The 71170-nt window shown below is 37.3% G+C and overlaps 1 pseudogene; it reads left to right on the top strand.

The window, feature by feature from the left end:
- The first annotated feature begins 21076 nt into the window (after positions 1 to 21076).
- Positions 21077 to 21176, top strand: LOC141636174 (small nucleolar RNA R71; annotated as a pseudogene).
- The last annotated feature ends 49994 nt before the right edge of the window (positions 21177 to 71170 follow it).

The raw sequence follows: 71170 nt of genomic DNA, 5'->3' as shown, positions 1-71170 counted from the left end.
AAAGTGTGCTAAGTATGGGGATTTGTGCGCGGTAGCGAGTTATGGTTTCCTACCTTTCTCTTTCTCTTCACTTGGGGAGTTGAGTTCGGATGTTGTTGCCTTGCTCAAGCGGATCCAGAAATTCTCGGTATCTCGGATCTTTGGGGCTCGGGTAGCCGCTTACATTTTTACTCGTATTAGCTTTACTATTGCTAAGGGTGTGGGAGCCCAGATTGTCTCTCGGCTCCCCACCAATTTCATGTAAACCTTTTATTTTTATTATAATGAAAGCTGCGATAATAATAATAATAATAATAATAATAATAATAATAATAATAATAATAATAATAATAATAATAATAATAATAATAATAATAATAATAATAATAATAATAATAATAATAATAATAATAATAATAATAATAATAATAATAATAATAATAATAATAATAATAATAATAATAATAATAATAATAATAATAATAATGGTCCCTCTACTTCGGTTTCTTTTGATGATGGTGTTGAGCTTGTTCAGTGGTCTATATCTTCCCTTGTTCGTTTATTGTCTTTGGGCCTCCGCACCGTCAAATCTATTTCTCATAAGTGTCGTCTTGGGTTTGCTCGGGCTTTGAAATGAGCTCTGGATGATGTGGCCGATTCCCCTAGTGATCTCTCCCGCTGGATTCGGTTGCTTGTTTTACCGATGTGTCTGCTTAAGACATTCTCTCCTCGGAGTAATGTTGAGTGTAGGACGGCAATACGACGTCAGCGTCAGGAGGAGAGTATTGTTAGGGCTATCCTTGCTTGGGGGGTTCCTGGGGGAGGTTTGCAGCTGTTGCAGGAGTGTTTTGATGATGGTCCTTGTTTGTTTAGTGTGGAGGAGGATCTGGATTTGGGTGACCATAACCTCCGTCAGTGTCGGCGAAAGATTTCTGATGGTCACTATACAACTGCTGTCTGGGTGCTTTCGTCCTCTGGGGTCGCCCCCTACTCCGATGCCACTCTTGTGGCCCTGCGTGAGAAGCATCCTGTTGCCCCACCTCCTTCTTTGCCTCCTTTGTCTGGGGATCATCACCATCTGGTTGCCTCTGAGTCAGTGGTTTTGGATATGATCCGGAGTTTCCCTCGTGGTACTTCTTGTGGGAGGGATGGTTTCCGTGCCCAACACCTTATGGATTGTTTGAGTGGTATTCTTTGTGGCTATTTCGATGAGTTGGTCACTTCTTTTACTAGGGTGGTTAATCTCTTTCTTGAGGGTCAGTGCCCTCTTGCTTTGGGAGAGTACATTGTCGGGCGCCCTCTCACGCCGCTTGTGAAGCCGGTGGTGGGGTACGTCCTATTCTTTGTTGTACTGGCCTGGAGACGGCTTGTCTCTAAGGTTGGTGGTTTTATGGTGGGTCCTTCTTTGTCCTCTTATTTTGCTGGTTTACAGTTTGGGTTGGGTGTGTCCGGTGGAGGAGAGGCTATCTTGCATGCCTTGAACCGGCTCATTGAGGCTCGGGGTGCTGAGGTGGGGCTTTCCATGTTACTGGTTGATTTCCAGAATGTTTTTAACCTTGTTGATCGTACGACCATGCTTGAGGAAGTCCGCCGACGTTGCCCTGTTCTCTCCCGTTGGGTGGAGTTTTGTTATTCCAGCCCTGCCCGTCTTTTTATGGGGAGCATTGCTTGTGGTCTTGTCGGGGAGTCGAGCGGGGTGATCCTTTGGGACCGTTGCTTTTCGCGTTGGTTTTGCATCCCTTAGTATGCAAAATCCGGGACACTTTTGACCTCTCTATGCAGGCATGGTACTTGGATGATGGCACCATTGTGGGGGATACTTTGGAGGTGGGGAAGGTCTTGGATTTGATTATGGCGGATGGCCCCCGTTTTGGACTACACCTTAATGTCTCCAAGACGGAGGTCTTTTGGCCTGTTGAGGATCCTCAGAGTCGGATCCCTGGGGTTTTCCCCCCCTCCATTGCTCGGCCCGCGAGGGGTGTTACAGTTTTGGGTAGACTTATCAGTACTTGCCCTGGTTTTAGCAGTGAGGTTGTGGCGAGGAGAGTAACCAAGACCATTGAGCTAATGGACTTGGTTGCGAGGATTGTGGACCCGCAATGTGAGTTGCTTCTACTTCGAGCTTGTACTGGTATTTCTAAGCTCTATTTCTCCCTTCGTACTTGCTCCCCTAGTGTTTTTGGTCCGTCCATCTTCCTTTTGATGCTGCTCTTCATTCCAGCTTGGAACGCATCGTCACCGCGTCTGTCCCGGGTTTTGGGGATTGGCAGTGGCGCCTTGCTACTTTCCCTTTTCATCTTCGTGGTCTTGGTGTCTATGCAGCGGGGGATGTTTTACATTATGCTTTTATTGCGTCCCGTTTGCAATCTGCTGATTTGCAGGCTAAGCTCCTCGGACCCTCTGGTATTGTAGCTGCTGGCCCTGCTTTTGATGATGCCGCGAGAGGTTTTTCTGCGACTACGAGGCTCAGTATCTTAGGTAACCCTAGTGAAATTGATGCCCCCAAACTCATGAAGAAATTGCGGACATTTATTTCGCGACGGTTTTCACGCCTCAGTCTGTTTTCTCTTTGACACCTCGCCGGACTTGCTTTGTGGCGATCTCAGCAGGTTCCCACTCCTCTAATTGGTTGCGTGCGGTTCCTATCTCGGGGTTGGGTCAGACTATGAACGGGAGGACGTACCGTAGTGTGCTTGGGTATCGTCTGGGTGTTCCGTTATTCACGGTCTCTAGGCCCCTGTCCGGCTTTCTCTCGGGATTTTCTTGATGATGTTTTTGGGGCCACGATGTTTCTTGTCTTTGCATCTTGTGGGCGTTAAACATCGGATAACCTCGTCCGTGACACTCTTTTCGACCTCTGCTATAGATCCGGTATTTTGCGGGAAAGGAGGTTGATGTTGGTTTGGGTGACGGGCATGGGGGTTCTCTTCATCCTGCGTTTTGCGCTTTATTCTTGGGACGGGGGGCATGATGTGTGCGTTGACTTGACCGGTCCTTTCCTTTGACTCGAGAATGGGATGACGAATTTTGTGCCTGGCGGGTTGTTCTTTGATCTTTGCTCAGCGGAAGTGTGCTAAGTATGGGGATTTGTGCGGCACGTGAACGGTTATGGTTTCCTTCCTTTCTCTTTCTCATCACTTGGGAGTTGGGTTGAGATCTTTGTTGCCTTGCTCAAACGGATCGAAATTCCGTATCTCGGGATCTTTGTCGGGCTCGGGTGGCCGCTTACATTTTTACTAGACTTAGCTTTGTTGTTGCTAAGGGTGTGGGAGCCTTGACTTGTTTCTCGGCTCCCCACCAATTTCATGTAAACTTTTGTTTTTCATTTAATGAAAGCTGCGCGCATCCTTATAATAATAATAATAATAATAATAATAATAATAATAATAATAATAATAATAATAATAATAATAATAATAATAATAATAATAATAATAATAATAATAATAATAATAATAATAATAATAATAATAATAATAATAATAATAATAATAATAATAATAATAACAATAATAACAATAACAAGAATAACAATAACAAGAATAACAATAATGACAATAATAACAATAATGACAATAATAACAATAATGACAATAATAACAATAATAACAATAAAAATAATAACAATAACAACAACAACAATAACAATAATAATAATAATAATAATAATAATAATAATAATAATAATAATAATAATAATAATAATAATAATAATAATAATAATAATAATAATAATAATAATAATAATAATAATATTAATAATAATAATAATAATAATAATAATAATAATAATAATAATAATAATAATCATAATCATAATAATAATCATAATCATAATAATAATAATAATAATAATAATAATAATAATAATAATAATAATAATAATAATAATAATAATAATAATAATAATAATAATAATAATAATAACAATAATAATAATAATAATATGATGAGATATTATATTAATTGGTAAGCTCCTAGTAATTTCGTTATTCCACCTACCTTACTACTATAAAGAGATGGAATAGCCCTAATATTTTAAGACCGTCTCATGTATACATATTTGTCTTGCTATAACTCGTTATTTAAACCACCATAGGACTAGCTAGGTGGTGTTGTTGTAAAACTCGTCGTCAAAAGTTACTCAACCAAAACAATATTTATAACTTCACAATCTACTCTTAGTAAAGAGGTAAGTAAAGGTCTGATCCCAAGGGACGGGTATTGATGTAGGATTTTCAATTGCAAATGGTTGCGTCTAAGGCTGTCAAAATTTGGGTTGAGATAGGAGATCAACTAAACTAATCAACAATATAAAAGTAAAGCAATAAAGACAAGCAAGATGAATAAATGAGATGTAAACAATTGATTAAAAGCACTAGGGTGTCATGGGTTCATAGGGGATTCATGGGATTAGATCATATAAACATATTCTCTACTAGATGCAAGCACTTATTGTTGTGATGGGATCCAGTTAGTGTATATCTTACAATCCCTCAAAAGGTTTGGGTCCCAGAGCCGAATCGATTAGATTGTACAACACTTACAGTTCGACTTAATCCTCCCTATTCAACTATATGCATGGTCTAATGAGACTCGAGTTGGTTTATGTCTTACAAGTCTCATTGAAAAGATAAGTGATGGGTAAAAAAATGCAAGGATTCATAGGCTCGCATTTCATCAAACATAACATGTGCATAAGTTGGAATCACTACAAGCAAGCAAATTAATTATGAAAACATATTAGATTAAGCATGAATCAATCCCCATGTTGGTTTCCCTTGATTCCCCATTAACCCTAGCTAAGGAAACTACTCACTCATTATCAAGTTTAACATGTTAACAAGGTTGTCAATCATACTAGCCAGGCAAAATATGATTAACAAATGAAGTTGATTAACAATAATTAAAAGGATTAAGGGAGAATTATACCTACAAAGATGATTCCAAATAATAAAGCAAAGAATAATAGAAGTACTCGATTATTGATGAAAGGTTGTCAATCCTCCAAATAAACCTAAATAATCTTCTAATTACCCAAAATAAATGATGAACAATAGAGAAATTAAGGAAAGATTAAGGGATGAGATTTGTATTAAGACTAGATTAAGAGTTGATTGCAACATTAAGTTGAGATTACTAATTGATTACAACTTGATTAAGAGAGTATTAAGATTGCTTAAGACTTGATGATAATCTAGGTAGTACAAAGGGCTTAAATGACTATTAAGACCCTTAAGAAAAGTTGAGGAAGTGCTCCTCTCCAAGGAGATGTGCATCTCCTTTTTGCTAGTCCCGCATGGATATGCTTGTCCCGAGCGTCTAGGAAGCTGGCACGGTGGTTCCTGTAAGAAGATCTGAGCGGATCACTGGGGGAGACGCTCGGATTGTGAGGCTTCAAGACAAGCGTCTTGCTATCGGGACGCTTGAATTGCTAGGCAGGGAGACGCTCGGATTGGCAGCAATCCGCTCGGATCCTGGGTCAGACACTTTTCTTCTCTTCTTTCCTCAACAATCCGCGGGGATCTTGTTGAGGATGCAAGGATCCTTTCATCATTGCCCAATCTACTTTATTATCTACATAGGCCTTCTAGTATCGTCTTCCCTTTGATGCTTGGTCATTGAATGCGATCAATTTAGCTCCGTTTTGCCATGAAAATGCAAGGTTTGCACTCCTCTCCTACCAAGGAAACAAAACCTCAAAAAATATGCAAAATGGGAAACTAAAGATAGTAAATGACCCAATAATTCACTATAAAGCATAGGAACGAGGCTAATTCGGGGACCAAATGTGATCAAATATGAGTCACGTCAAACATCCCCAAACCGAACCTTTGCTCGTCCCGAGTAAAGAGGTGACAAAAACTAGGACCCTTATTCAAACTAACCAACTAATATAGTCGATGTGAGGCAATTAGCTGGTCTCACTCTGCCCCTTCAAATCACAACAAGACAACCATGAGGTAGGATGCCTTCTTGTAAGGCAAGGTGGGCTTGCCAAAATGGCGACACATCCAAGCATTAAGCACACAAAACAAGAAATGGATGCATCTACAAAAGTGAATAGCCACTTTCCTCATCTAAGTGGCGGAAATTATCTAAAAGGGAAGTAATCTAAGGGTACAAATTTCATTATAGATATAGTTTCTTCAAACTACTAAGCTTAGAAGGATACCAATAAATCACCTCCAAGTTGTGTCAAGCTAGGGTACTTTTGTCCTCAATTGTTAAATGCTTTCGTCAAGAGTAGACTCCCTATGGTGTTTGAAACACTGGAGGATCGCGGAATTCCCCTTCTTGCCTAGACAAGAAGAAGGGTCGTCCCCTCTCTACCATGCACAAAAGTGGATACGATGGAAAATGGATCAATTGTATTTGAGTTTCATATGGGAGTTTGCTTTTTGTTGTTGTTTTTCCCCCCAATTTGTGGCATTTGACATTTTGAGAACATTTCTTTTTGCCATTTCTTTTGATGTTTGGCATTTTCAACACTTGACAATTTCAACTTTTTCTTGCATTTTCTTTCGAACATTTTGAAAGTCACCCCATTTGTAGGGAGGGTTCTTATATTTGAAGCATAGGAGTTTTCATTTTTGTTACTCCTCTTTCCTTTTGTTGCATTTGCAAAATTTTTGGCTTTCATTTCAATTCTTGAACTCAAATTTGAACAATTTTTGTGCCCATTCCCTTTTTGATGACAAAATGTGGTAGAACATGGATGATGGTTGCATGGTTTCAAGGGTTACCTTGGAACAAACGATAGCCAAGGAGTTATCACACGACAAGGTACTCTTGACTAGGCCTTAATCCATGGGTCAAAGGATACTAGTATGACACATCCTAGGGTGTTTTACATGTATTCTAAAAAGTAAAGTCTCAAGAAGAAAAAGTATCTACAAGGGCCTTATATACACTTGTCAAAATTCCCAAATAGATGCTTTCACAAAAATTTTCCTAAATGGAACTATATGCGATGATGCAACTAACATTTATACATCCTAATGCATATGCTTCTACCAACTAGTATGCCATTTAATCTAAATGCAATCCTATAATCACATTGTTTGTACCGCATCAATCAAAATAAAGCCACATAGTCATTAACATAAAGAGGAGAAATGAGATTGGAAAGATCATACCATACGGTCTTTAATATCCTCATGTCTCGGATATGGCGTAGTCGATCAATGTAAAAAAGGATGAACAAACACAATGTATACAAGACTACACTATGAAGGAAATGAACATGTTTTTGGGTTTTTCAAATTTTCAAATTTTTATGGTTTGTATGATTATGAAATAAAAAGACATGTTTTTGTATTTTTCAAAATTTTTCAATTTTTATCGTTTTTGTTTAGAAAGTCATGTTAGATTTTCCCATCCCCACACTAGTATGGGCATTATCCTCAATATAATGGCCAATACGATAGGAAATTATGCAAGCTATATGAAATGCATGATTTCTAAACTAAATGCAAAATATATGATATATATACAAAAGTGAATGCAAACTAAGTTATGTTATATGATGCATGAATTTTTGTTTGCTTGGAGAGCATAATTTAAATTAACTCCCAATGCATATGCATAAACTTCCCCAAACCAAAATAGACATTATTTATAATGTAAAAAATTGGGGGAGTTCATGCATAAGGATGCTATACATGAAACTACAATTGTCATTTTGGATTTTACATGGTGGGAACAATGAAAATACTCATGATCAAGAATAGAAATATATGAAAACAAGAGAAATGAGCAAAGCTAAAGGAGTTGTAGGAAACTCACAAAGTATTGTGGCATCCTCCCAAGAGCTTGCTAATCCTCAATCATCGCCCATGGCGGTATCACTCCCATCTCCATCATCATCTCCGACTTCCTCACTAGCATCGTCATCCTCATCTACCTCCATAGACCCGGAGGTTTCACCACTTTCACTTGAGCTCTCTTCTTCTTCCTCACTACCCTCTTCTTCTTCACCTTCTTCATTCTCTTCATTTCCTTCATCTTATTTTCCACCACTCTCAACAACAACCTCATCTTCACCCAAGCTAACACCCCTAGAAGCACTAGGAAAGAAAACTTCCCTATCCGTCCAACTAGGCAAAGGACAAGATGGGTCAAGAAGTCCTTGCCTAGCTAGATGTAAGAGAGGTGGATATTGTGCTCTATATGCATCGACTCGATCCTCATGGGCTTGCTTGTGCATTTGTTGCATCAAAAGAGTCAAGTAATCATTCCCCGCCGTAACATTTTCGGGTCGAAACTCATGGTAGGTGAATGGGTAGGGTGGAGTGATAATAGAGGAGGAGGGCTCGGCAATGTCCTCCCTTTGGTGTTGTATTATGTAATCGGCTTCCTCGGAGAGTAGGAGAAGGTAGTGTGCCCTATGGACATTGAGTCGGCAAATTTTTTTTGGTAAAGTGAAGGACTTGGCATCTTTTGTTAACCACCCGAATTTGCTGTCGTTAACCACCCGAATTTGCTGTCAAGTGTGTCATGCTTGACCCAATGGAATTTGTGAATCATAGTGGCTAAATCAATGAGGTGGCCTCCCTTAACCGGTTTATAAGTACCATATTTGTTGAAGTCCCGGTTGAAGTGTTTTGCCAACCAAGTCACCAATCCTCCATTTACTATAAAGGCCTCACCTTCCTTGCCATGATCGATATTAAGCCACCTCTCAATTAAAAGATGAAGAATATTGTACTTTGTGGTGAACTTTCTATCACCATTCAAGGTCGACTCGAGATAGATGAAATCAAGTTCGGTGAAGTGGTTTGTTCCCTTCCTAACAATCAAAGTGTGCCCAACAACCTTGTGCCACACCCTTATGCCAGGATGATGGACATAAAGGGCACGACAATCATGGTAAGACGTAAACTTTCTTCCGGTAATAGCCTTCCATAAAGGAGCGGGATCATATTTTGTTACGGGTTTCTTCACATAGGTCGAGTTATTGCTAAGGCCAAAAACTTTACCAAACTCACCAAAGGACATTTTCCTATCAACATTCTAAAGGCGGAATTTAATATTCGTTCGAGTATTCACCCTTGTAACTTTCAATGAGCTTAAAATCTCCAAGGTCAGGGATGAGTAGGTCAATTCTTGCATATTAAACAAAGTAAGCAATCCCATGGACTCGAAGAAATTCTTGGTTTGTTCAAAGACACCCAATTTGGTCAAGGTCTCTTGGCATATAAACTTGGTGGGTAAGATAGATTTCTTAGCAAGAGATACAAATTTCTTCCTATGAGCATCGGATGTGAAAATTACCTCCGGATAATCATGTAGTTGCTCAACAACCGGAGTAGAAGTAGTAGTTTCTACCATAGGAATATGAGTTTCTTGAATTTCCATTCTTGCTTGTTGAACCACCAAAACCTTTGAAGCTTGAAGTGCTTGTTGCCTTTTGGAAAGGTTTGGTTTTGTAGGTTCCTTGCTTCCACCTTTGGTCCTAGCCATTGTTCTTCTCCTTGTATGTAGTAACACCCAAAGATTTGCTTGAATTCCTTAAGTTTCAATAAGACCCAAATCGATTTAGGAAATTTGAACTTTGCCTTTGTACCTTAGAAAATCGATTCAAACTTTGAGGATTTTGGTGTTTTAGTTGCTTGTTGTTGACAAAGGAGTGATTTGTTAGAGTTTTGAGGGAGTTTGGAATTGATTTGGGTGAATTTGGTTGAGAAAATTGATTTTGATGGATGGAGAGATTGAGGGTTTTGAGGGTTTTGGAGATTTGTTTGTATTTTGAATGAGTAAAATGAAATGGGAAAGGGGGGGTTTTAATCCCGTTATATTTGAATTTCAGCAGGGGAGACGAGCGTCTTGTGGTCGGGACGCTCGGATTCTCTGTCAGCTGTTTCAGAAAAGAAAGCCTGTGCTGAGACGAGCGTCTTTTGCAGGAGACGAGCGTCTTTCTGAAGGGAGACGAGCGGATTCTTTTGAGGACGCTCGGATTCTTGGTCAGGGAGAAATCCCAGATTTTAATAGAAGCAGGATGAGCGGATCCTCACTGAGACGAGCGTCTTGGTGGAGACGAGCAGATTCTTTTAGGAGACGCTCGGATCTTCAGTCAGAAAAAAAATTTCCTTTCCAGCTCTCTCAGGACGAGCGTTTTCTTACAGGACGCTTGGATTTTTCATCCAGGACGAGAGGATTGCTGTCGGGCCGCTCAAATTGTCCCTGTACCTCACGGATTCAGTTCCACCCGTGGGTATTCGTATAACCCAAGTTATTTACTCTTCATTCCTTTGGTCTTCATTATGGGGGCACTACGAAGGCTTGGATAGCCAAGGCAATTGCTATCCCCACACTATGTCACTACACATCAATAAACATATAAGTCCCTCCCTCACTTTCTCTCAAAATGAAAATCTTGATCAAAGCATAAAAATACAAATCCAAAATTGACAGAAAATTCAATACAATAAGTAAAATGCAAGTTAAGGAGTTAGAATATTTACAAATGGTGGTTTAGGGAGGACTCCACCAAACTCTCATCCATGTATGATATGTCAAGCGGGCATAGCCAAGGTGTTGTTGATGTTGCTCAACACCTTGAAGAAGTAATCGAAGGCTTGTTCATTGTCATTATAAAAATCTTCAATAGACTTTTGCACATTGTGTTCTTCATTGTGGTGACTTGAGTGGAAATGTTCACCAAAGCCTTGGACTTTGGTCATAGCATTACTAATATAAGGATTGACTAACCCTTCAAACTCATCATCCCCTAGACCGCATACTTCATCTACTTGTTCCCCAATAGTATCATGATTTAATGAGAACAACTCCTCTTTCTTCTTGTCATTATAGCCAATGAGGCCTTCTTCTTCTCTTTTCATGAGTGGTGGTGAGCTATTCAAGCTCTCATTCTTGTTAAAACATTCTTGCTCTTTGGATGGAGCATCTTGGAGATTACCCATTTTCTTTTCCCATATGGGTGGTGATTCTTTACCCATAGCTTGTTCCTTGCATTGAGATGCCAACTTCTTCCTATCACTTTCTCGGCTATAATGATCAACCATAAAACATCGCTCATGTAGTCGGGGAGCTCTCCATGTTTCACGTAAATCACCGCTCCCGCGGTGTGTAAGAAAGGTCTTCCTAAAAAGATAGGAATGTTGGAGTCTTCCTCCATGTCAACAATAACAAAGTCCATCGGGATGAAGAACTTGTCAATTCTTATCGGCACATCCTCCCATACCACTAAAGGTGTCTTTGTTGATCGATCCGCCATTTGAAGTGTGATATTAGTTCACTTGAGCTCTCCCATTCCTAGCCTCTTGCACACCGAGTATGGCATGACACTCACACTTGCCCCAAGTTTACATAAAGCTTTGTTGATTGTGGTGTCGCCAATGGTGCATGGAATAGAGAAACTTCCCGGATCCTTTAGTTTTGGAGGTGAACTTCCTTGTAGGATTACACTACTCACCTTACTGAAAGCAATACTCACAAGCTTCCAGATGGATTTCTTCTTTTTAAGAATATCTTTCATGTATTTCGCACAGGCCGGAACGTGATTAATTAATTCTGTAAATGGAATTGAGACTTCCAAGTTCTTCAGTAATCTTCATAAACTTTCCAAGTTATTCATCAAACTTAGGCTTAGCTTGACGACTTAGAAATGGAAGTCGAATCACAATAGGCTCTTTCTCCTTAGCCTTCTTTTTGTCCTTTTTTGGAACTTCTTGAATGGTGGGTTATTCTTCTCTAGAGTCTTCCACAACAATTTTCTTGTCACTAGCATTCACAACATCTTCATCAACGGGCCTCTTTGGCCCTTCATACCTTGTACCATTCCTCAAATGGATGGCACTCACCGACTCATGTCTTGGGGGATTACCTTGAGGTGGTAATTGCCCCTTTTGTCTTTGTGAACTAGAAGATTCTAATTGAGACATTTGGGTCTCCAACATATTTGTGTGAGGTAGTATGTTGTTGATGGTGACGTCTTTTGCTTGACTATCCTTTTGCATTTGAGTGAAAAATTCTTGTTGATTCTTTTTCATTTGGAGGACCGCTTTTTGAACATCAAAACAAACCTTGGTCATTTGTTTGATTGTATAGAGGTTGATTTTGATAACTTTGATTTTGATTGTAAAAGGGTCTTTGAGCTTGGTTTCTCATTGCAGGTGGGGTGTATGTTTGTTGAGGGTTTTGAACATTTTGACTTTTGTATGAAAGATTGGGATGGAATTTGGTGATTTCATTTTAATAGTTGGAATAAGGGGTTGTTGGAGTGTCCCCGACAATAATGCGATCACAATTGTCGATCATGATGATCACATGTTTAAATCTCATTTTTAAGAATACGTAAGGGATGATTCATTTTATAGTAAACTGATCAACATTAATCGGTAACGATTGGCTTGCTAGAGTTTGACATTACTGTCGTGGGACGTTGGTGGTCAGTTGATCCCTTAAGGTCACACCTAAAGGATGATGCCCTAATCTGTAAAGTTGATTAATTGAATGACGATACAAGTTGATCAATTCCTTAAAATTGAACAATTCAATTAGTGAGAGAGAATATTGATATCTTATTGTAATGGGATTAAATAAGATTTATTTTAGTAATAAAAATGCTTTATTACTAAAATTGCTTATTGTTTGAGAAACAACAGAGATAAGAATGAATGGTTAATTATAATTACAAGATGTTATGAATTATAATTAAATGACCCATTTTATTTATGTGATCAAGTTTCACTAGTCAATTTGTTGAATGTAATTTAATTAATTTATAAAATGATATTTATGTGATAAATGTGCATTAAAATTAATTAATAACATGTAACATACTACATGTGACATATTGTGTGACAAATGAAAAATTGACAAAATAAAATGGTAGTCCATTTTATGAATATGGACCGAAATAAAGAGGGTTTAGTGGATGATGGTAGTTTATTTTAATAAGCTAAAATAACACCATCATGACACTACTTACCTAGCCTTACATGCCTAAGGTTTAGATAAGAACAAAAGTAAAAAGGGAAGGACCATATATTGGTCCTCTACCTCCCATAATCGTGACCCTCCTCCACTCTTTAGAGGATTATTTTTCCTCTACTTATTCTCTTAATGCTTGTCCATTCAAAAGACATGAAAAGTTTTCTTCTCTCACATATTCATCTTTTCTTCATCAAAACATGAGAATTTTGATTCAAATTATTCATAAAAGATTACTAATATTATTAGTGTAATATATGAGTATTAGTAATCAATTTTAAGGTAAACTACAAAACAAATATCTAGCACATATTATTTAGTAGAGATAAGGGATAATCTTGGGTGCAATCAAGAGGAGTGGCTTCTATACTTGAAGTCTTTGTAGGATCATCCTATTACTCATCATAGCTTAAGAACAAGTGAAGATAGGAGACCTTACTTGTGCCCATAAACCGAAATATTCAATTTAAAGGAACCGGTTTTCCTCTACACTTATTTATATGTTTTGCATGCATAAGATCCTTAAGTTTTTATGACTAAAACTTTAAACTAAAATATGTGATATTTAAAATATGATTTCCTTCAAGTGGTATCAGAGCATTATGGTTGTTTCATGCAAGATCGGGATTGTTTTTCCGAGATAATACGATTAACGAATAAAACTTGAAATTTAGGATTTATGAAGATAAATCACGAAATAATTTTGCATGTTAAAAGTTTCTGGTCCTAAATGGATTTTAGGTCATATGGGACGATTTATGGATTTTATTGTTCATTTTATATATTATTGGCATTAAAATAAGATTTTTATGAGAAAAATGTCATTTTTGGACGAAAAATAGCTAAACTTCGAATTTTCCAGTGGTTTTTGGATATGTCTTTACATATAATACATACTGATGGCCTGTAAATTTTCATGTTAAAATAAGTTGTTTTGCTCGAAATATGAATTTTATAAGTTAAAATTGTATTTAAATGAGTAAATAGGTTAATATGTGTTATATTTCGAATCTGGTCATGGAAATTTATCACATGCAATTTTACAAGATGTTTGTAAAATATTTGGCTATAGTGAAGTATTTTTGCATGATTTATGAATTTTTGATGAAAAATCACATAAATAGTGACTATAATTAGTTATAATGCTAAAACATACTTCATGACTAAAGGAAAAATGTCACATATTGAATTTTATCATATATTACAGATCTAAAAGTGAAAAGTTGATGAAAATAAATTTTCTCATTTTTCTATGGTCATATTTGTTAAAACCGATAAACCGCAACATTGTTTTTCTCGATAAATTTTCGAAATTTTTAACCTAAGTTTTGAACATTATGAGTGTCATGGTATTTTTACAGGATGTTCATGAGTTTAAATTTCAAATTTTGAAATTATTTGAAATTTTTATAATTTAATTTGAAGTTTATAGCATAATTTTGTTTTTTTTGGTCCATAATGAACTATATTAAGAAATCAAGTTGAATTATTGTCAAGATGTTAGTGAAGACTAAGTTTTGAGTCCTAAGATGGTTAGGGTAATTAACTTGAACATAAATATGAATTTATGAGACATATTGTGATTTTAACAAGTTTATAATCACGCAAATCCATAAAAACCGATAAATATACGATATTGGCTCTTAAAAGGCGATTTAGCATAAAATTGAGCATGTTCATACATATTGTAATGCTGCATTTTATTTATGATTGTCATATTTTAATTTTATGTAATTTTTGAATTATGTAATTTTACTTAGTATGGCCTTAGTTTTAATTGGTATTACCCGAAATGTATGGGAATATCAATTCGGTTGTAATTATTGTGATCTCGTATTACTGTTTTGTAATTTAATAGATTTAAATTTTTAATTACAAATGTATAATAGGAAATTATGTAATTCATTTTGTAATTTAATTATTCCGGAGTTCCTTCAATACGGTGCCATTCGAGAAGCCGGTCCATCAAAGAAACTGTTGCCTTGAAGTGCGTGCCAAGACCGAAGTTCAAGAGACCAAAGGAGTTGGTTTCCGAATTTGTAATAGTTTATTAGATTTACTATTTTAGGAAGGCCATACTAGGATTTTATTTTTTTATGCTTTGCATTTTATTTATATGTTGCATGCATTGCCGGATGTGTTTTGGGCTAAAGATAAATATTAATGTAATTTTATCGACCAAGAGTTCTAAAAGTAGAATCGATTAAAGAGTTAATCCACCGAGTTATATTTATAAGGGATGAATCGGCTACACCGTGCCCAAGTTAATATGAATTTGGATCTTGGAATCATTTATCAAAGTTGGGTAGAGGTCACTATGTAAATGCTTTACTTGTTAAATTATTTACAAGTATTATTATAACGATAAATGTTTTGTTTTTATTATTCCATTATCATATTGTTCTATTTCTTCACCACAATTTATATATGATATCATTTCGATTCATATCTCCATTAAAACATCATAACTAAAGACAAATATGAATTTTCTTCTAAAACCTCGTGTTATCCATTGGAAGGATCTCTTGTGAAGAGTATAGATAAAAGTTATTCGTGATCAAAAGAGTTTTTGATTCTTGACGAACATATCTAATTACAATGAATTGTTTCTCATATGCTTAATTGAGTTAAGTACTTTGAAACGTTAAATCATTTTGGCAACTAGATTTGTAGGAAATCAAAATTGACCAAAATACCGCAACCACTTCAATGAAAGTTTTAAGACTAAATGAATGAATTGAAGAGTAGTCTTCATGAAATTCAATTTTGCTTCTCTAAGCAAAGACTCATTGAAATAAGTGGGAGCATTCTCTTAAGCCGTTAAGAAAAGGACGAGGTTCAAAGAAGTAAAATTAGAATGGAATTGATACAAGGTAATGTTAAAAGTAAAGTTATTGAGAATAACGATACTAAACCTATCAATCCGGACCGATAAAGTTTCCATTGTCTTAAGTGTTGAACGCTAGAAAGGAAACGACCCCAAATTATTGAAGAATCGGCAAGTTACTTATGGGACATCTAATGAGACCTTCTTCTTTAAATGTTTATTTGATTGACATAAATTTTGCTAGTACTACTTCGTCAATATTAGAAACCGGTGGTGGTTTTCATCATTGTATTTGATACATAGGATGATTAGAATATGACGACTAGCAACAAATGATGTTGAGAGATAGAGTCATTGTATACTCAATCTAGTTTTGGGTTTAAAGTTGTACTTAATTATGACTATTAAGTGCATAAACTATGAATAAGAATATAATCTTGTTAATATACAAAAGAGGTTTCACTTTCGTGACCCTATACACCACGATTTGATGTATGGCTAGCCCATTATCAAGGTGAATATATTCTAAACCAAACTAGAATGATACATCATATAGATGATGCAAGACTCAAATTGGTAACCCAAGATTTAACCTTAAATTCTGGAATGATGAACTTAAAGAGTTATAGAGTACTCTTGAAACCATTAGATTGTTAATCTTATGGTATATACGTATCTTATATTCAAAGCAAGATGCCTCATGCCTTTTGGTTGAAAAGGAGATCGAGGTTGTAAATCATTGATCCAAAATAGGTTGATCATTTTCTTTTACCAATGATTTAAGTTGACGCTAATGTGTTCACTTAATAAGGTAAATAGAGAAATATTTGAAGAATTTCAAAGAGTTCAAAGAATCACGATTTAGTCGTGATGGGATTATCAAAGTGAAGACTTTGATATAAGCCAAAGAAAATGTGATATAGTATCACAAATTAATCTCTCTTAGCACGCATTATGGGATAATGTGTGGTTGGATAAAGAAATCAATCGCTATTCGATATGGTTTGGACTTCAATCAAGTTACCTTGAGTTACTTGATCCTTTTGGGGATTTTATCATTTTGTCTAAATTATTTTTCCACTAAATTTAAATCTAATCATATGAGATATGAAATGGTAGGGTACTATGTTTGTAAGTTTTCAAAAGAAACAAATGCTCATTTTTCCTTACTATAATCACGAGTACAACGGGTTTGTGGCTCGTGAAGCTGTCTTTCTAAGAATACAAGTTTATTTCTAGAAGACAGAGTGGGAGAAATTATTCAAGAGCCACAAATAATGTTATGTCACAAGAAACGGGTCTTTTTTGGCTATATGAGACGTTTTGTGTAAGACGTTGTTTCTTCAAAACCTAGGAGGTTAAAGTCATCACTTGTTGAAGATGATGAATTAGTGTTACTTTTAGAAAGTAAAGACCTTGCAACTTATAAAGAAATTGTTTGATTCAAGTTATTACTTCTGGAAAGGAATGAACATATGACTTACATGAGAGTGTTTAAGTCACAACTCAATACAAGGCTTAGAGCCATGAAAATCCGAAATAAATTCCAAGTGAATTGTTAGATATCAAAGCTTGATTGGTAGCAAAGGGTTTTGCACTAGTTGAAATGCTTAAGTTTATTTGGATCTTCTAAGGGATTCTGTTTCATTATGAGATATATAGCGAGTGAATCTAAAACCCACTTCTTCAATTAGAAGGAATGTATTCAATACATGTCTTGAGTTTTGTAGATTCTTGTCATCCTAAGATAATGTGAAACTTAAGAGAGGGTCTTATGTAGGACATCAATGAGTTGGAATCAATGTTTTGATCATGCTATAAAACTTTTCTCGATAGGTCGAGAAGTTGTGTTTATACATAAAGTTTAGTGGGAGTTACGGTAATTTTAATTAGTCTAATATTTGGATGACATATTGATCATTGGGAATGATTTAAGACTTGGAGATATATAATACATCTTTAATATCCAGATTTATGGAGATAAATCCACATGATATTAGTGTCAAATAAGAAGTCTTATGTTGATAAGACTCATGACTAGTTCAATCAAGTTGAACATATTTGATTGTTTCCATTTGCTTCCGCTGCTTGATCAATTAAATGAGTAATGATGTATAACACTTCATATACTTTGAGTATGATAAATTGTTTCAAATCGAATTTAAGTAATAGTTACCAAATAGCCATATTGATTATTCTTAAGTGCTTGAAGAAGCATTAAAGATGCAAAGTTAAGTGTTTTTGCAATTCACAAATTTGTGTAAGGGCTTACACTAATGACTGTTGAGATTGTATAAGGTTTGGGACAAAAATCATATTCGAAATACCTAAAGATGGTTAAGGAACCATTGTGGCTATGTTATTTAAGAACTGGATTTGCTAGAATTGTTCTAGGCAATAAAGAACAATGAGAGATGCTTACAACGAAAATTGAGTACACTTGCAATCATGAGATGTGCAAGAGGATGGATCCCGCACACTATGAAAACAGTGGGAGCTATTCTAAGGCTAGATAGCTTATGTTTAGATTGGATCTAGACACGTACTCATAAAGTTTTGTAATGCAAATGTATACATTACAAAGGAAAACGAGTATGTAGTAAGTGGTACAAGAAGTTGATAAAACCTACTAACCAAAGCCTTCTCATAGGCCTAACATGATGAGTCATGTCATATGTCATTTCAATTGCATTGAGATGAACAACTACATATAAGATGAAAATTTATTATAAAAATATGAAGTAGTAATCAGGTATTGACTATTCATATAAGATAATCACATTTGTCGTTCGAGTTTTTAAATCTAAAAACTCCTTTTATACTTTGTTACATCCAAACAGGTTGTAGAGACAATATTGAACCCCGTTAAAGTGAACGCGGATTAACATGGTATTAGCCCATAGTCACTTGTATGAGGTGACGTCTCGAAGTGACTAGAGTGTGATGCGATTGATGGCAAGTTCAAGTGCCATAGAGTCATATGAGATGACTATTCGATCACATAGGCAGACTGTTAGGAACACTTTGTCGGGCTTAGTGACCGGTTATAGAGTTCTGGCAAATTTATATAGCCTGGTCGTGGTAGTATCCTTATACCTGAGTGGTCCTGGTAAGGCACTTGGAGTATGGGGGTGTTACAGAGAGCTACTATAGTATTCTAATGAGTCAATTCTTTAACTAAAGACTGTTCGCCTAAGGTGGCACAGTTTCAGATTAACTTTGATTTATGTTACTACGATCTTTGCAAATGGGGTCAAATGGGCATATTTTGGGTTATGATGGTTGTGGCTAGTCGAAGGGAATAGTGCGATAGGAATTGTCCACCTCCTTTTCAGGGTTAAAACAATATCTCAGGGCCACTCGAGGAGTAATGAACTGGAAATGTGTGGCCACGCTTGGAAAGTATCTATGGTAGATAATTCCGGTCAAATCAGTTATTCCCCAGATCGAGGAAACCACTCTCGATATGATCACTTGAAAGTACGACCTGAAAGACACCTTGCTTGAGTGGGAGATAGTAATAGGACAAGAGAATTGGTGATGCACACTTGTCGAGGACAAGTGGGAGATTGTTGGAGTGTCCCCGACAATAATGCGATCACAATTGTCGATCATGATGATCACATGTTTAAATCTCATTTTTAAGAATACGTAAGCGATGATTCATTTTATAGTCAACTGATCAACATTAATCAGTAACGATTGGCTTGCTAGAGTTTGACGTTACTGTCATGGGACGGTGGTGGTCAGTTGATCCCTTAAGGTCACACCTAAAGGATGATGCCCTAATCTGTAAAGTTGATTAATCGTATGACGATATCAGTTGATCAATTCCTTAAAATTGAACAATTCAATTAGTGAGAGAGAATATTGATATCTTATTGTAATGGGATTAAATAAGATTTATTTTTGTAATAAAAATGCTTTATTACTAAAATTGCTTATTGTTTGAGAAACAATAGAGATAAGAATGAATGGTTAATTATAATTACAAGATGTTGTGAATTATAATTAAATGACCCATTTTATTTATGTGATCAAGTATCACTAGTCAATTTGTTGAATGTAATTTAATTAATTTATAAAATGATATTTATGTGATAAACGTGCATTAAAATTAATTAATAACATGTAACATACTACATGTGACATATTGTGTGACAAATGACAAATTGACAAAATAAAATGGTAGTCCATTTTATGAATATGGACCGAAATAAAGAGGGTTTAGTGGATGATGGTAGTTTATTTTAATAAGCTAAAATAACACCATCATGACACTACTTACCTAGCCTTACATGCCTAAGGTTTAGATAAGAACAAAAGTAAAAAGGGAAGGACCATATATTGGTCCTCTACCTCCCATAACCGTGACCCTCCTCCACTCTTTAGAGGATTATTTTTCCTCTACTTATTCTCTTAATGCTTGTCCATTCAAAAGACATGAAAAGTTTTCTTCTCTCACATATTCATCTTTTCTTCATCAAAACATGAGATTTTTGATTCAAACTGTTCATAAAAGATTACTAATATTATTAGTGTAATATATGAGTGTTAGTAATCAATTTTAAGGTAAACTACTAAACAAATATCTAGCACATATTATTTAGTAGAGATAAGGGATAATCTTGGGTGCAATCAAGAGGAGTGGCTTTTATACTTGAAGTCTATGAAGGATCATCCTATTACTCATCATAGCTCAAGAACAAGTGAAGGTAGGAGACCTTACTTGTGCCCATAAACCGAAATATTCAATGTAAGGAACCGGTTTTCCTCTACACTTATTTATATGTTTTGCATGCATAAGATCCTTAAGTTTTTATGACTAAAACTTTAAACTAAAATATGTGATATTTAAAATATGATGTCCTTCAGGGGTGCCACTTTTGTATGATTGGATAACATTCACTTGTTCCCCTACATTCACTTTGGTCATGTCCCAAAGTTCCACAACTCTCACATACTCTACTTGGAATTGATGATGATGCTACCATAGCATTAACATGTTGCCTGGGTGATTTGGAGGCCTCTTCAAATTTTGCCATGGCCTTCTCAAACTTCAAATTAATGATGTTAATATGAGCACTAAGTTGAGCACCCAATTGAGTAATGGAGTCCACCTCATGCTTTCATCCTCTAGTAGCCTTCCGAGGTCTACTATATTGTGAGTTATGGTTCGCCATTTCTTCAATCTTGTTCCTTGTTTGATTGTCATCAACTTCGGTAAACATACTATTTGATCCCATATTGAGAACGTTTTGGGAGTCTTCATATAGACCATTCCAAAATTGTTGTACAAGGAAGCACTCGCTAAGTCCATGGTGTGGACAAGATCGACAAGTGTCCTTGAATCTCTCTCATGCTTCATACAAAGATTCCTCGTCCCTTTGTTTGAACCCGGTGATTTGGGCTTTCAACATGTTAGTCTTTTCTGGAGGATAGAATTTCTTGTGGAAAGCAAGTGCCAATTTCTTCCAAGAGTCAATACCAAGAGTAGCCTTATCTAGGCTCTTCAACCATTGTTTCGCGGAACCAATCAAAGAAAAAGGAAATAAGACCCATCGAATTTGGTCTTGAGTAACTCCGGTTTCAGAAATCGCATCACAATAGTCACAAAAAGTATCCATATGAGAATGAGGGTCTTCACTAGGCATCCCCCCAAATTGACTTCTCTCAACTAGTTGTATGAATACGGATTTGGCAATGAAATTACCGGTTAAATGTTGTGGTGTAGGAGTACCATTTGGTAGGTTCTCCTCGGTTGGTACGGAATGTGATGAAAATTTAGGCATTGTGGGTTGATTTTGTGGTTGGTTTTGTGTTGGGATATCCTCTCTTTCTCTTGCAAAAGGGTTAGTAAACTCAATATTATTTGGTTGAATGTCCACAATCTCACCAATACCTCTTAAAGTATTTCTAGCAAGTCTTCTATTGTTGGTTAAGGTTCTTTCAATTTCAATATCAAGGGCTAACAAGTTGCCTTGTGATCTCCTAGACATGCAAAATATCAAACAACTCGAAAATAATTAGAACAAACCTTGAGGAGTTTAACTTCCGCAAGGTAAACAAAGACACAACTAAAAATAATTAAAATCAAATCAAGTTAATACTGTCCCCGGCAACGGCGCCATTTTTGGTGTTGTTGTAAAACTCGTCGTCAAAAGTTACTCAACCAAAACAATATTTATAACTTCACAAACTACTCTTAGTAAAGAGGCAAGTAAAGGTCAGATCCCAAGGGACGGGTATTGATGTAGGATTTTCAATTGCAAATGGTTGTGTCTAAGGGTGTAACAATTTGGGTTGAGATAGGAGATCAACTAAACTAATCAACAATATAAAAGTAAAGCAATAAAGACAAGCAAGATGATTAAAATGAGATGTAAACAATTGATTAAAAGCACTAAGGTGTCATGGGTTCATAGGGGATTCATGGGATTTGATCATATAAACATATTCTCTACTAGATGCAAGAACTTATTGTTGTGATGGGATCGAGTTAGTGTATATCTTATAATTCCGAAGAAGGTTTGGGTCACGGAGCCGAATCGATTAGATAGTACAACACCTACAAGTCGACTTAATCCTCCCTATCCAGCTATATGCATGGTCTAATGAGACCCGAGTTGGTTTATGTCTTACAAGTCTCATTGAAAAGATAAGTGATGGGTAAAAAATGCAAGGATTCATAGGCTCGCATTTCATCAAACATAACATGTGCATAAGTTGGAATCACAACAAGCAAAAAAATTAATTATGAAAACATATTAGATTAAGCATGAATCAATCCCCATGTTGGTTTCCCCTAATTCCCCATTAACCCTAGCTAAGGAAACTACTCACTCATTATCAAGTTTAACATGCTAACAAGGTTGTCAATCATACTAGCAAGGCAAAACATGATTAATAAATGAAAATTATTAAAAATAATTAAAAGGACTAAGGGAGAATTATACCTATGAAGATGATTCCAAATAATAAAGCAAGGAATAATAGAAGTACTTGATGATTGATGGAAGGTTGCCAATCCTCCAAATAAACCCAAATAATCTTCTAATTACCCAAAATAAATGATGAACAATAAAGAAATTAAGGAAAGATTAAGGGATGAGATTTGTATTACGACTGGATTAAGAGTTGATTACAAGATTAAGATGAGATTAATAATTGATTACAACTTGATTAAGAGAGTATTAAGATTGCTTAAGACTTGATGATAATCTAGGTAGTACAAAGGGGTATTTATACTAAAGATTAGGTAAAAAGATTAGGGTTACCAAGGGTTTAAATGACTATTAAGACCCTTAAGAAAATTTGAGGAACTGCTCCTCTCCAAGGAGATGCGCATCTCCGCTTTGCTAGTCCCGCATGGATATGATCGTCTCGAGCGTCTCGGAAGCTGGCACTGTGGTTCCTGTAAGAAGATCCGAGCGGATCACTGAGGGAGACGCTCGTATTGTGAGGCTTCAAGACGAGAGTCTTGCTGTCGGGACGCTCGGATTGCTGGGCAAGGAGACGCTCGGATTGGCAGCAATCCGCTCGGATCCTGGGTCAGACACTTTTCTTCTCTTCTTTCCTCAACAATCCGCGGGGATCTTGTTGAGGATGAAAGGATCCTTTTATCATTGCCCAATCTACTTTATTATCTATATAGGCCTTCTAGTATCGTCTTCCCTTTGATGCTTGGTCATTGAATGCGATCAATTTAGCTCCATTTTGCCATGAAAATGCAAGGTTTGCGCTGCTCTCCTACCAAGGAAACAAAACCTCAAAGAATATGCAAAATGAGAAACTAAAGATAGTAAATGACCCAATTATGCACTATAAAGCATAGGACCGAGGCTAATTAGGGGACAAAATGTGCTCAAATATGAGTCACATCACTAGGATAGTGAATTTTCTTGTGGACCACCAGGGTCTGACCGGACCTACGTTGGGCCACCTATGATCGGCGGAAAGGGGGCTGTTATGGGTGTTTGTCATGGTTGTTTGTTGGGTTTCAACCATGGGTTTACACGGTTTATTAACCCTTGTCGTGACTAGGTTTTGACCTTGACCTGGGTTGGGTTAGTTACTGGTGGTTGGTCAACTATGGTGGGTCGTATTGGGTGGACAAAGGTTGTGTCTTGTGCGGTGGTTGGTCGCAATTCGAGAGATAGGTGTTTATATTGGTGTTTGTTCCAGTCGTGTATATGTTATTAAATCTGACCTTCGTACTCGACTAGACCGTGACTATGGAGGGTGTCGTTGATTATGGGACCACCGTGGGTTAGAGGAGACCACGGTGGTGGCCGCTGGTGTTGTGTGGTGTTCGTGAATAGTAGTTTAAACCGTGAGTTTGTATACGTTGCGTTGGGTTCGTATGTTGTTGGTGTTAGGGCAGCGTGGGAAACCGTAGTTGGGGTTGTCGTGGGTACAGGTCTGGACTGGTGGTGCCATAGCTGGTGAGTAAGTATGGTGGTTGGTAGTGGCTTATGGTGGTGGTAGTATCTGTTCTGTCGTGTATTATTGTTGTTTTTGGTGTCGTGGGTGTAGCGATTAGGGCGTGGTTTGCTGGCCGTGTATGGTGGCCATGTATGGTGGTTGTTGCTGGTGTTTGAGTCGTCGCTGGGTTGGTGGATGTGGTGTCTAATAATGGGGTAGGTGGTTGTGTTGTGGTTGGGCAAGATTCATGGATTTTTTTAGGGAGTTGTTTAACACGCGTGAGGGAGTGACTTTGTGGTTTTGTGGGTTGTGTAGAGTCATTGAGACGGGTTTCGTTTTCATAAATTTTATAATTTTAATAATGAATCGTAATTAATTAATAAATGAGTTACGGAAAGATTAATATAAATAAATTATAATACTGTCATAGGTGACAGATTTGAAGTGGAGTATTTCTGGTTTATTCTTGGACTGCGTAATTGGATTTTATCTATGAAGGTAGGTTATCTACTCAACTCGAATATGATTTTTTGTTAATTGATATATGGATGTTACTTGGAGAATGGGCATTGATTGTTGGATGATTATTGATGTGTGTTTTTATTGTTAATCCATTATTGAGTAATTCTTGTTTCATATACCTATATGGTTGAATGGGTGTCTCGAAGATATGATTGGGTGTCTCAGAGATATGACTGTGTGTCTCGGGGATATGAATGGGTGTCTCGGAGATGTGATTGGGTGTCTCGGAGATGTGAATTGGCAGGGTAAATGGGTGACTCGGAGATGTGGATTGATTTTTAGAGCATTTGCATATCTTGGTTGCTATTATTATTTGTGTTGTACTCTTGTTGTTTAGATATTCCTACTCAACTGTTTGGTTCATAGTGTATTCGTTAAACACCTGTGATTAACCAATTATTGGGGAGAAGATTGACTGACAGGTACTAAAAAATAGCTGACTGGGAGCTTAGGATGTGAGGTGGACGCTGATTGACCATATAGAAGTCTAGCTCACTTAGATAGTTTATTAGATACTTCACTTATTTTATTTACGCTACGAGAATTGTAATTAATTATTACTATTAAGTCTTTTGGTTAAGTAAACTGTAATAAGGCCATTAAACATTTATTTATTTAAAGTAATGTGGTTTGTTTTACTTTGTTATTCACTACCTCGGGCAATCCGAGATGGTAACAGCTTCTTTTATCTAGGGATGCCTAGTTAAAGCTCTTGGATATATGGAGGTGTTACAAGCTTCTTTCACGAGTCAATGTCAAGAGTAGTTTTGTTCAAACTCTTAAACCATTGCTTTGCGGCTCTTATCAATGAGAATGGAAATAGTACCCATCGGATTTCATCTTGAGTTACACCCGTTTGAGAGAAAGCTTCACTATAATCACAAAAGGTCTCCATATGAAGGTGTGGATCCTCACTTGGCATCCCCTCGAATTGACTTATTTCTACCAATTGTATGAAGGCGGATTTTGCTTTGAAGTTTCCCGTTAAGTGTGTGGGTGTAGGAGTGCAATTGGGTAGACTATCTTTGGTTGGCACAGAGTGTGATGAGAATTTTGTCATGGTTGGTTGATTTTGTGGGTTTTCTTGAGGGTTAGTTTGTGGGTTGTTTTGCGGATCAACAAATTCAATCCCAATGTCAACTAAACCTCTATCACTTAAAAAGATTGATTCCTTCGTGGTTGAAGTAGATCCCCTTTCAATAATTCTATAACCTCTTCATACGTTTCTCAGCGTTCTTTCAATTTCCGGATCAATCGGTAATGCATTACTACGATTTGATCTTCTATGCATGCAATAGACAACACTAGAAGAAATATTAGCACTACCTTAAGGAACTAGGTTCCGTAAGGTCAAAGCAAAGTTACTACCAAAAGCACAAATAAAACAATTCAATTCACACAGTCCCAGGCAACGACGCCATTTTGATAGCTTTGTCGCTTAAACTACCAAACAAATTTATAACTCAACAAACAACTTAGCAAGTAGTAAGTAGAGGTCGAACCCAAAGGACGGGTTAACTTCGAATTGCAATTGTTATCAAAGTGTTGGTAATAGTGTTAAGGGTGTCACAATTTATTGATTGATATAGTGAATGAAACAACTACAACTAATAACAATAAAATGTAAACTAATGAAAACTAGAGCAAGTATTAAAAATAGGAGTGAAATCAATATGAGTTAAACACTAGGGTGACATGGGATCATAGGGGTGATCAAATGGTAAATCCAAAGGATATGAGTTTGATATTTGGTCAAGGTCATGGTAGAGAAGGACCGAAACTTTTGGTCTTACAGTCCATAAGTCGAGTCGAATTAGCATCTATCGTACACCCGGTATCCCCATTAACTTAGTGCATGTTCTAACAATCTCCGGGGCTTTCGATCTCAAGGAAATTTTTGAATAGGTAGAGAATCATGCGAGGTTGTCAATCAAGCATTTCATCAAACATGCATGTGGACTAGACTAGAACTTATAATAACAATTTAATCAACAAAATTAACTCATTAAGCATGGATATACCCTCTAATCATTCCTCTAATCCCACATTAACCCTAGCTAAGAGACTATTCACTCATCATCAGGGTAATCATGTAAGTAATGTTGTCAAGCATCATAGCAATTGAAAAAATGATGATCAAAGTAAAATAATTAACAAAGATTAACAAGAAATTAAGTAGAGATTAACGAATTACACCAAACTTAAGGAGATGAACAATAATGACGAAGAATAAAATAGAAGAACCCCTCTAATTAATAAAGAATTGTCACCTTCTTCAAATACAACCCAAGAATTCTTTTGTAGCAAGACTAGATCTAAGATTAATTGGGGAAAGATTGAAGAACAATTAAGCTAACTAAATGTGATTAAAGTGCTAATTAAAGTAAATGCTTCCTAATTATCCCTCTAATGTTGTGTGTTTTCCTAATGGAGAGTGAGGGGTATTTATTGTAACACCCCCATTTATTCAGGAGCTTTTAGCTAGGCCTCCCAAGTAAATAGGAGAGTTACCATCTAAGTTTTCTAAGGCAGTGTATAACAAAGTATAGCAATCCAAAGTACTTTAAATAAAATTTACCAACAAAGGTTTTATTACATTTGTCAACTGACTAATTAAACTATAACAATAAAACTTTCTACGAAGCGAAAATAAATAAAATTACATAAATAATGTTTAAGTCAAACTAAAGTGATCTATACAAGAGCTATGATCCAAGTCTTCACGTCCCTGGCTCACGCCCAATGTACCACTTAGCTAAATCAAGTACCTGCTATTTAATCTGCTCCCCAATTAACCGGAAATAATAATTGGTTCACCACAGGATGCCATCAATTAAAGCAGGCATTATTTTATTTTGACACAACAAACACACGTCAACCAAAAGGTCAATTAGGATAAATAAACAACAGTTATATGATGAAACAATAAATATGCATGATATGCGAATGCAATGCAATGCAGATGCGCTTATCACCCGAGACACCCGTTTATCCCGCCAATCCCTGGCTTGGGGAAAACCGTCAACCGTCGTTGAGTCAACCAGGATACACCTGTGGACACCAGAGACAAGTCTACAGAACCAGCGTGGGTCTTAAACCAGAATAAATGTGAGGACACCAGCGACAAGTCTGCAAAAGCAGCACTAGCCTGGGCCTAAGTCACACTAAATGATAACCAAAATGCATATGCCATTCCAATGAATGCAACAATGATAATATACTTCCAAGAAACAATCCACATTAATATCTTAGCCAAAGGCTATAACCAAACAGTCAAACATGCCAGATAAATGATATAAGCATAGAAAAGCAGAATTGAGTAGATATCCAACCTGGTAAGCAAATACTCCAATTAAGCAATGCAATAAATCAACTAAAATTACTCTTCCACAAAACCGTCGCCTAGCATATTAATAAATTGCAATACTAGTAGCGAAAAGCGAGAGTTAGAGAGAAAAAATTGATTTAAGGTTCTTCTTTTCTACGATTAAGCAATAGCTCTCAACGGAAAGCAGCACCTAAATCTAGTAGATTACTTCGATTAATAGCTTCAAATAATACAAAAAATCACAATAATAATACTAATACACCACATAATAATCCTTCTGGTTCTAGGTTTTCAACTTTAAATAATAATGATGATGAATTACTGGATTTTGGGAATTCGGTTGGGGAACTGAATTCAGTAATTCGTCCTTTTAATTTGAGCAATGGTATGCATTCTATTTCTAAGGAAGCTATGGATGAGGAGTCTGACTCGGTGGAAGTATCATGGTGCGATAATTCTTCAGGATTGGATGCATCACCGCGGGTAAGGCTCTTACAACTTACTAGTAGTGATGTTAACACTGAGTTAAATTATTGGTCTACGGCAGTTTATTACTATGTGTTGGGGGCTAACCCTCCATTCAAGGTTATTGAGGGGTTTGTTAAGCGTGTCTGGGGATATACTGATTATGACAAACTCTAGTTTAATTCCAATGGTATATTTCTGGTGCATTTTAAGTATGAAGAGATGAAATTGTGTGTGCTACAAGCGGGTCCTGTGTTTTTTGATAATAAGCCAGTGCTAGTTAAGGAGTGGACTCCTGATGTCAAGCTTGTGAAGGAGGCTGTGGATATGGTACCAATATGGATCTGATTCTATGGTCTCCCTCTCAAGTTCTGGGGGAATGCTCTTATGAAAATTGTTGGATTAGTTGGTAAGCATGTCAGGTGTGATAGCAATACTCACCTAAAAACCTTTCTGGGACATGCTAGGGTTATGGTTGAGGCGCAAAATGATGTTGATCTGCCTAATGTCGTTCAGTTTACTGATGAGTTAGATGTGGTACACAGGCAGATAGTGCATTATGAATGGAAGCCAGAGAAGTGTATTGAATGTAAAGGGTTGGGGCATTTGGCTAGGGATTATAGGAAACCACAGAGGCAAGCTCCAGTGAGGAACGTTTGGGTGCCAAAGAGAGCCAAGGGTCCTGTTAATACTCTTGTATGTCCTGTAGTTCCTGAACAAGAGCCTACTAGGGTTATCTCTCCTAATCCAGTTCCTGGTCAAGCCATTATTCCATATGGGGCAACTAGTTGTATTGATCCCAGTGGTCTGATAACGCCTATGCCAGAAGTTGTCAATTCCTTTTCTCCTGTCAGAATAATCACTAAGCTGACAAGACACAGAGGTATTTCTTTTGGCAGTGAGAGGAGAACTTTTATGGAACTCCTTGAGCATTCTGTCCATTATAGGAGGGTGTTAGAGGCTGATATGGAGGGTGATTCTGTTGTCATTGAAAATGGGTAGTGAGGGTTTGGGAATGTTAGGGGGTTAAATAGTGAGAATAAGCAGAAGGATGTTAGATGGTTTCTGCACACTAATAATGTAGGTCTTTTTGGTTTATCTGAAACTAGAGTTAGGAGGTCTTCTATTAATAAAGTGCATCATGGAATTGGAGCACATTGGAGCCAGACTAGTAATATTAATGCTCATGGGGGGGGGGGATTTGGTTATTATGGGATCCTGGCAATTATGATGTGACTGTGTTAAGTTGTGAAGCTCAGATTATTAATTGTAGGGTAACCTTTTTGCCTACTGGATGTGTATGATGGATGTCTATGGTTTATGGGTTTAATAGGGTGGCTGAGAGGATCCCTCTTTGGCAGTCTTTGGATTATATGAAATACATGGTATCTGGACCCTGGCTGGTTATGAGGGATTTTAATAATGTTCTTGCCATGAATGAGAGAATAGGATCTGTGGTGACTGCTACTGAAATGAAGGGGTTTCAAGATTGTGTGGATGACCGTGGGCTTATGGATTTACCTTCCCAAAGAGCTTTTTTCACATGTACAAATAAGCATGAACCAGGCTCTATGGTGTTTAGTAGAATTGATAGAGCAATGGCTAATGATGAGTGGTTGAATATGTATCCAGACACTTCTACTGTTTTTCACCCAGAGGAACTGTTTGACCATTGTCCTTGCACCATCACTATGTGCCCTGTTGTGGAGAGGAAGAAAGGTAACTTTAAATATTTTAATATGTGGAATAAGGATCCTGAGTTTGTGGATATTATTAAGGAAGTTTGGGGAAGGCACGTGTATGGCATTAAGATGTTTCAAGTGGTTCAAAAACATAAACAACTTAAACAGCCTCTGAAACAGTTGAATAGGACTGCTTTTGCTAACATTGAGACTTCTGCTAATGTTGCTAAACTGTATATTGATACGTGCCTAATGTATAGTCTTTTTAGCCTATTTCAGCACGTATTTCTATGCATTTTTGTACTGTTTATATAGTATTATGCCCCAAATTGGCTACTTTGGTTCGTTTTGTCCTTTTTGTAGAAATGAACGCGAAAGTAGTGGAATCGTACCCTTTTTCGTCCTTTTTGCATGCATTTAGAGGAGACGGGATTTTCCAGAGTGAGATACTGCATTGGAATGCGTAAAGACACGAATTACGAGGCAGTCGGGCGTGAACGTGAGCTGATTTGAAGACAGAAGACTCGATCGAGTAGTTTCACGTGCCTAATGTATAGTCTTTTTAGCTTATTTTAGCACGTATTTCTATGCATTTTTGTACTGTTTATATAGTATTATGCCCCGAATTGGCTACTTTGGTTCGTTTTGTCTGTTTGTAGAAATGAACGCGAAAGTAGTGGAATCGTGCCCTTTTTCGTCCTTTTTGCATGCATTTAGAGGAGACGGGATTTTCCAGAGTGAGATATTGCATTGGAATGCGTGAAGGCATGGATTACGAGGCAGTCAGGCGTGAACGTGAGCTGATTTGTAGACAGAAGACTCGATCGAGTAGTTTCACCACTCGATCGAGTGGTTTTTATGCTCCCAGTTGGTCGATCAAGTAGTTTTCTACTCGATCCAAAGGTGCTGAAAAGAGAGTTACTCGATCGAGTAACTATTCTACTCGATCGAGTAGATTGTCCTGAGTTTTGCTCGATCGAGTGGTTTTATTCCACTCAATCGAGTGGTTTCTGCTGTCATGGGCTTTAATTAGCCCGTGAGTTGTTTTATTTCGATAAACTTAGTTATTTTCTTATTTAAGCATACTTTTACTAGGTTATTAGGCATCTAATTTCTATCTAATTTTCCATTATCAAACTTTACTGCGTTACTGATTCTCCTTCACTGTAACTTTACTTTGGGATTTATTTTGCTCGGATTTGATTGTTCTTTACGCCGGATTCGCACGATTGTAATCCCTTTCTCTTTCCTTAATAATATTCTCTTATTTGTTTGCTTTAATTCTTCGTTTAGTCATACTTAATTTCTGCCCTAATTTACTTTTATGCAATTTATTTGTTATTTCATCATGTTTAATGTTAATTCGTCATTTTTTATTAGTTTTGATATTAGTAGCGATATGAGTAGCTAAATTTAATGCATGTTGGGATTAGGGGATCTACGGTAGGAATGTGACGATGTAGTAAATGAAATAGATGAATTAATTGTGAAATTTTGTCACCATAGCAATTTAATTGTATTTATCGACTTAGTTGAGTGCACGCTTCTGAGTCACCTCTTTAATCTGGCTAAAATTAATTCTAGATCGAAAGATTAGACTAACTAGGCCTGCTATGAACAGTAGACTACCCTGACGAGGATGAAAGTTAAGTTAGTGGTATTTTAGGATAGAAAGTGGACCGAAAGGACCTTTCCACATCCGTTTTGCATTAATTCGTCTGAGTTGTTTACAGCTGAGTCACTAGACTACCGTAGTGAACCGAATTCCCGACATGTCCCTTCTCTATCTGATAGTTTAATCCTATTTTTTTTGCCTTGCTGCTCTTGTCTCTACTTCTCTTCCTTTAAACTTTGTAGTTTAGAAAACAATTCAAACAACCCCCCCATTTATGACCAAATAGACGGACTTCTACAGATATCTTGCCTCCCTTAGGAGATCGACCTGACTTCCCTAGCTATATAGTTAGTTTAGTTAGTTTATGTTTGATAGGTACACGACAGACGTATCAAATTTTGGCGTCGTTGCCGGGGAGGAAATTGCCCTATCTGTCTTTGTTTCGTTTATTTTATCCGTCTCAGGGAATTTTTATTCCTTGAGGCAGTTCTTACTTATTTTCTTTCAGTGTTGTTTATGCCTAGGTCAGACAGGTTTGAGTTAGTTTCATCTGATTCAGAGCCAGAGAGACTATTCAGGCATAGACTCCGTCTACAGAGAAAATCACGAAAGGAAGACTTGAGTACTTTCGAGCCAGGGTTACATCATTCTCTCTTCGCAGAAGACATTCCTATTTTTGCCGATCAACCAGTAAAGATGCCAAAACTTTCTAGTCATTCGGTGCCTAAAGCAACCTCGATTCCAAAGGGTTTCAATCTCCAGACTGAGGATGGGAATACATTCGACATCCGTCCTTCCTATATCAATCTGGTGGAAAGAAATATATATAGAGGTGTGGTAGGTGAAGACCCAAGGAAGCATATGGAGGTCTTTACAGACTACTGTTCTACTATCCCCGCCACAAAGGGGGTAACTTATGACAAGATTAAGGAGGTCTTATTTCCTTTTTCTTTGACCGACTCAGCCAGGGAGTGGCTGACTGACTTGGACCGCACAGCTGCAGGGGTTACAGATTGGGAGTCTCTTGCTCTTGCCTTTTACAAGAGATATTTCCCTCCACAGCGCACCAATCTGTCGAGGGCTAAGATTACCAGTTTCAGGCAGGCTCCCGATGAGACTTTATATGAGGCGTGGTCCCGATTCAAGAAATTGGTGAGGTCTATTCCTCACCATGGTTTTGACCTATGGTTTATAGCTAACCAGTTCTACAATGGGCTGTATGATGACCACGGAGCCATACTTGATGCGTCGTCTAGTGGGAGATTCCAGGAAAATACAGATGATGATAAGGGATGGGCCTTTATTGAATAGATGGCGAATCACAGTGCTGAGTATGGAAACCCGAGGGATAGTATAAGAACAGTTCATGCAGTCGATAAGCAGGTTGTGGCTCAGCTGGAAGCCATGAATACTAGATTTGACAAGTTGGAGTTACATGTTGCTGGGGAGCCTCAGACGGTCCATGTTCTTACTAGAGGGGAGAGTGTCACATGTGAGAGGTGTGGGAGCAATGATGGTCACACTGCTGTTGGTTGTCTTACAGAGAAGGAACAAGTCCTTGCCTTTCAATAATATAGGCAAGGAGGGGGTTCCTATTACAACAACCAAGGGGCAGTCCATCCCTATTTGAGCTGGACTAATCAAAATGTGCTAAATCCTACCCCTCCTCCACACCAGCAGCAGCCGTATGTTCCTCCACATAAGAATTAACAAGGCTTTCAGAAGCCTCCTTCCTTCCCTCCTCCCAATCACGGAGCATCATCTTCTGGAGGGGTGAGTGAAATAGGTGAGCTTAAGTCTATGTTGCAGTCCTTTACAAAGCAGTGGCAGCTGAGTGATCAACAGAAAGATGCATCCATTAAGGCACTTGAAACTCAAGTTGCCCAGTTAGCCACGAATCAATCCATAAGAAAGCAGGGTCAATTACCGTCTTAAACTGAGAAAAATCTACATGAGACGGTAAATTTAATCAATTTAAGAAGCGGTCGTTCATACGAGGGACCGGAAGTGTTAAAATCAGACCCGAGGAAGGCTATAACTGATGATGAACAATGTTCTGGTGAAGGAAATGAGCTGACGGCTAAGAAAGTACTCGATGGACTTGTTTCTGGAGGTCGATCGAGTAGAATTGATGAAGAAAGTGCTCGATCGAGTAGAAATTCCACTCGATCAAGTGAACAGGGAAAGGCGACTGCTCAATCGAGTGAATTTTCCACTCGATCGAGTGATTCTATTGAAGAAACTACTCGATCGAATGGGAATTTTGTTCGATCGAGTAGTTTGGACGACGGGCAGCTTGATCGAGAGCCTCCTAGTGCTCGATTAAGCGATAAATCACCTGAAAGACCTCGTTCAAGAGGAAAGAAGCGTCCAAAGGATACAGAGCTTGCTCCGGCTGACACATTGGAAGAGAGAAACAAGGGACTCGAGATACCCATCATGGTTCCCTTCCCAAGGCGTCTACAGAATACTAAAGCTAACCAACAGTTTGGCAAATTTGCTGAAATTTTTAGAAGCTTCCAGGTCACTGTACCGTTCGCCGAATTGCTGACACAGGTACCCTCTTACCTCAAGTTTATGAAAGAAATTTTAACACGTAAGAGGCATATTAGTGATAATGAGACGGTAGCCTTGACTGAGGTGGGGTCGGCCCTAGTTCAGAATAAGTTACCTCCAAAACAGTCAGATCCGGGTAGTTTCTCAATTCCGTGTCATATCGGTACTCATTTGAATGATAATGCGTTATGTGATCTTGGCGCTAGCGTGAGTGTCTTACCATTGTCTCTGGCTAAGAGACTTGGTTTGACAAAGTTTAATTGCACCAACATGACTGTCCAGATGGCCGACCGTAGCATATCACGGCCACTAGGTGTAATAGAAGACGTACCCGTTAAGATCGGGAGTTTCTTTATTCCCGTCGACTTCGTTGTTTTAGACATCCCCGAAGATGCACATACCCCTATTATTTTAGGGAGACCATTTTTGTCTACTGCCCGTGCAGTAATAGACGTCGGGGGTAAGACGTTGACTTTTCAGGTAGGGGACGAGGAGCTGATATTCCATCAGTCTAAGTTTCGGAGGGCTCTCATGCAAGCTCAGCCTTGCAATGCCCTCTCTTCTATTGACCCTATTATTGACACTCCAAATGAAAATTTGGAGTATTGTGCTGCTATTGTTACCCCTCCACCTCAGGTTGAGAGCAAAAAGGAGGAAAGTTCGTCTATTTTCCTTGCTGCAGGTACAGATGAAAGCAATGAAGGAGCTGTCAAAGAGGAGTGTGAAATTATTGTCAATAAAATTGGAAGTGAGGATGCTAAAGACGGTGATAAAGGAGCAAGGACGAGGAAAGTTCGTGCATATGTGGATGTGAACTATTCCCCTCCTAAAGAATTAAATGATTCAAATTCAAGCTCATGGAAGCTGAAGAGGACAATCAATGTTGCTGAGATGACGTCCTCCAGTCAGGAGCCTTCCAAGGGGCTACTGAATTGCATTGGGAAGTGCGCGGGGAAATGCCCCGTGTAACACCTTGTAGAAACAATTTTTAAATTTTCAGTTGAATTTCTTTCATTGCTTTTAATTAGGACAATTAGATTTTAGAAAATTTTTAGCGTAGATTTAAGACTATAGACTATTACTATGCGTATTTGGTATTTTGGGATATTTTTGCACGTGTTTTTATGCATGTTTGGGAAATTTTTTACGCAAATTCAAGGAAGAAAGACGAATTAAAGAGCTTACACGAGAAAAGAGCTCGATCGAGTACTTTTTGTACTCGATCGAGTGAAATGTGGACGATCGAGTGCTTCTTTTTCAGTCGATCGAGTAAAGCATATATGGGGAGTTCTCGATCGAGTAAATTTCTACTCGATCGAGTAAGTGGATCATCAAAGTGCTTGATCGAGCGGTTCTAAACCACTCGATCGAGTAGATTAGGAAAGGACGCACAAGGAATTTTCATTTAACTTCCTTATTTTTGTTCTTTTTTCATTTTCACCCCAATTTTCGACCCCTCTTCCTATATTGCGATTAAAAATCCCCAAATCCCCATTTTAATTGCTCTAATACCAAATCCGTCACCTACATTTTCTTGCTTGCTAATTAATCTTTAAAAGCCCTCTATTTCCCCCTTGATTTGTGCTCGTTTACACGGTCTATTAGCGGGTTTAGGGTTCGCGGTTTTTGATCAAAAAATCGCCACTTTGCTTGTTATTTGATGATTAATTGCACTTTGTAGGTCTTTTCTCATCAAGTAAGTACTTACTCCATCCTCATTGCATTTTAATTTCGTTTATTTCGAATTTTTATGAGGTAATTTGAAATTAGGGTTCGAAATTCACTGTTTAGTCGAATTTTTCGACTTTAACTGCCATTTTTTGCCCTTACTTGTCTTGCTTGATGATCAATCCCCATTCCTCATTGCTTTACCATATTTTTGTGCGAGATTTGCATTAAGGGGTGATTTTCAGTCGGAATTTCCGACTGTCATCTGGGTTTTCAGTTGAATTTCGTCTGTCATATGCTTTATACGCTTCATTTGTTGCTTAATTGTTGTTATTGATGCCTGCTACACCACCCCTATCGCTGTTTACATACTACCATTCGAAATTTTGAGGAAATGTTGGGAATTTTGTGCTGTAAGTCGACTTTTTCGATTGGTAGGGGAACTGTAATGCTATTACCATGCTGATTGTCATACTGTTTTCATGTTTTTTCACATAAAATCGCCTACCCTTTGTATACAGGATGGAGTCTAGCTCACTGCCCTCTACTAGCCAGACTTCTAGTCCGTCCCTGAGTGAGACGGTGGTCCCTGCTGTTACCACCGCCTCCACTACTGTTAGTACCGCATCCCCTGTTTTCCTAGTTTCAGCTGCCGGTACCGTTTTTATCCCAGCTAGCTCTGCTGCTAGCTCTGTCTCGGCTGCCACTTCCGTTACGGCCACCACCACTGCTAGCCTTTCTTCGTCAGTGGTGGCCAAAACAGCCACTACTTCTACTCCAGCCGCCGTTCTCACACCTGTGGCGGACTTGCCGGCAGTTGCAGCTGCCTTTAGAGCGGCCCTAGTCCCTCGCACCGTCACTAAGCGGGCTTCTACTTCAGGTTCTAGAGGCCGGGACCGAGGTCGGGGACGTTACCATTCTACACCAGCTACTTCTACCTCCACTTTTGATGCTCCCTCCACTTCAGCTGCTCCTTCTACTTCTGGCACAGTTATGGTTCGAGTGGACACCTCCCTCGAATCTCACCCAGACTATCCACAGGTAACATTCGTTAACGCCATACACCGCAAGAGGTTTTATAACCTGCTAGGCTGTGAGCATGTACCTTCCCGGTTTTTAGGTCAACCGGCACTTGAGAGACCCGGTATTTACGAGTCGGTCTGTGATTTACTACGGGGCACAGGGATGGTTGGACTCATTATTATGAGCGGCCGTACTTTTCTGGAGCCGAGCCTTGAGTTTCTCAGCTCCTTCACCTTCTCCTCCGGGGCACACGACGCTGACCCCACTGTTTCTTCTGTGTCTTTCCGGTTGTTCAACCGGACCTTTCAGATGACTTTGGAGGAGTTTGGCACTAGACTTGGGTTCTCCTCTACGGGCGATGCTACTTCCCCTAGGAGAGTCATCCGTCAGCTTTGGCGGACTTTGGCCCAGACCACCTTTCCCGAGCAAAAGCACGCCCAGGTCCACCTCCCCCCTGCCCGTTACTTTCTTAGGATGATGAGGAGCACCATCTTCGGCCGAAAGGAGCCGAACAACATCACAAACACCGAGCTCTCCATCCTGGGCGGTTACCTGAACGTTGACCGTGAGGGTCCTTTTACCCTCAACATTGCCTACCTGACCGCCCAGTACTTTCAGGCCCGGGGGCTAAAGGAGACGGGATCTATTACCTGCGGTGGCATAGCCACCATTCTTTCCCGTTCCCTCTTCCCCATCTGCCCTCGTGACTTGCATTACCTCGACGGAGAGAGGCTACTGAGTCTGGATGCCATGCTTTCTCAGCATTGGCTGACCCCAGACCACTGGACATGGAAGATAGACGGTTCCTTTTCTGTGGACTTACCTTGTGACACTCTCCCCCGTCTAGCCCCTTTGCTTACTGTCGCTAGGGGCGCCCGACTGCCACCTCCACCGGACTACCACCTTACACTCTGACCACCTCCCACTTTACCCGCCGCCAAGAAGCGGCGTAGACATGAGACCGGAGAGGGGTCTACACCTGCCGGGATTGCCCAGCCTTCCACGGCTACTCCCATCCCGACCCCTACTCCCACTCCTACTCTTACTCCCACTCCCACCAACCAGACACAGGCTCAGCCGGTTTTTCCGGCTACTTTCGTACCACCTCCACCCATTGTGGCGTCCGCGGTCATGGACCAAGGGCGCCTTGACGGTTTTTTGCTTGAGATTGCAGAGCGACAGGCTCGTATGGAGAGGGACTTGGCTCTTACCTTGCACCCTCTATACGAGTACCACTTGAGGCGACACCGTCCGATCCCAGAGGGTTGGCCACACCCTTCCTTCTACCGGTACCCAGCTGAGGGGTACCCGGAGTCTACTGAGGAGGAGGACGAGAACGAGGACCCTGAGGTGGCAGTGGAGAGAGCTCGCGCTGAGGAGCAGAGGAGGCTGATCCGGAGTTCAGAGTGGAGGACGTCCGTGACGAGGACGATGATGAGTAGCTACTGGTTTACTCACTTCCCCAGTTTTCTGGCTGGTTTGGGGAAGTTCGTATTTTGTATGCATTTCTTACTCTTTTCTTTTGTCTCTTCTTTTTTTTATTGTTTTTATTCTTTATTGGTTGTATATTCCCGTTCCCCTGTATATATCTGCTGGTGTATGCTGGAGGACAACGAGGGCGTTGTCCGTTTTGGTTTGGGGAGGGTATTGCATCCTTTTGAGTCTGCATTTGCATTTGTTTTGCATTCACGTTTATTTATTTCAGCTTGCATTGTTGTTTATTTCATTAAAAAATCCAAAAAAAAAAAAAATTAATTAGAAAATTTCAAAAAAATCCAAAAATATTCACGTTTACTTTTGCATATAGGTTGAGTCGGAACGGTAGATTTCCGTGATGAAACTGCACTATGACTTGTCATTTTATTTGAGCCTTGCACTTTTGTTGATAGGTATTAGCTTTGTCATACGCATAGTCTACGAGTTTATGTTCAAATATAGCTGACTGTTTAGACTTGACCTGATAAATTGGCAAACTACTTGATAAATTCTGAGTCTTAGAGCCCATAACTGGTGACATTCATGACCGGTTCGTTAGGAATTGAGAGTAGTACTCCTTGCAAAGCATGTTCATCATTTTTGCACTTTTATGACATTCAATTTCTTGTCAAATGCACATATTCGGGTTTGTGATTGGTGTCACATGCAGGGAGGTGCTTGCAAATTTTCCCTTTTCCTTATATTTTTCACCCATTTAGCTCCACATAAGCCAAAACTTGCCTTATTGACCCATTATCTACATCCCAAATTAAGCCTGTCTAGTCAAGCTAGTTTAGTATGTCCTTTTGTGGTACTATCTTTCCATCTGCAGTTTGGCCCGTATCTTTTGTATGGAGTTGGTGTAAATAGAGGAAGGAGAAAAAAAAAAGAAAAAAGAAAAAAAAAGAAAAAAAAAAAGAAAGACGTGAAAGAAACAAAGGAAGAAAAAAAATGAAAAATGAAAAAAAAAAAAAAAAAGCTGAAAACGTGAAACAGAAAAAAAAAAGAAGTTTGAAAAAAGTTGATTTGTTTGTTGTGATTCATTCAGACGATGTTTAAAAAAAGGAAAGTTTGTGACAGTCTGACTCCTCATTTCTTATTCTATATTTTTGAGGAGATTGTGTTTGAGTTTAGTGAGTTGTGTGCCAAATGAAGGGCACTTGTATTTTATTTTTCAGTCAGTTGAGATTCGGATGGTTTATTATGGTCCTGTTAGGAACTAGCTTGACGCTTTTACCTCCACATTACCATAACTTGTTTTGCCTTTTCTCACCTGAACCTCACTATTCCCATATTATTTGTAAGCCCTCGGCTGTGACGGACATTATTGGTTGGAGTGTGGGCATTAGTACTTGAATTGTCTTTCATTTTTGTTGCATGCATGTTATCTAGGTCGCAGTTAGGTGAGTGACTGTCTTTTCTTCTCTCTTTTACATATAACATTCACCCTTTGTTTCATGAGAGAAGAGTGACCACGAGAGAGTCCGATTTTGTTGGTCTTGCAAGGTCGATAGGTTGGCTATATTTCTGAACAGCTTATAACTCGTTTGCGTATTGACTGCTTAGCTTTAGCTATTAGCTTTTGTTGCATTAAATTGGTTCAAGTAGACAAGTTAAGCTAGCTCTAAGTTTTCATTTCCGTTCCATTAGTTGCATTTTAGTTTACTCGAGGACGAGTAAAGGTTCGGTTTGGGGAGATTTGATACGTGCCTAATGTATAGTCTTTTTAGCCTATTTCAGCACGTATTTCTATGCATTTTTGTACTATTTATATAGTATTATGCCCCGAATTGGCTACTTTGGTTCGTTTTGTCTGTTTTGTAGAAATGAACGCGAAAGTAGTGGAATCGTACCCTTTTTCGTCCTTTTTGCATGCATTTAGAGGAGATGGGTTTTTCCATAGTGAGATACTGCATTGGAATGCGTGAAGGCACGGATTACGAGGCAGTCGGGCGTGAACGTGAGCTGATTTGAAGACAGAAGACTCGATCGAGTAGTTTCACCACTCAATCGAGTGGTTTTTATGCTCCCAGTTGATCGATCGAGTAGTTTTCTACTCGATCCAAAGGTGCTGAAAAGAGAGTTACTCGATCGAGTAACTGTTCTACTCGATCGAGTAGATTGTCCTGAGTTTTGCTCCATCGAGTGGTTTTATTCCACTCCATCGAGTGGTTTCTGCTGTCATGGGCTTTAATTAGCCCGTGAGTTGTTTTATTTCGATAAACTTAGTTATTTTCTTATTTAACCATACTTTTACTAGGTTACTAGGCATCGAATTTCTATCGAATTTTCTACTATCAAAGTCTATCAAACTTTACTGCGTTACTTATTCTCCTTCACTGTAACTTTACTTTGGGATTTATTTTGCTCGGATTTGATTGTTCTTTACGCCGGATTTGCACGATTGTAATCCCTTTCTCTTTCCTTAATAATAATCTCTCTTTTGTTTGCTTTAATTCTTCGTTTAGTCATACTTAATTTCTGCCCTAATTTACTTTTATGCATTTTATTTGTTATTTCATCATGTTTAATGTTAATTCGTCATTTGTTATTAGTTTTGATATTAATAGCGATATGAGTAGCTAAATTTAATGCATGTTGGGATTAGGGGATCTACGGTAGGAATGTGACGATGTAGTAAATGAAATAGATGAATTAATTGTGAAATTCTGTCACCATAGCAATTTAATTGTATTTATCGACTTAGTTGAGTGCACGCTTCTGAGTCACCTCTTTAATCTGGCTAAAATTAATCCTAGATCGAAAGATTGGACTAAATACGCCTGCTATGAACAGTAGACTACCCTGACGAGGATGAAAGTTAAGTTAGTGGTATTTTAGGATAAAAAGTGGACCGAAAGGACCTTTCCACATCCATCTTGCATTAATTCGTCTGAGTTGTTTACAGCTGAGTCACTGGACTACCGTAGTGAACTGAATTCCCGACATGTCCCTTCTCTATCTGATACTTTAATCCTATTTTTTTGCCTTGCTGCTCTTGTCTCTACTTCTCTTCCTTTAAACTTTGTAGTTTAGAAAACAATTCAAACAACCCCCCCCCCCCCATTTGTGACAAAATAGACGGACTTCTACAGATATCTTGCCTCCCTGAAGAGATCGACCTGACTTCCCTAGCTATATAGTTAGTTTAGTTAGTTTATTTTTTATAGGTACACGACAGACATATCATATATGATGAATGTTTAAAAGCAGTTGCATGATGATCCTACTAATACTGAACTTCATCAAGTAGAAATGGAGGCTAGTATTAGCTATAAGGATCTAGAGATGGCTAGAAGGAGTTTCTTAGCCCAGAAAGCTAAAACTCAGTGGATGGAAGATGGGGATGACAACACTAAGTAGTTTCACAATGTTCTTAAGGGGAGGAGAATGGGCAATAGGGTGCTCTCTATTCATGATATGCATGGTAATAGATGTGTCACTCCTCAGGCAACTGAGGATGCTTTTGTTGAGTACTATGTGCACCTGTTGGGGACAAGCAAAAGAGTTACTAAGATTCACTATCCCACTAATAGGAAAGGGAAAATGATCAGTTCTGAGCAATGTCAGCTGCTTGTGAAGGAGTTTACTAGTGATGAAGTGAAGGCCGCTCTGTTTTCTATCCCAGATAACAACGCTGTTGGCCCTGATGGGTATTCCTCCTAGTTTTTTAAAGCTACCTATGAGATGATTGGTGAATATATTGTGGGTGCTATCATGGAGTTCTTCCAGTCTGGTAAGATCCTGAAGCAACTCAATTCTACAACCCTCACCCTTATACCAAAAAAGGACCGACCCCAATCTGTTACTGATTTTAGACCTATTGTATTTTGCAATGCGGTTTGTAAAATTATTTCTAAAATGATATGTAATAGGCTTATCCACGTTCTCCCTACTATAATCAGTGATACACAGAGTGCTTTTATCAAAGGAAGAGACATTGTTGATAATATTTTAATTTGCCATGACCTTGTGAGACTTTACAATAGGAAGGCCTGTTCCCTAAGATGTATCATGAAAGTGGACCTTGAAAAAGCGTATAATTCTATTGAATGGGAGTTTGTGGAACACATGTTACATGCTCTTGGGTTCCCTAAGAAGATGATTAATTGGATCATGGTGTGTATCTCTACCCCATGGTTCACTATTTTTTAAAATGGAAATAATTTTGGGTACTTCCAAGGGAAAAAAAGAGATTAGGCTGGGGGATCCTATCTCCCCTCTGATCTTTACAATTTGTATGGAATATTTGAGTAGGATCCTTTCTGAGGTTACTGAGAGAATGGAATTCAACTATCATCCTCTTTGCAGAAATTTAAAGTTAACTCATTTGAGTTTTGCAGATGACCTTCTACTGTTCTGTAGAGGTGATAGGAGGTCTATTGTTGTTATTCTCAAGGCATTTGCAACTTTCTCATCTGCTTATGGGCTTGCTATGAACTGTGAGAAGTCTGACATCTATTTTAATGGGGTACCTCAGGATGTGATTACCAATATTTTGCACTTGTCTGGGTTTAAATTAGGTACATTTCCCTTTAGATACCTAGGAGTACCCATCTCATACAAGAGAATGGCTATTGGGGATTGTACAAGATTGAATGAAAAAATGGTGTGTAGAATCAGGGGGTGGGGGCTAGAAAATTGAGCTATACAGGGAGATTGATCCTTGTTCAAGTTGTGCTCTCCCACTTGCATTCGTTTTGGGTAAGAATTTTTGTCATACCTGCAACTGTTATTGATAGGATTGCAGGCATATGTAGGAACTATCTGTGGGCACGATCTGATCAGTACCTCAGGACCCCTTCTGTTGCCTCGGTGAAAATTTGTAAGGAGAAGAAGCATGGGGGTCTAGGGATTGTGGATTGTCGAGCCTGGAATTTAGCCATGATTGGTAAATTTGTCTAGTGGTTGGCTGAGAGTTCTGATCATCTTTGGATCAGATGGGTTAACCATATTTATATCAAAGTCAGGAACTGGATGGATTATAAACCTTCTTGTAATACCAGTTGGACATGGAGGAAAATTTCTTAAGTGAAGGAGTTGATGAAACCTGGGTTTACTAATGGCGTTTGGACTGGTACCTCTGGTCCTTTTTCTGCTTCTGCTGGTTATAAATGGATGAAGGGGGTTCAAATAAAAGTCCCATGGCATCTTCTGATCTGGAGCAGATTGATTATCTCTAAGCACTCATTCATATGATGGCTAGCTATTCAGGGAAGACTTTACACTAAAGATAGGATGCTATCCTTTGGTATGATTACTAATGGCCTGTGTGAATTTTGCCTAGACAAGTAGGAAATCCATGAGCATATGCTGTATCAATGTGAGTACAGTTTAAGGTGTTGGCAGCTGCTTCAACAGTGGCTGGGTCTGAACTTCCCAGTTTAAAACCTGATTACATGGTGCATTAGATGCAAGTGCAAGTCTCTGCTTAAAAAGCAGGTTGTTATGGCCTCAATCATGGCTTTGATTTATCACTTGTGGCATGCACGGAATCTTTGCAGGTTGGAAACCAGGCTAGAAGCTCCCTGATCACTTGTCAAGAGAATCAAAGAGGAAATTTGTGCAAGATGTAGAAGCAAACCATGGGCATTTGATTTACATCAGGCTCATGTCCAAGTCTAGTTGATAGCTTTATTTACGTTTGCTTAAACATGATGTACTGGTGATCAGTGTAAGACTTTGGCTTTTATGCCCTAATTTAATATATTTTTCACATTTCACCAAAAAAATAATAATAAATTGCAATTACTAATTATTCTAATTACACAAAACGATTGAATTAATTATAGTTTAATTATATTATTACGTAAACTAATAATTTAGAACTCGCCTTAAAACAATTCAAAACCAACAACTATAAACGGTTTAAAACCGTGTTCAACCCATGAATAATGATGCGTGTATTTTATATAAGGTTTTTACCTCATTTCTACACGCATTTCTGTACTATTTACGTGGCATCTAGCTACAAATACCCCCGAATAGTTTACTTAGGTTCGTTTTATGTAAATTGCATGAATAAACCTAAGAGGAGCTAAATCAAGCCTAAACTCGTCCCATTTGCATGCATTTATGGAGGACAAGGAGCCGGAGCTTGGAATCTATCACTTTGAAGACGCGTGAGCTGGTTTCGGAAGGTGTCATAGTGTCTAACGTGCCAAAATAGCTCGATCAACTACTTTTCTAGTCGATCGAATGCTTTATATACTGAAGGTTACTCGATCGAGCAGTCCCAGTATCTAATCGAGAAGATAATACATGGGATTACTCGATCGAGTGGTTTATTTCCACTCGATCGAAGGGTTTGTCACTGAGTTACTCGATCGAGTGGTTTGGCCCGTATAAGAGTTTTTCCACCTAATTTTGTATGGGCTTTTGTAATTAAGCTATGGATTGTGTTTAAGGGAGAGATTTTCGTATGCTACTAAAGAGAGTAGACTGCGTAACTCTTAGATCATCTTTCATTCACTTAGACTTTTATCTATTTCTACTGCTTATTCATTTTTACTATTTTTCTACTCCTTTCTACTGGGATTCGGATTTGTAATTGGTATTATTTCTCCTTTCATTTCTTAATCGCAATTATCATTTTGTTTCTATCTTTCCCTTATTGCTTTTATTACTGTTTACTCAATTCTCCATTTCTGTTATTATCATGTTTAATTCCTATTACCTATTTGTTATTGTTGTTGATTCGATAGTAATGTGTAGCTAATTCCCCTTTGCTAAGACTAGGGAATCCATGATTATGATGGAATAGCAATTGCCATATTAGGTCTTATGCTTTTATAGTCTCTGTTGTTAATCACTGCACTTATTTGTATCTGTTTAATTGAGTCGACGCAATTAGGCATATAAATTATAGTGAACCTCGACCTGGACCGGAAAGTTGGAAGGGGTGAGACTCGTAGCGAACATTAGGGCACTGTAGTGAGGGCAGAAGCTAAGCTATTTGTGCTTTAGAGCGAATTGAGACCGGAAGGAGATATTCACTGCTCCACATACCATACTTGCATTGACCTGAGATTTAGATTACTTGACTGAATGATCATGGTGAACCGTCTGTCTTAGCTGCTTTCTCTATTTTTGCTTAATCTTTATTCTCTTGCTTTTCCTCTCTTCCTTAGGCTTTTTAGTTTAAAACAAACAAACACAACCCCCCAATCGGTGACCGTGACGAACTTAGACAAAGCTGACATTTTCCCATCTCCCTGTGGATATCGAACCAACTTCCCTAGCTATATTAGTTAGAGCCAGTTGGTTATTTTGTATAGGTATACGACTGCCCTGTCAAATTTTGGCGCCGTTGCCGGGGAGGTGGCGCAATTTTGTTGCTTTATTTAAGTTTGTCTCTCGTCTCAAGGAATTTATTCCTTGAAACTAATCTCATTTTTGCGAAGTTTTTGATTAGTTTTGTAGGTTATCTGTTCTATAAGAGAACATCATCACACCTGCTTTGCTTTGTAAACTCTATCTGCCAAAATGCCTAATATAGCCAGCCATTCAGAGCCTAATGTGGATTCGCTTCCAAAAGGTTTCCTATTACCCACTACTGAGTCGGGAATCTTTGGAATCCACCCATCTTACATACAGCTGGTCGAGAGAAATCTCTTTAGGGCGGTACTAGAAGAAGATCCGTACAGGCATATAGAGCTATTTACGGAGTATTGCTCTACCATTCCTCTTGCTGCTGGGGTGACACAGGACAAAGTGAATGGAGTTCTTTTCTTGTCGATCAAATGCTTTATAGACTGAAGGTTACTCGATCGAGCAGTTCCAGTATCTAATCGAGAAGACAATACAATGAGTTACTCGATCGAGTGGTTTATTTCCACTCGATCGAAGGGTTTGTCGTTGAGTTACTCGATCGAGTGGTTTATTTCCACTCGATCGAGTGGTTTGGCCCGTATAAGAGTTTTTCTGACTAATTTCGTATGAGCTTTTGTAATTAAGTTATGGATTAGGTTTAAGGGAGAGATTTTCGTATGCTACTAAAGAGAGTAGACTGCGTAACTCTTAGATCATCTTTCATTGACTTAGACTTTTATCTACTTCTACTGCTTATTCATTTTTACTCTTTTTCTACTCCTTTCTACTGGGATTCGGATTTGTAATTGGTATTATTTCTCCTTTCATTTCTTATTCGCAATTATCATTTTGTTTCTATCTTTCCCTTATTGCTTTTATTACTGTTTACTCATTTCTCCATTTCTGTTATTATCATGTTTAATTCCTATTACCTATATGTTATTGTTGTTGATTCGATAGTAATGTGTAGCTAATTCCCCTTTGCTAAGACTAGGGAATCCATGATTATGATGGAATAGCAATTGCCATATTAGGTCTTATGCTTGTATAGTCTCTGTTGTTAATCACTGCACTTATTTGTATCTGTCTAATTGAGTCGACGCAATTAGGCATTTAAATTATAGTAAACCTCGACCTAGACCGGAAGGTTGGAAGGAGTGAGACTCGTAGCGAACATTAGGGCACTGTAGTGAGGGCGGAAGCTATGCTATTTGTGCTTTAGGGCGAATTGAGACCGGAAGGAGATATTCACTGCTCCCCAGACCATACTTGCATTGACCTGAGATTTAGATTACTTGACTGAATGATCATGGTGAACCATCTGTCTTAGTTGCTTTCTCTATTTTTGCTTAATCTTTATTCTCTTGCTTTTCCTCTCTTCCTTAGGCTTTTTAGTTTAAAACAAACAAACACAACCCCCCAATCGGTGACCGTGACGAACTTAGAAAAAGCTGACATTTTCCCATCTCCCTGTGGAGATCGACCCGACTTCCCTAGCTATATTAGTTAGAGCCAGTTGATTATTTTTTATAGGTATACGACTGCCCTGTCAAATTTTGGCGCCGTTGCCGGGGAGGTGGCGCAATTTTGCTTTATTTAAGTTTGTCTCTCGTCTCAAGGAATTTATTCCTTGAGACTGATCTCATTTTTGCGATGTTTTTTATTAGTTTTGCAGGTTATCTGTTCTATAAGAGAACATCGTCACACCTGCTTTGCTTTGTAAACTCCATCTGCCAAAATGCCTAATATAGCCAGCCATTCAGAGCCTAATGTGGATTCGCTTCCAAAAGGTTTCCTATTACCCACTACTGAGTCGGGAACCTTTGTAATCCACCCATCTTACATACAGCTGGTCGAGAGAAATCTCTTTAGGGGGGTACCGGAAGAAGATCCGTGTAGGCATATAGAGCTATTTACGGAGTATTGCTCTACCATTCCTCTTGCTGCTTGGATGACACAGGACAAAGTGAAGGGAGTTCTTTTTCCCTTTTCTTTTGCTGATGATGCCCGGGAATGGTTGAGGGATCTAGATAGGGAGGCAGCCGGTGTAACCGACTGGAGTTCTCTCGCTTTGGCCTTTTACAGGCGATATTTCCCACCGCAGCGCACCAATGCCTTGAGAGCTCAGATTAACTCTTTTGAGAAATTGCCCACTGAAGACTTGGATGGGGCTTGGACTAGGTTCAAGAAGCTTGTCTGTTCTGTGCCTCATCACGGTTTCAAGCGTTGGTTCCTTTGCACCCAATTTTACAACGGGTTATATCGGAACCAGAGAGCTATTCTTGATAGTGTAGCTAAGGGGAGGTTCACGAAAAATTTAGAGGATGATCAAGGGTGGCGTCTTATTGAAGAGATGGCTATCCATATTGCAGAATATGGAAATCCCCGAAGGAGTGGGCAAGTTAATGAGTTGGATGCAACTGTAGTGGAAAGTCCTAGAAAAAGTCTAGGTAATGTGTAGATTACGGAGGCTATGAGTGAGAGTGCACAAGTTTGTAGAATTACTGAGCATGTGGAGATATGCGGTAGATGTGGCATGGAGGGGCATGACCCCATTGATTGTCTGGAAAGTATAGAGCATATCCTTACTTATCAGAAATACAAGCAAGGGGTTCCTTTTTCTCAATTATATGAGGAAATGAAAAGTGTTTCTACTCCTTCTACGCCAGCCCTACAGCCGATCTCTCCTTCTACGAATGGGGAAATTGCCGAATTGAAGTCGCTAATGTTGAGCTTAACACAACAGTTTGGGGAGAAATGCAATAGGAATGAAACCGTTATAGTGGAGTTGAGAGAAAAAGTCGCGCAGTTAACACTCGCGAAAGACCAAGCCAACCATCCACCGACATACGACCCAGTTAATGCTACGAATCTCCAAGGTGGTCTTGCTCATGAGGGGCCAAAAGTACCAGAAGACGGGGTTGTGACAGCTGATAATACCCCGGATGATGATTTAGTTGAATTTCTAGACAATATACTTGCTGCGTGTTATCCAGGCACTCGATCGAGTGAAAATTCTACTCGATCGAGTGAAATAGTCCATCAAATCACTCGATCGAGTGATAATTATGGTCGATCGAGTAGTGCCCAAATCAAAGATGCTCGATCGAGTGATACTTTTACTCGATCGAGTGAAAAAAAAAAAGAAATCACTCGATCGAGTGAAAAAAATGGTCGATCGAGTAAATGTCAACATGAAATCACTCGATCGAGTGAGGAAAGTACTCGATCGAGTACCAGAAGCAGCGGAGACCCTATTTTAATATCTAATTCTGCTACCGTGTCATCTTCCCCTGCTGTGGAGACGTCACGCACTGATAAAGGTAAAGAGAAAGTCGCGGGTCCACTCATTGCTACCAGAGTACCCTTTCCAAGTAGTCTGAAGGACGCGAAGGTCGAGCGATAGTTCGGTAAGTTTGTGGACGTTGTGAAGAACCTCGAGGTAACTGTCCCTTTTACCGAACTTGTTACCCAGGTACCTACTTACGCTAAATTTATGAAAGATATTGTGACGCGTAAGAGAGAGCTAAGTGAATTTGAGACCGTTTCATTTATGGAAGAGTCTAGTAATTTACTTTTAAATAAGGCTCCGCCTAAAATGAAAGACCCGGGTAGCTTTTCTATTACCTGTATTATAGGCAATGTGGTTATTGATAAGGCTCTTTGTGATTTAGGAGCCAGCGTCAGTGTCATGCCCTTATCTGTCTGCAAGAAATTGAATATGGGTCATCTTACGTTGACTAATATTACCCTACAGATGGCTGATAGATCTGTTTGGAGAGCCTTGGGTGTCTTAGAGGACGTGCCTGTGAAAATAGGCAAGTTCTTTATACTAGTAGACTTCATTGTTCTATACATAGCTGAGGACACCCGGACCTCAATTATCTTAGGAATATCGTTCCTTTGTACAGCTGGGGCCATTATTGATGTCAAACAAGGGCGTTTGATTCTTGCAGTAGGGGATGACGCGATTACCTTCAGTCTGCCTAGCACTTTGGCTCGGCCAATGATAGAGGACACATGTTATTCAATTGTTATTATTGACGAGTCTATTTATGACTTCTGGTCGGGTTCTTTTATGAAGGACCCACTAGAAGCTCTTATCCTTTTGGATGAGTGTGAAAATAACCCAGATGACGATGATGCTGTGTTGGATTTGCTTATAGATGATTTAGATGAGCGTGAGCTCACCGACGCTGAGGGAGAGCAAGTGGAGCAGATGATCAGTACCCTTTGCTCCATTAAGGTAAAGGTGCCGGAACGTAAGCCTCTTCCCTCTCATCTAAAATATGCTTTTTTAGATGATACTGCGCGATATCCAGTCATCGTTAGTGCTAAGCTTGATAATGATCAGCTGACTTCTTTGTTAGCTGTGCTCAAGAAAAACAGGAAACTTTGGGTTATTCTTTGGACGATATCAAGGGGATTAGTCCCGATATTTGTATGCACAGGATAGAGGTGGAGGAAGATCACAAACCTTGCAGACAGGGTCAGCGTCGGCTGAACCAGAAGATGCAAGATGTTGTGATGGCTGAGGTAATGAAGCTGCTCGACGCAGGTATTATCTATTCTGTTGGTCATTCTAAATGGGTGAGTCCAGGGTAGGTGGTCCCGAAGAAAGGAGGGACTACCGTGGTTAGGAATGACAAAAATGAGTTAATACCCACTCGAGTAGTGACTGGTTGGCGGATGTGTATAGATTACAGATAGCTGAATGCCGCCACCAAGAAAGATCACTTTCCCCTTCCTTTTATTGATCAAATGGTAGAAAGGTTAGCTTCTCATAAGTTTTTCTGCTATTTAGACGGGTATTCAGGGTTCTTTCAGATCCCTATTCACCCAGATGATCAAGCTAAGAATACATTTACTTGTCCTCAAGGCGTGTTTGCTTATCGCAGGATGCCTTTTGGTTTATGTAATTCCCCTGCCACCTTCCAAAGGTGCATGATGGGGATATATTCAGAGTATATTGAGTCTATTATGGAAGTTTTCATGGACGATTTCAGTGTTTATTGAAGTGATTTTTCTAACTGTCTTTCTAATCTTGATAAAGTGTTGCAGCGCTGCATTGAGGTTAATCTCGTGCTTAACTGGGAGAAGTGCCATTTCATGGTCAACGAGTGAGTTGTCTTAGGGCACTTAGTTTCTGATAGGGGAATAGAAGTTGATAAAGCAAAGGTGGAAGTGATTCAGCAATTACCACCTCCTGTTAATGTTAAGGGGGTGAGGAGTTTCCTTGGCCACGCCGGCTTCTATCGCCGGTTTATCAAGGATTTCTCGAAAATTGCTAAACCACTTACACATCTGCTACTTAAGGATGCCCCTTTTGTGTTTACTGATGAGTGTCTTTCTGCTTTTAACAGGTTAAAGCAGGGTTTGGTCTCTGCGCCAATCATACAGCCTCCCGACTGGGACTTGCCGTGTGAGATAATGTGTGATGCCAGTGACTATGCACTAGGAGCAGTGCTAGGACAACGGAAAGACAAAGCTTTAAATTCAATCTACTATGCGAGCCGAACTCTGGATGAGGTGAAGTGAAGTACACTACCATCGAAAAGAGCCGCTAGCATTGTAGTTTATGCCTTAGAGAAATTTCGTTCTTACTTGATTGGGTCAGAAGTTACTGTTTTTACTGACCATGCAGCTTTGAGGCATCTCCTTACTAAGAAGGAGGCTAAACCACGGCTATTGAGATGGATACTCCTTCTCCAGGAGTTTGATTTGCAGATCAAAGATAAGAAAGAAGCTGAGAACATTATAGTTGATCATCTGTCGCGACTGTCGCGATAAGAAGGGGCAGATTCTTTACCTATTGATGAGTCTTTTCCTGATGATTCTTTATTTGATGTATTATCGTCTATTGTTAACCAAGAGCCTTGGTATGCAGATATAGCTAATTACGTCATCAGTGGCAAGCAGCCGCCTGACCTTTCTCATCAGCAGAGGAAGCGTTTTCTGTATAACGCTAAGCAGTATTTTTGGGACGACCCTTATTTGTTTAAGGAATGTGCAGACGGTCTCTACAGACATTGTATTCCGCAGTGGGAGACCAAAGTAGTCCTGGAAGGCTGTCACTCCTCTTCCTATGGTGGTCACCACGGTCCATCGCGCACCGTGGCTAAGGTACTTCAGTCTGGTTTTTACTAGCCTTCTTTGTTTGCTGATGCTAAGTCTTTTGTTTCAGCTTGTGATGCCTGCCAATGATCAAGGAAAATTTCAAAGAGACATGAGATGCCATAAAATGGTATCTTAGAGGTTGAGGTTTTCGATGTCTGGGGCATTGATTTCCAAGGACCGTTCCCGTCGAGTAAAGGTAACAGGTACATTTTAGTGGCTGCAGATTTTGTGTCGAAGTGGGTCGAGGCAATTGCCTCACCTCATTGTGATGCCAAGACCATGATAAAAATGTTTAAAAAGGTCATATTTCCCCGATTTGGTGTCCCTAGGGTCGTCATTAGTGATGGGGGAATGCACTTTAAAGAAAAGAATCTAACTTCCATTCTGTCTAAAGTTGGTGTTCAACATCGGTGTGGTTTGGGGTATCACCCCCAAACTAGTGGTCAGGTTGAGGTCTCTAATCGCGAGCTAAAAGAGATCTTGTCTAAGGTAGTTTCTAAATCACGGAAGGATTGGAGTCTTAAATTAGAAGACACATTATGGGCCTACAGAACAGCCTTTAAGACACCAATTAGTGCATCACATTATAGGTTAGTTTATGGGAAATCATGTCATTTACCTATTGAGTTGGAATGTAAGGCTTGGTGGGCAATTCGTGAGCTTAACTTTGATCCTAAGTTGTGTGGTCAGAATCGTCTTTTGCAGCTAGATGAGTTAGAAGAATTTTGGCTTAATGCCTATGATAGCTCGCGCATTTATAAGGAAAAGACGAAGAGATGGCATGACAAAAGAATTCTACCTCGGGAATTTCATGTTGGGAAAAAGGTGCTGCTGTTTAATTCCCGACTGCGTTTATTTCCTGGCAAGCTGAAGTCTAGGTGGAGTGGTCCTTATACGGTGACAGATGTTACTAAATAAGGATCTGTTGAGCTAGAAAGCCCCGAGGGAAACCGGTTCAAGGTGAATGGGCAATATGTAAAGCATTATCATGAGGCAAATGAAGAAGACAATCGTGTTGAAGTCCTGTACTTCGACGAGCTTGACGTGCCAGTTAATTGATGCCATAAAGGTTGTGCGGGACCTCTTACACCTGCGCTCTCCGGGAGGCAACCCGGACTGTTTTGTTTTATTTTTGTTGAACTATTTCTTTGCCTTTAGCTTTTTGTTGAACTTTAGAACACAAAACTATGCTCTCTATACTTTCCCTATGCTTCTTATACGAATTTTGCAGGTACAGTTACTCGATCGAGTAGTTTTTCTACTCGATCGAGCACTTCTGAGATGATATTCCCTCGATCGAGCAATTTATCTACTCGATCGATAAACTGCAATTTCACCATCACTCGATCGAGTGATTATTTTATTCGATCGAGCCCTTCTAACACCAAATCACTCGATCAACCTGTTCTAGGTCACTCGATCGAGTGGTTTCGTCTTCCAGCTGCTACTTTTCGTCTGTTGAGCTACTGCTTGACTTCGTTTGACCTCCCATGTTCATGGTCGGTTTGGGGAGGTCCCTCTTCACGACCTTTTGTAAGTATTATGCCTCGAGTTATCCTTTTCTCCTCAGTTTGCATTTCTTTCACTATTTTTGGTACAATGAGGGCATTGTACGGTTTAGTTTGGGGAGGTATGCATCCATATCTTTGTCTGCATGTTTTCTTGCATTTTCGTTTGCACGTTTATTTATTTTCGCATGCATTGTTGTTTTTAATTCAAAATTTCCAAAATCACATAAATTTCAAAAAAATTCACGTGTAATTTGAGTCGGAACGTTTGAACTTTGACGCTACATTGAATCCTTACCTTAGCCTTGCATATTCCTGACATTTAGCTGGCATGATTATGTGCATGATCTACGAGTTTTTGTTTCTCTCTTATCTGAACGAATAGACTTGACTCACATACCGGCAAGCTACATTACATTCTAAGGTTAGAGCTTTATAAACTGGTGACATTCATGACCGGTTTCATTTAGGATGTGAGTAGTACTCTCTGTAAGGCATGTAACATCAATTTGCATAAGCATGAGTCTAGTCTTCTTAATACCTGTATGCATTTGGTCTGTGGATGGTGACACATGTTAGGAGAGGCAGTTCCCTTTTATTTCATTCTACCCATGAGCCCCACATAGCCATGTTGGAATATGTGTCCTCCGACAATAATGCGATCACAACTGTTGATCATGATGATCATATGTTTAAGTCTCATTATAAAGAATACAATTGGGAAGTAATTTCTACTGTCAACTGGTCCACACATATCGGTAATGATTGGCTGACTAGAGTTTGACATTACTGTCGTGCGATGGTGGTGATCAGTTGATCCCCTAGGTCATACCTATAGGGCAACACTCTTAATTGATAAAGTAATTGATCGTATAACATTACGAGTCAATTAATTTAATTAAAATTGACGGACGATTTGGAAGTAATATTTACGTATCTCATTGAAATTAATTAAAATGAGATACGGTCTAAGTAATCGAATTGTATCATTACTCAGATGAAATTATTGTTTAAGGAAACAATTAAATTTGAACGAATTATTATAAATACAATTTATTGTGATTTATAATTGATAAAATATTTTGGTACAAGTAATTATGAATTACTAAAGTCGATTTTTGTATATGACGTATTTTTATTAATACGTTGATTTTTAATATGTTAGAAATACATAACAATTTTATGTTACATATGACATGTGACATATTGACAAATTTGACAAAAATAAAATGCGTTCCATTTTATGAAAGTGCCAAAATTAGGAGGAGGATTAGGCTAATATTTGTTGGGAAATGTGTCCTCAACAATAGTGCGATCACATGATTTAAATATCATTATTAAATCTCATACCAAGAATACGAAAGGGATGATACATTACATATATAGTCAACTGGTCTACACATATCGGTAATGATTGGCTAGCTAGAGTTTGACATTACTGTCGTGCGACGGTGGTGATCAGTTGATCCCTTGAGGTCACACCTAAAGGACGATTCCCTTAATTGATATACCGATACAGATTAATTAATTCCTTAAAATTGAACAATTCAATTTGTGAGAGAGAATATTTATATCTTATTATAATGGGATTAAATAAGATTCATTTTAGTAATTAAAAGGCTTTATTACTAAAATTGATTATTGTTTGAGAAACAATAGAGATAAGAATGAATGGTTCAATATAATTACAAGATGTTGTGGATTATAATTAAATGATCCATTTTATTTATATGATCAAGTATCACTAGTCAATTTGTTGAATGTAATTTAATTAATTTATAAAATGATATTTATGTGATAAATATGCATTAAATTAATTAATAACATGTAACATAATACATGAGACATATTGTGTGACAAATGACAAAATTGACAAAAATAAAATGGTAGTCCATTTTACATAAATGGACCGAAATATTGGGTGGTGGAAGGTGTTAGTGGGTGATATTATTTTATGTGATAATGTTTAAATAATAACACCTACATAATGTAGCCTTACACACCTACATATTTTGATAAGAGAAAAAGCATAAAGGAGATTCCTTTTTGGCCTATTCTTGTGGCCTTACAAGGTTGCATGCATAAAATAGGAGGACTTTTCTTCTCATTTTTGTTGCTCATTCATTCACACTCTACCATTCAAAACACATGCAAAAGTTCATGAATTATTCTCTCTTTAATCTTCATCAAAAAGGATGAATTTTTTATTCAAATTTGTTCAAAAGATTACTAAAATTATCAATGTAATATATGAGTATTAGTAATCAATTTTAAGGTAAACTACAATATAAATATCTAGTACATATTAGTTTGTGGGTTTAAGGGATAGTCTTGGGTGCTACTAATTGGAGGGCTTCTATTTTGAGGTCATGTATGTTCATCCAATATTGGAAAGCTCAAGAACTAATAAGAAGGAGATCTTGTTGGTGCCCATTTGACCGAAATTCATATGGTGAGAAAATGATTTCTTCACTTATTTATTTTAGTTTGCATGCATAAGATTTGTAATTTATTTTATGACTAAATAAATTTGAAACATATAAGAATATGTTTAGTAATGAGATATAGATTTCCTACAATCGGTATCATGAGCCATGGTTGTTTGCATGCAAATCGGTTAAAAGTTTTTCCGAGTTATAAAGATTAACATATAAAACTTGTATAATTTGTGTTATTATGATATATCACAAAATTAATTTTTGCATGTTAAAGTTTCTGATCCTAAAATGTATTTAGGATATTTTGGTTAATTTATGGATTTTATTGTTCATTTTATATAATATTGGCATTAAAATGTGATTTTTATGATAAAAATGTCATTTTTGGATGAAAATTAGCTAAACTTCGAATTTTCCAGTGGGTTTTGGATATGTTTTCACATATATTATTTTTAGATGATCTGGAAATTTTCATAACTTTATGAGTTCTTATGCTCGAAAAATGGATTTTTCATGATAAAAATCGGATTTAAATGAAAAATAGGTTAATATGAGAAATTTTTCGAATCTGGTCATATAAATTTATTATGTTGTCACGTGCAATTTTACAAGATGTGTGTAAAATAATAGGCTATAATGAAGTCTTCATGCATGATTTATGGATTTTGATGAAAAATAGCATAAATAGTGACTTAATTAGTGAAAAATTGCTAAAACATACTTCATGACTAAGGAAAAACGTCACATGTTGCATTTTATTATCTTTTTCAGATATAAAATTTAAAAGTTGATGAATATAATTTTTCTCATGTTTTTATGATTTTTATTGATAAATCCGATAAACCGCAAAATTGTTTTTCCCGATAACTTTCGAAATTTTTAACCTAAGTTTTTGAATATTATGAGTGTCATGGTATTTTTCCAGAATGTTCATGATTTTAAATTTCAAATTTTGAATTTATTTGAAATTTTAGTGATTTATTTGAAATTTATAGCATTTTATTGTAATTTTGAGTCCTTTTATGAACAATATTAAGAAATATGAGTTAATTATTGTCAAATAGTTAGTGGAGACTAATTTTGAGTCCTAAGAAGTTAGGGTAATTAACTTGTGCATAAATATGAATTTATGTAATTTTTGTGATTATAAAATGTTGAATCACGCAAATCCGTAAAAACCGAGTAATATACGATATTGGCTAATTAAAGGCGATTTAGCATAAAATTGGGCATGTTCATATATATTTTAATGCTGCATTTTATTTATGATTGTCATAATTTTATTTTATGTAATTTTTGAATTATGTAATTTTTTTACTTAGTATGGCCTTAGTTTTTTTAATTGATATTGCCCGAAATGTATGGGAATATCGATTCGGTTGTAATTTTAATGTGATCTCGTATCACCGTCTTGTAATTTAATAGATTTATTTTATTATAGTTACAAATGTATAATAGGAAATTATGTAATTTATTATGTAACTTTATTCATTTCGGAGTTCCCAAAGACGGATTTCTTCAAGAAGGCGATACATAAAGACGGTGTTACCTCGAGATGCGTGCCACAACCGAAGTTCAAGGGACCAATGGAGTTGGTTTCCGAATATGTAATAGTTAATTAGATTTTCTATTTTAGGAAGGCCATACTAGGATTTATTTAATTTATGCTTTGCATTTTATTTACATGTTGCATGCATCGCTAAATCGCCATAACTAAAACGTGCATCATCTTTTAATCGAGTATATCGACCGTGTCAATTATAATTATCGTAGTTCACCGCTTTAGTTCACTTAAAACGTGATATATAATAAATTGACATGACCTCTCGCTAAAATAAACAAGTGAGACATAGCCTTACCAAAGAGTATAAACCATGAAAACCTATTTCGTGAGGGAGTGCACTCGGCCACACCGGGGTACAAACCTTGTTACGTAGGGGAAGTGGGTGATAAATGTCTATCCACCGAATTCATATTGATAAGGGATGTATCGGCCACACCGTGCCCAAGTTGATGTGGATTTGGATCATGGACACATTTATTCGAAATTTGGGTTGAACTCAACAAAAGTTTTTGATAAGGGATGTATCGGCCACACCGTGCCCTTGTCGGATGTGTTTTGGGCTAAAGATAAATATTAATGTAATTTTATCGACCAAGAGTTCTAAAAGTAGAATCGAGTAAAGAGTTAATCCACCGAGTTATATTGATAAGGGATGTATCGGCCACACCGTGCCCAAGTTAATATGAATTTGGATCTTGGAATCATTTATCATAGTTGGGTAGAGGTCACTATGTAAATGCTATACTTGTTTTTCCAAGTATTAATAAAACGATAAATGTTAAGTTTTCCATTATTTCGTTATTATATTGTTCTATTTCTTTACCACAATTCATATACGATATCATTTCGATTTTTGATTCAAAACTCCATTAAAATATCGTAACTAAAGACAAAATTTGAATTTTCTTCTAAAGACCTCAGAAGAACCATTGCTAAGGATCTCTTGTAAAGAGTATAGATTAAAGTTATTCATTAATCAAACAGGTTTTTGATTCTTGACTAACACATCTACTTACAATGGATTGTTATTCATATACTTAATTGAATTAAGTACCTTGAAGCGATAAATTATTTTGGTAATTAGATTTGTCAGAATTCGTAATTGACCAAAATAACGCAACCACTTCAATGAAAGTTTTAAGACTAATACGAACAAATGAAGAGTAATCTTCATGAATTCAATTTTGCTTCTCAAAGCAAAGACTCATTGAAATAAGTGGGAGCATTCTCTTAAACGGTTAAGATGAGGACGAGGTTCAAGAAGTAAAGATTATAATGGAATTGATACAAAGGTAATGTTAAAGGTAAAGTTGTTGAGAATGACGATACTAAACCTATCAATCACGACCGATAAGTTTCCATTGTCTTAAATGTTGGACACGAGAAAGGAGACTACCCCAAATTATTGAAGAATCAACAAGTTAGTTGTGGGACATCTAATGAGACCTTCTTCTTTTAATGTTTATTTGATTGACATAAAATTTTGCTAGTACTACTTCGTCAATATTGGAAACCGGTGGTGGTTTTCATCATTATGTTTGATACATAGGACGATTAGAATATGACGACTAGAAACAATGAAGTCGAGAGATAGAGTCATTGTGTACTAAATCTAGTTTTCGGGTTTGGAGTTGTACTTAATTGTGACTATTAAGTACATAAACTCTAAATAAGAATACAAACTTGTTAAGATACAAAAGAGGTTTCACTTTTGTGACCCTATACACCACAATTTGATGTATGGCTAGCCCATTATCAAGGTGATAATATTCTAAACCAAACTAGAATGATATATCATGAAGATGATGCAAGACTCGAATTGGTAACCCAAGATTAAACCTTAAATTCTGGAATGATGAACACAAAGACTTATAGAGTACTCTTGAAACCATTAGATTGTTAATGGTATATGTGTATCTTGTATTCAAAGCAAGATATCTCGTGCCTTTTGGTTGAAAAGGAGATCGAGGTTGTAAATCATTGATCCAAAATAGGTTGATCATTTTCTTTTACCAACGATTTAGGTTGACACTAATGTGTTCACTTAATAAGGTAAATAGAGAAATCTTTGAAGAAGTTCAAAAGTTCAAAGAAGCACGATTTAGTCGTGATGGGATTATCAAAGTGAAGACTTTGATATAAGCCAAAGGAAATGTGATATAGTATCACAAGTTAATCTCTCTTAGCACGCATTATAGAATAATGTGTGATTAGATAAGAATTCAAACGCTATTCAATAGTGTTTGAACTTCGATCAAGTTACTTTGAGTCACTTGATCCTTTTGGGGATTTTATCATTTTTGTCTAAATTATTTTTCCACTAAATCGAATCATATGAGATATGAAATGGTAAAGGTACCATGTTTGTAAGTTTTCACAAGAAACAGATGCTCATTTTTCCCTTTCAATTATCACGAGAACGACGGGTTTGCGGCTCGTGAAACTGTCTTTCTAAAATACAAGTTTATTTCTAGAAGACAGAGTGGGAGAAATTATTCAAGAGCCACAAAGAATGCCACAAAGATTTACAGAGTGGGAGAAATTATTCAAGAGCCACAAAGAATGCCACAAAGATTTTGTGTCGCAAGAAACTGGTCTTTCTTGGTTACATGAGACGTTTTGTGTAAGACGTTGTTTCTTTAAAACCTAGGAGGTTAAATTCGTCATTTGTTGAAAATGATGAATTCATGCTACTTTTAAGAAAGTAAAGAGCTTATAACTTACAAATAAATTATTTGATTCAAGTTGATTACTTCTGGAAAGTAATAAACATATGACTTACATAAGAGTGTTTAAGTCATAACTCAATACAAGGCTTAGAGCCATGAAAATCCGAAATAAAAGGGCTTGATTAGTGACAAAGGGTTTTGCATTGATAAAGAGAGATTTCAGGGTTTGATTGGTTGCAAAGGTTTTTGAACCAGTTGAAATGCTTAAGTCTATTTGGATCTTGTTAGGGATTGTGTTTCATTACTATGAAATACATAGCGAGTGAATCTAAAACCCACTTCTTCAATTAGAAGGAATGTATTCAATACATGTCTTGAGTTTTGAAGATTCTTGCAATCCTAAGATAATGTGAAACTTAAGAGAGGGTCTTAAGTAGGACATCAATGAGTTGGAATCAACATTTTTTGATCATGTGATAAAACATTTCTCGATAAGTCGAGAAGTTGTGTTTATACATGAAGTTTAGTGGGAGTTACGGAAATTTTAATTATTCTTATATGTGAATGACATATTGATCATCGAGAATGATTTAAGACTCTTGGAGTCCTCTAATACATCTTTAATATCCGGATTTATGAAGATAAATCCACATGATATTAGCGTCAATAAGAAGTCTTATGTTGATAAGATTCATGACTTGTTCAATTAAATTAAACATATTTGATTGATTCCATTTGCTTCATTGCCGGATCAATTAAATAAGTAATGATGTATAACACTTCATATGCTTTGAGTATGATGAATTGTTTCAAAATCGAATTTAAGTAATCTTTACCAAGTAAGCCATAAAGATTACACTTAAGTGCTTGCAGAAGCATTAAGGACGTAAAGCAAAGTGTTTATGATGCAATTTTGTGTAAGAGTGTTACACAAGTGACAATTGACAATTGAGATTGCGCATGGTTTCCGACAAAACCATAATCAAAACACATTAGGATGGTTAAGATACCATTGTGGCTATGTTAATTAAGAAGTAGATTTTCTAGAATCGTTCTAGGCAATAAAGAACAATGAGAGATATTTATAACGGAAATTGAGTACACTTGCAATCATGAGATGTGCAAGAGAATGAGTCCCGCACTTTCGTGAAAACAAAGTGGGAGCTATTCTTAGGCTAGAGGGCCTATGTCTTGATTGGATCTCGACACGTACTCAGAAAGTTTTGTGATGCAAATGTATACATTACAAAGGAAAACGAGTATGTAGTAAGGTTGAGTAAGGTACAAGAAGTTGATAAAACCTACTAACCAAAGCCTTCTCATAGGCTAAACATGATGAATCATGTCATTTCAATTAAATTGAAATGAACAACTACATACAAGATCAAATTAGATTATAGAACATGAAATAGTAATCAGGCATTGACTATTCATATGTGATAATCGCATTTGTCGTTCGAGTTTTACTTTAAAACTCTTTTATTATACTTTGTTACATCCAAACGGGTTGTAGAGACAACATTGAACCACGTTAAAGTGAACACGTATTAGCATGGTATTCGCCCATAGTCACTTGTATGAGGTGACGTCTCGAAGTGACTAGAGTGTGATGCGATTGATGGCAAGTTCAAGTGCCATAGAGTCATGTGAGATGACTAGTCGATCACATAGGCAGACTGTTAGGAACACTTTGTCGGGCAGTGACCGCTTATAGAGTTCTAGCAAATTTATAAAGCCTGGTCGTGGCGAGAGCTACTATAGTATTCTAATGAGTCGATTCTTTTGACTAAAGATTGTTCGCCTAAGATGGCACAATTTCAGATTAACTTTGATTTGTGTTACTACGACCTTCGTAAATGGGGTCAAATGGGCATATTTTGGGTTATGATGGCTGTGGCTAGTCGAAGGGAATAAGTGCGATAGGAATCGTCCACCCCCTTGTCAGGGTTAAAACAATATCTCAGGGCCACTCGAGGATTAATGAACTGGAAATGCGTGGCCACGCTCGGAAGGTATCCATGGTGGATAAATTCCGGTCAATCAGTTATTCTCCAGATCGAGGAAACCACTCTCGATATGATCACTTGCAAGTACGACCCGCAAGACACCTTGCATTGAGTGGGAGATAGTAATAGGACAAGAGAATTGGTGACGCACACTTGTCGAGGACAAGTGGGAGATTGTTGGGAAATGTGTCCTCAACAATAGTGCGATCACATGATTTAAATATCATTATTAAATCTCATACCAAGAATACGAAAGGGATGATACATTACATATATAGTCAACTGGTCCACACATATCGGTAATGATTGGCTGGCTAGAGTTTGACATTACTGTCGTGCGACGGTGGTGATCGATTGATCCCGAGGTCACACCTAAAGGACGATTCCCTTAATTGGTATACCGATCTGATTAATTAATTTCTTAAAATTGAACAATTCAATTTGTGAGAGAGAATATTTATATCTTATTATAATGGGATTAAATAAGATTCATTTTAGTAATTAAAAGGCTTTATTACTAAAATTGATTATTGTTTGAGAAACAATAGAGATAAGAATGAATGGTTCAATATAATTACAAGATGTTGTGGATTATAATTAAATGAGCCATTTTATTTATATGATCAAGTATCACTAGTCAATTTGTTGAATGTAATTTAATTAATTTATAAAATGATATTTATGTGATAAATATGCATTAAATTAATTAATAACATGTAACATAATACATGAGACATATTGTGTGACAAATGACAAAATTGACAAAAATAAAATGGTAGTCCATTTTACATAAATGGACCGAAATATTGGGTGGTGGAAGGTGTTAGTGGGTGATATTATTTTATGTGATAATGTTTAAATAATAACACCTACATAATGTAGCCTTACACACCTACATATTTTGATAAGAGAAAAAGCATAAAGGAGATTCCTTTTTGGCCTATTCTTGTGGCCTTACACGGTTGCATGCATAAAATAGGAGGACTTTTGTTCTCATATTTGTTGCTCATTCATTCACACTCTACCATTCAAAACACATGCAAAAGTTCATGAATTATTCTCTCTTTAATCTTCATCAAAAAGGATGAATTTTTTATTCAAATTTGTTCAAAAGATTACTAAAATTATCAATGTAATATATGAGTATTAGTAATCAATTTTAAGGTAAACCACAATATAAATATCTAGTACATATTAGTTTGTGGGTTTAAGGGATAGTCTTGGGTGCTACTAATTGGAGGGCTTCTATTTTGAGGTCATGTATGTTCATCCAATATTGGAAAGCTCAAGAACTAATAAGAACGAGATCTTGTTGGTGCCCATTTGACCGAAATTCATATGGTGAGAAAATGATTTCTTCACTTATTTATTTTAGTTTGCATGCATAAGATTTGTAATTTATTTTATGACTAAATAAATTTGAAACATATAAGAATATGTTTAGTAATGAGATATAGATTTCCTACAATATTGTGTTTGATTATGTTAATGGAAAACACAATCATTTCCCTAATAGACTAGCCATGCAACCTAGTTCACATTGTAAAGACAAACAAGAGCATGCATTGGGTCTCCTTTTCTTCCCTCCTCTTCCCTTACCCGGTTTCTCATGGGAGCCAAACCAAGGGTTTTTGCTTTATATTTTTACTTGCACTAGATTATAGTTTAGTGCATTAGAAAAATTATTCATTCATCAAAAATTAAGAATTTTTAAAAAGATAAAAATACTTCCTCTTCTCTTCTCTCTCAACCAGTTTTGGGATATTAAAACCAAATTATTTTGGGTCAATTTTTCTACAAAAATTAATATTGTCTAGTATTCATAATATTAATTTTATTATGAGTGTGCTTTGGGTATTAATCCTTGGGAGAGATCCTACACTTGGGTCTTTGTTCATCCAAAAGGAAACCACAAGAACAAGAGAGAAGGTGATCTCTCTTATGCCCATTTAAACCGAATTTTCAATATAAGGATGAATGCTTCTTCTTTATTTTGTTTATAAGTTTGCATGCATAAGATCATTTATTAATTTTATGACAAATTAAAATAGAACATATATAAATATTTTAGGTATATAGATCTACTTTTCCTTCAATCGGTATCAAGAGCCATGGTTGTTTGCATGCAAATCGGTTAAAAGTTTTTCCGAGTTATAAAGATTAACATATAAAACTTGTATAATCTGTGTTATTATGATATATCACAAAATTAATTTTTGCATGTTAAAGTTTCTGATCCTAAAATATTTTTAGGATATTTTGGTTATTTTATGGATTTTTATTGTTCATATTACACAATAATGGCATTAAAATATGATTTTATGAGTAAAAATGTCATTTTCGGACTAAAATTAGCTAAACTTCGAATTTTCCAGTGATTTTTGGATATGTTGTCACATGTATTATTTTGAGATGACCTGTAAATGTTCATAATTTTTGGACTTCTTATGCTCGAAAAATGGATTTTTCATTGTTAAAATCGGATTTAAGTGAAAAATAGGTTAATATGAGATAAATTTCGAATCTGGTCATAGAAATTTAGTATTTTGTCACATGAAATTTTACAAGATGTATGTAAAATAATAGGCTATAGTGAAGTCTTTTTGCATGATTTATGGATTTTTGAAGAAAAATAGCATGAATAGTGACTTTATTAGTGAAATATTAATAAAACATACTCTATGACTAAGGAAAAACATTATATGTTGCATTTTATTATCTTTTTTAGATCTAAAATTGAAAAGTTGATGTGTATAATTTTTCACATGTTTTTATGATTATTTTAGTTAAAACCGATAAACCGCAACATTGTTTTTCCGGATAAATTTTATAATTTTTAACCTAAGTTTTTGAACATTATGAGTGTCATGGTATTTTTCCAGATTGTTCATGAGTTTAAATTTCAAATTTTGAATTTATTTGAAATTTTGTGATTTATTTGAAGTTTATAGCTTATTTTTATAATTTTTAAGTCCATTAATGAACAAATTTTAGAAATATGAGTTAATTATGGTCAAATAATTAGTGAAGACTAAATTTTGAGTCCTAAGAGGTTAGGTTAATTAACTTATGCATAAATATGAATTTATGTAATTTTTGTGATTATAAAATGTTGAAATCACGCAAATCCGTAAAAATCGAGTAATATACGATATTGGCTAATTAAAGGCGATTTAGCATAAAATTGGGCATGTTCATACATATTATAATGCTGCATTTTCTTTATGATTGTCATAATTTTAATTTATGTAATTTTTGAATTATGTAATTTTTATTTAGTATGGTCTTAGTTTTTAATTGGTATTTCCCGAAATGTATGGGAATATCGATTCGGTTGTAATTTATTGTGATCTCGTATCAATGTTTTGTAATTTAATAGATTTATTTTATTTTAGTTACAAATGTATAATAGGAAATTATGTAATTTATTATGTAATTTTATTCATTTCGGAGTTCCCAAAGACGGATTTCTTCAAGATGGCGATACATAAAGACGGTGTTACCTCGAGATGCGTGCCACAACCGAATTTCAAGGGACCAATGGAGTTGGTTTCCTAATGTGTAATAGTTAAATAGTTTTCTATTTTAAGAAGGTCATACTAGGATTTTATTTATTTATTTTTATGCTTTGCATTTTATTTATATGTCGCATGCATCGCTAAATCGCCATAACTAAAACATGCATCTTCTTTCATCGAGTTTATCGACCGTGTCCATTAGAATTATCGTAGTTCACCGCTTTAGTTCACTTAAAACGTGATAGATAATAAATTGACATGACCTCTCCCTAAAACAATTAATTGAGACATAGCCTTACCAAATAGTAGAAACCATGAAAACCTATTTCGCGAGGGAGTGCACTCGGCCCTACCGGGGTACAAACCTTGTTACGTAGGGGAAGTGGGTGATGAATGTCTATCCACCGAGTTCATGTTAATGAGGGTTTCATCGGCCATACCGTGCCCAAGTTGATGTGGATTCCGATCATGGACACATTTATTCGAAATTTGGATTGAGCTCAACGGAAGTATTCGTGACCGTAGTTGCATGTGTTCCGGGCTATAGATAATTATTAAAGTAATTTTATCGGCCAAGAGTTCTAAAAGTAGAATCGATTAAAACGTTAATCCACCGGGTTATATTGATAAGGGTTTCATCGGCCATACCGTGCCTAAGTCGATATGAATTTGGGTCTTGGAATCATTTATCTAGTTGGGTAGAGGTCACTAGAAAAATGCATAAAACTTGTTTAAATTATAAATTTTTACGAGTATTATTATTAAAACGACATTTGTTTTACTCCTATTTTGTTTTGTAGACCAATTCTTTTTCTCATAACAAATGGCAACACCAACCCCTAACGCCACGCCTCTCGCTAATTCATCATGGCTCCGATCCTTCATGGATCGATGTAAACTTGAAAAGAATGGGTCAAATTTCTCCGATTGGGATGCCCAACTCAAACTAGCCGCCCAAGGTGACGACAAGCTTCGTTACCTTACCGAGGCCTCTCCACCCGAACCTACTACTAGGTCGACCGCCGCCACTAGGGAAGCATATGAGGCTTACCAAAGGGAGTCCGCCGCAATAAAAAATGTCTTGATATTTGCGATGGAGGCGGATCTCCAAAGGAGAGCCTTTAAAATGGGCAACGCTAATGAGATTTACTCCAAGCTTGTGACAATGTTTTCACAAACTCCGCGGATCGTTTAATATGAGGCGGCCGCGGCATTTTTGATCTCGACTTCAAAGAGGGCCAAAAGGTTAGCCCTCATGTGCTCAAACTTATGGAGCTTGTCGAGACCTTGAAGATTTAAAAGGTTGAAATCCCCAAAGAACTCATTGTAGATAGGATTCTACACTCCTTGTCTAAAGTCAAAGCATATGTTCAGTTCCGGGTGAATTTTAACATGCAAGACAAGGATGTGTCTCTTGAAGAATTGCACAAGTTACTTGTGCAAGCCGAAAGGGACATGGGGTTAAATGTGAACCCTCCAAAGGATGTGCTTAACATAAGCACTAAGAGTAAGGGGAAGTTCAAGAAGAATGGGAGGAAGGGTAAGAAGCAAGCTCCCACTTTCACCAAAGCTAAGGCTAATGATGCTAGCACATCAAAAATCAAGAAGGGTTCTCTTGATAAATGCCATTATTGTAATGGTATGGGACATTGGAAAAGAAATTGTTCCAAATACCTTGGTGATATTAAGGCTGGAAAGATTACTCTAGTAGGTAAATGACTATCCTTTCTTTTATGTTTCTAATTCAACTATGGTATTGTGATACAAAGTTGTGATAATGTATCTCCCTTTTTATTGTAAATAGGGCCTCCACCAAGCAAAGACAAAGGAAAAGAAAAGCAAGCTTAAGAAACCATCAAGGAGCTAGGAATAGCTTTCATGGAGCTTCGCTTTTTATTGTCTTATTTTAAATTATGTTTTGGATTTTTTAGAACCTTAAGTTTCCGTGTTCGACATGGAAAGGTATTTTGGATAATTGGTTGTATTTTGGATAATGGTGACTTGGTTTGCAACCCAAGTCACCCGTTTTATCATTTTATCCTTTTGTTCTAAAAATCATGTTTAAATGCTTGTTCTTAGAGTCATATAACTTAAAGTGATCTAATAGACAAATATAATGACGGGATTCATTATATGTCCACATGCTTAAGGCTTGTGTATGATCATTTACAAAGTGATTTTGAGTCTATGAACTCTCTTAAAGGATTGTCAATCACCAAGTACACTTGCGAAATCTAAAACTATTAGTCGATCTATGAGATATTTCTCCTTATACTTCAACATCATTATTTGTGTCTCATATGCTATCTTTGAATCTATAGTGTATTTATTCTAAAGATAGAGTGGGAGAAAAATGAGGACACAACACACGATAAATTTGTGTACTTGTGTAAATGAGATCTACGCAAGAGAGAATGATTTGAATGAAGGTATATCTATTCATATAGTGTACCCAAATAGATGAGATCTATGGTCTCAAGTAAGTTCTATATGACTTAAGAGACCAAGTAATGTAGTCATAAGAGTATGTTCTCAAGATTACTACACGAGGAGACCAAAAGAAAGCTTTGGAAGAAAAAATGACTAATGTAAAGTCTTAACAAGAGTTTTGACTAGTTTATGAAAAATTTTGACCAATAGTTTCAACCTTGAGATTTACTTAAGAGCCTAAATGAATCAAAGTAACATACTAGTTATGAAAGAATTGCAAGGATTGATATACCGATATCCTCTATAGCTAAGTTTTTAACCTCGCAAATGTCATTACTTAACCGCATTATGAAAATGAATTGGTTAAACCTCCTTCTAAATGGGATATTTTGAAGGACGTGTATTAGATATTACTTATATTTAATAAATGACATTGCCACACATCATTATGACATGAATGTGTTAGAGATTTAAAATTTCTTTCCATAAGGTTAAGATGAGACCTCTTCGAAATAGGAATTTTGAAAGGATATGATGGGAACATATATGGCTTCATCTTAATAACTTTGCAAAAGCAACATACATTCCAATTTTGAAATGTTTTCGATTAAGTAATCAATTTCGAAACATGTGGAATTAAGTGGGAGCATTAGAAATTATCATGTGAAGACATGGAATTTAGTGGGAGCTATCATCCTTTGAATGTTTACAACTCATTACTCATTAGGAATGACGAGCTAATATCTTCTTTCACAAAGAAGAATTTGAGTTTTCAATTCTGGATGAATTTGGACTATGATGAATCCAATTACGTCAAGGAATATTGGATTAGTATTAAGATATACACATCGTATCAACATACACATAGGTTATTCATGTAGATGAAATGGAATTGCCATTAGTAGTCATGGTCGTTCATTGAACCTATTAACGGTTGATCTCATGATTATTAGTAACTAATGTTTCCGCCATTAGAATAATCATGCACATGTCCAATAGTGAATCATATGCATGAGAGCATGATGATTCATTGGCAAGCCATACAAGAAACGTCATGAATTCTCGAGGAGAATCCGATGAGCGATTTGATGTTTAATGAATACTCTATTATGTGTCAAGAGGTTGCACATATTATAGAAAATCCGAGCACATATAAGGATTTATGAGAATCCTAAGCCTTTAAAGCTAAAAGGAGAAATAAGAATTTTGGAAAGATACTTAGTTGAATAAGAAGTTACTCAAAACTAATCTTTCCTAACTACGCTAGGACTTGTAAGAAGTGCTAGGCTAATCATCTTGACAAATTGTTGCAAGACTCTACAAAACATATACCTAGTGCATTGTGTGTGGATGGAGTACTTGATCAGTACAAGTTATATCATTCACCACAAATTCGTTCGTTATGTGATAATCGATAAGGAAGTTCTTTCAAGATAAAGAACCGAAACCAAGGTCGGGAACCTTGATGTGTACTTGGTAAGGTTCATGCTATGAGAGAGAACATGAATGTAAAGGAAAGTGCAAGTATAAGAAGTTTGAACACATGGACACATGGCATGTTAAACTTCTATTGCAATCAACAAGTGTTTTTAGACACTTACGATATGCATCACAAGGTTGTATTATGGTATTGAATACCCGAGTGTGATGTCGACATTTGTCGTTTGATTTATTATTAACTCACCTTATACATTGTTATATCCAACCGGGTTGTAGAGACAATTGAACCCCGATAAAGTGAACATGGATTAACATTGTATTTGCCCATAGTCACTTGTATGAGGTGACGTCTCGAAGTGACTAGAGTGTGATGCGATTGATGGCAAGTTCAAGTGCCATGGAGTCATGTGAGATGACTAGTCGATCACATAGGCAGACTGTTAGGAACTTTTTTTGGGCCTTATGACCGCTTATAGAGTTCTGGCAAATTTATATAGCCTGGTCGTGGCGAGAGCTGCTATAGTATTCAAATGAGTCGATTCTTTTGACTAAAGACTATTCGCCTAAGATGGCACAGTTTCAGATTAACTTTGATTTGTGTTACTAAGACCTTCGTAAATGGGGTCAAATGGGCATATTTTGGGTTATGATGGCTGTGGCTAGTTGAAGGGAATAAGTGCGATAGGAATTATCCACCCCTTGTCAGGGTTATAACAATATCTCAAGGCCACTCGAGGGGTAATGAACTGGAAATGCGTGGCCACGCTTGGAATGTATCCATGGTGGATAAATCTGGTCAATCAGTTATTCTCCAGATCGAGGAAACCACTCTCGATATGATCACTTGCAAGTACGACCTGAAATACACCTTGCATTGAGTGGGAGATAGTAATAGGATAAGAGAATTGGTGGCGCACACTTGTCGAGGACAAGTGGGAGATTGTTGGAATATGTGTCCTCCGACAATAATGCGATCACAACTGTTGATCATGATGATCACATGTTTAAGTCTCATTATAAAGAATACAATTGGGAAGTAATTTCTACTGTCAACTGGTCCACACATATTGGTAATGATTGGCTAACTAGAGTTTGACATTACTGTCGTGCGACGGTGGTGATCAGTTGATCCCCTAGGTCATACATATAGGGCAACACTCTTAATTGATAAATTAATTGATCGTATAACGTTACGAGTCAATTAATTTAATTAAAATTGACGGACGATTTGGAAGTAATATTTACGTATCTCATTGAAATTAATTAAAATGAGATACGGTCTGAGTAATCGAATTGTATCATTACTCAGATGAAATTATTGTTTAAGGAAACAATTAAATTTGAATGAATTATTATAAATACAATTTATTGTGATTTATAATTGATAAAATTTTTTGGTACAAGTAATTATGAATTACTAAAGTCGATTTTTGTATATGACGTATTTTTATTAATACGTTGATTTTTAATATGTTAGAAATACATAACAATTTTATGTTACATATGACATGTGACATATTGACAAATTTGACAAAAATAAAATGGGTTCCATTTTATGAAAGTGCCGAAATTAGGAGGAGGATTAGGCTAATATTGTGTTTGATTATGTTAATGGAAAACACAATCATTTCCCTAATAGACTAGCCA

Source organism: Silene latifolia, chromosome Y, assembly GCF_048544455.1.
Source record: "Silene latifolia isolate original U9 population chromosome Y, ASM4854445v1, whole genome shotgun sequence".
NCBI classification, from domain to species: Eukaryota; Viridiplantae; Streptophyta; class Magnoliopsida; order Caryophyllales; family Caryophyllaceae; genus Silene; species Silene latifolia.
This window is presented reverse-complemented; position numbering and strand designations above follow the sequence as displayed.